General features: G+C 46.5%; 1 protein-coding gene across 1 annotated transcript; it reads right to left on the reverse strand.

The window, feature by feature from the left end:
• Window positions 1–23,786: 23,786 nt before the first annotated feature.
• C1QBP (complement C1q binding protein) lies at window positions 23,787–38,161 on the reverse strand. Its single transcript, XM_069226674.1, has 6 exons — window positions 37,832–38,161; window positions 34,945–35,095; window positions 32,069–32,156; window positions 31,063–31,158; window positions 30,154–30,276; window positions 23,787–24,522 (listed from the first exon to the last, which is right to left on the reverse strand). The coding sequence occupies exons 1-6, from the start codon at window positions 38,058–38,060 to the stop codon at window positions 24,373–24,375; spliced, it is 837 nt and encodes a 278-aa protein (XP_069082775.1). The 5' UTR covers window positions 38,061–38,161; the 3' UTR covers window positions 23,787–24,372.
• Between the last annotated feature and the right edge of the window lie 33,928 nt (window positions 38,162–72,089).

A 72,089-nucleotide genomic window follows, 5' to 3' on the forward strand; every position in this document is an offset into this window, starting at 1 on the left:
CAAGATTTTTTTTTTCTTTATTGTAGCGCACAAAGTCAAATGTTTTCATAACTGTAAATGGTTCAGCCAAAGCATCTAAAGAACATTAAAACTCTCCCATTTTTGTACTTGTTCCATCAGTTAACAAACGCCTTGGATTGACCCGATCACTTTTTACTAACATACCTTTATTATTCTCAGCTTGCATATCTGAAGACCTACTAGGAGGAATCAAATAATTTTTCCCTGTGTTGATAATTATCAAGAGGGGATTATGGTCTCAAAAAGCAGATCTTGGAAATCAAAAAATATTAGAGACCAGTGCACTAATGTCCCTAGAAATAAGTATAAAATCTATGGTGCTTGTTAATCCTCCTCCAATGAAGGTGGATACTGTGGGTGAGAGAACTTACAACTCTCGAAACAAAAAAACAGAGAGTAATTTCAGACATCGCCTTTCAAGTGATGTTTAAGGCAGGCCCATTCAAGTCATATATTCCTCAAGTGGCTCCAGCAGATGCCTGACATAACTGCATTAAAATCACCAGCCCATATTCTCAATGAATTTCTCTTTTCTACCGCCTGCCAAGCCTCCATAGTTTTACTATGATATGCATAATTTGTCAAATTCAGTTAGCTGTAAAGGTCATAGTGTAGTGAATCCTAGTTTCTTTTAATGGGATAACAGGAGTTAGCTTAGCCTTTGGCTTGCAGACACGTGCCCCCGTTACCTAGTGACTTTTAACCAACTTAGCTTGCTCTGTCTTATCCCATTTAATTATTTAATTCTTCTAAGATGGCTGCCTTGTTTATAGTTAGCCCACTTGTTATGCTTTGCATTATCAGTGCCACCGCGTTAAGGAGTCAAGATCAAGTGACAAAGACAAACAAACAGTAGGTGTTCAAACTTAGGGACTTTCCCTCTCCATGCTTTTGAGGGAATTGTTTATATTAATTGCAGCCCCAATCATGCCTGTTATCTATTGTTTGGGAACACACCTATGTCAGGGGTCCAAGTAGATCTGTATAAATACATCACACTTTAGACAGATAATCAGAGGGATTCCGACCAGAGGGCATCGCCGCCATCGCTGATATTGATGCTGCACGTCGTCTTGACGCTGACCCAGTCTTCGTGTCCCTACGGAGTCTGAGATAGAGACCTCACTTCAAGGTAACGAGGGTTGGGGGCTCCTCTCATGGACATGGCGTAGGCAGATTAGCTTTAACATACCCAGCTCTCCTTTAGGTAGGAGGTTAGGCCTATCATGATAGGGTATTAGGACATATTACACACCTTATGTCTTTTCATGTTATTGCAAGATGGTGGGGGTCTTTGTAATAATGGCTCTTGTCTTTACAATTCTGTTTCTTGCACTGTTCATTATCCTAATCATTGCAGCCCATGCAATTTATCACAGGTTGCAGTTGTGTTAAATAAAAACCATTGAAACTTTACTGCATCTTCGTTATTTCCTGTGTTTGGTTGAGACATGATGTATCTGTGAGAAAGGGGTAATCTTCGTTTAACCACGACACTCCCTGAGATGTCATACTCTCGAGTCCATGTGTAAAGGCTGCCACAAATCACCTTGTACTATTTGGGTTTTTGGTGAGGTGCTGCTAGTGAGCGGGAAGGGTTGGGACGACAGCTGTGACTTGTTGTAGGATAGGCATAGTCGCCTACAAACATAAGTACTGTCATCCTTAAACCAGCAATCTTGCCTAGAGCAAGAGTCCAAACTACGACATGGCGCCACCAACGATGGTGCTTAGGCACTAATTTACAGATACCCTGACTATCACTGTCTCACAGACAACAGGTACCCAAAGTACCATTAAACGGAGACGTCCATGGTCTTTGGGAAGATCCTCCTCAGCTGAAAGGTAACACCTGAATAGGCTGTAGGTTGTTCGAGCTCGAACTCATAAAAGGACTTTACTCCCCATTTGGTGTTCCATCTCTCTGACCAATTTTACAAATATGGCTAACGCCATAGAAATTCCTGAGAATGCTAGACAAGCACTAACACAACACCTACTAGAGCATAGCCTCACAGAAGAGAGCGGGGATGTTACTCTTATTATAGAAGCTAACAAAGCATACCAAACAAACATTTTACTGTGGGGTCACCTTTCCTGAGGTGAACCAAAGAACACATACATTCCACACATATGAGATTGCAAACGTACCTCAACGGTACCAAGCATACCAGTATCATGAAATATCGCTCACATACCAAGAGCATCAGAACTGGTTTAAAGGCGCCCTACCACATGTAATACAAAGAGTGAGACTAGGTCCATTAAATAATGATGGACCAACATGGCCTATGTTTGCCACATACACACCTCACCCAGGCATACCAAATATGCCAATAGCAGATCTGCGAAATTTATATAATGAATTAGTGACACTATATAGAAAACTAGTTCAGTTTGTAATGCGAACTTTTAACACAACACCAGTGCGTCCAGCTCCAACTCCACCAGCACCTGGTGGATACCAATTGGCTACTGGGATCAGTCCACAAACAGTGCATACTATCATGGGTAAAATACACACAGAACGAGAGAAAATACATTTCTGGATAGCCAAGAAAACAAACCAGCTGGAAGCTGTGTTTCCCCATACAAGACCGCAGGAAAAGCATAGACTTCTCACAATGTACTTGCCCTTTGGGATGGTTCCCTCTGTGGATGACTGCGCCACATGGGGTACAGTCCTCGCTGCTATATATACTACCACACATGGTATCCCGACACTTGCCAATTTACCGGAAGTGTTAAAACAAATACAGAATGAGCACTGGGCTGCACCAGCCTTAGATTTGGGGATGAAATGTGGAACTTTGACGCAGTTTCCTCAATAATACGCATTAATATTAAAGGGAAAGCGGTAGCACTGGCAATACTCCAGTGTCTCTGAGAAACTCCACAATTGGAACAGGAGAGACAGCTACCAAAAATAATTTCTGACACCTATACTAGTATAGGGCGGGATAGTTTGGGAGCCAAGCCAAAGAAATTGGAATTACAAAGTACCACCCTTAAGGAAGGTACGAAGCAGGCACAAGAGGGTTCTAAAAAGTGCTGGGAAAAACAAAAAGAATTTAAAGATAGACGAAATAAGAGAGCTGATTCTCCACACCCAGAGTACTCCGAAAGGAGATACAATCTCAGAAATAGGGAGAATATCAAAACTCCTGACAGATATACTGATTCACGTCCCTCTCGTTCCTTTCAGGACACACCGGATAGACGTAGCGAGAGAGGGGGCCGTTCTGATCGACATCCTGAAACGTGAAACAAAAGAAAGACTTGCTGCAGTCTACAATTAAAAAAGAAGAAAAGACTCCTCAGCAAAAGCCACAGTTTAAAAAGAAAAAGGTGGCAGCACTGTCAGCTAAAAATGCCAGTACACTTATGAACACTGTTGAGGAACAAGACGTGTGGGCAGTGACACTGTTAGACAGGGCAGCAGAGGTCACGATATGTCGCCAGAGTCTGAAAGATCATCTGGATGCGACAGAAACTAGCGATTGTATTGCAGTTGAGACAGACTGCGGATGGCCGCATACTCCCACCGGACAGGGTTTATGATTTAAAAATTCAAATATAGGGAGACGTAGAGTGCACCATTGGTGTGATATTGTGGGATGAACTTACTAGAGATATCCTATTGTCCGAAAGAGACTGGCCACCTGAGCATGTCCGTAAGCTCCCACATGGGGAAGATGCCATTTTGCCTTCTTTCTCTAATCTTGTTCCAGAAGCAGAAAAACAAGCCTATGCTGTTGAATGGGCTTTAGAGCAGGCACCTGCGTTATACCACAATCATGTAGGTTGGGAAAAGGACTCGCCTTGTCAAGTAATTCCTATTAAGTCTACACCCCAACCTCAGCCACAATATCCTGTTAAACATGAAGCAAAAGCTCCGGTGAGGGAGATCCTCACTCAGCTCGAGTACCAAGGAGTAATTGAGCCCTGTACATCTGCAATGAATAACCCGTTATTCCCCGTTGCAAAGCCAGACCATTCCTACAGAATAGTGATTGATTACAGACATTTAAATAGTCATACACGTACATATGCTATACAAAACTCACATAGCACGGCACTAATAAACAGCATAGTGCGTAAAAAATATAAAACAACGTTAGATATTTCGAATGGATTTTTCTGCCAGAATTTAGCACATGAAAGTCGGGACCTGAGTGCATTCTCATTTGGCTCACAAAAACGTTTTTTGTTGTTTACCCCAAGGCTGTAAGAAAAGCCCAGGGCTATTTTCAGCCAGTGTAACCTCAATATTACATGATATTGATCCCGAGGCGTTATCCTACGTGGATGACATATATCTCACAGACGACGACGTCAACATTCATCTTGTAAGGGTTGTTCGGATCATTTTGGGATTTGCAGACCTCGGTTACAAATTCAACTTTAATAAAAGTAAGATTGCCTTCATTAGTGTATTGTTCCTGGGATATGAGCTATCAAACGAGGGGAAGAGCCTGGCCCGCACTTTCTAGAGAAATGTGCACAATTGCATCCCCCTAATACTCTCAAGAAACTACAGTCTTTACTAGGTTTCTTCAACTTTGGCAGAACATATATTCCAGACTATGCACAACGTATCAAGCCACTATATGACTTGGTACAGCAAAAAATTTCTAGCAGACACTGGACAGTTGAGCACACACGCATCCTTAAGGAATTGCCACAGGACATGCTAGAAGCTAAACACTTGCACACATGAGACAATAAAACGAATTTGGTTATCAGAATAATTGCTGGTGCCATTGGATTTACTTATGTCGCCTTCAATGAATGCGACACAGTACCCATAGCATATAAATCAAATTTATACTCAAATGCAGAACAACGTTTTGCACCAATAGAAAACATTCTGACTGCAGTTCAGATGGCTGTCATCAAGGAGAGGCCACTTGCCCTGGGGAAATGCATTATTGTCGTTACCCCAGTGCCGGCCTTAGAGGTTGTCACCAAAGCAAGCATTTCTAACTCTAAAGCATTACATCCACATTGGATTCAGTGGGCAACCTCCCTGACCGCCACTGATGTTGATTACATCTTTGATCCAAAACTTCAGACACAAGAGTTTCTCCAGTACGACAGGAGTACCCCGCTCCCCTAAATATCTTGCCACTAGACAGATATCATACTGTCATATACACTGATGGTTCAGCACAACCAGCTATAGGTACTAAACATCAATACTTAGCCGCTTGCGCAGCCGTGAGCGGAGTGATGGCGGATGGAGTTTTCCACCCTCACAATACCTACACGCACTTTTGGCTGAACTTAAAGCTCTTATATTAGCGCTAGAACACACAGAACCAGAATGCCTGACTTTAATAGTCTGTGACTCATACTACTGCGTCCAGTCATACAATGATTATCTTAATCATTGGAAGCTGAACGGGTTTAGAGATTCCAAAGGGAACACCATAAAACACAAAACATTGTGGGGGAGGGTGGCTGATCTTAAGGATAAGCTACTGTGTGTCCATGGAGTACATACACTGGGCCACCAATGTGTAGGAGTACATGTTACTGGCAACACTTTGGCTGATGAAGCAGCCAAATCTGCAGTAGCTACGGCTTCTGTGGCTTCTGTGGCTGCAGTGACTCGTTCACAGACGAGACTGCATAATGAAATACTGACTACCGTGAAAGCTTTGGCTGCAGGCAAGCCCCTCCTGAAAGGATACCCTACAAATTATTCTTACCATATCAGTGCACAGAATGTTGCCTACGCAACAATTCCTGGGGTTGGAGATTGAGTGATCCCCAACGAAGACCAGAGATTAGATCTAGTAAAGGCAGCGCATGAGGGTGTCGCTTCTGCACATGCTGGTATTTCGGCCACAATAACACTCTTACAGAAATGTTTCTGGTGGCCTGGTCTAAGCAGACGGACAAAGAAATATGTCCTTTGTTGTGACATTTGCCAGCAAATAAAGGGCTCCAATATCAAACGCCAACCGCAGACATCCCCCTTAGTGTCCAGCAGGCCACTACAATGTGTGTCCCTGGATCATTGCGGTCCACTCCAACCTGATGGTGCATACAAATACATCTTAGTCGCTGTAGATTCTTGTTCTAGATTCCTGTGGGTATGGCCGCAGCGGTCGGCTGACGCTCGAACTTTTACAAAAGACTTGCTGATCTTTATCGGTACATATGCGGTTGCAGCATTCCATTCGGACCAGGGCCCTGCATTTGCCTCTAAGGCATTCAGGGACACCATGGGGACGATGGGTGTTGAACTCCATTACTCCTCACCATACCATCCTGAGGGAAATTTGGTCATGGAGAGGCGGAACGTGATCTAAAGCAGTCCTTAACAGCTCGGGTATTAGGTTCAGGCCACAGTTTGCTTCATCACCTATATGGGGGTCCAGAGAGCACTGAATAACCTGCCAAGACGGTCCTTGGGGGGACGCACTCCTTATGAGGTTCTCTTTGGGATACCTATGTATGTCCCAGATCTTGATGGCTCTGGGTTGGTGGCAGCAGAAACACCATTTGACATAAATGAACGTCTCTCTGTCTTACAGGAGCTTCAGCAATTTCGTGATAAATCATCTACCAGTGCTGCCACTTTAGGAATAAGGGATTAAGCAAAATCTTCGACTGGCCGGATTCCTAAAGTTGGGGATCTGGTTTGTGAGAAGATCGCTGTGAACAAGGAATTCGGTCCATCATACAGAGCACCTGTACTGGTCTTGGGAATTCAAGGTACCAGGACTGTCATCTTACCACCACTGTCTGGTTCCCGAATGAACAGATTAATTTCCATTGATGACATCAAACTACACCATGTGGCCGATCCTTAACAGTAGACCAAGAGGTCCCTTGGGTAGTTCCCGATCCCCTCTCACTACCCAACAGGACATACCTCTACATAGTAGGATGAACAACACTACTATGGACTATGCAAAAATGTCCAATGCTGTTACAGATATCTCCTCGATCATGGGGAGGGCGGAAATTGAGAACACCTGTCCAAGATTTGGCTGTTTTTTTACACGAACACTTCACAGACTGATGACACCGTCTACCAAGAGCCTCCACACGAAGTGGACCAATGTACAAGTAATGCACCAGATCCAGTATTTGCAGAGACTGCCTCTGGCTATTTCGTAGACATTGATTATTTCTCCTCAGACTCATCCACTATTGTGATTGACAATGTTTCGAAAACATGTAAGCTGGATCAATGGCTTAAAAAAACCTATTTAATCTACCCATGGAACTATTTATGGTTCTGTTTGACATTTTCTGCATTATTTTTTTGGGTTGGTTTTGTGACTGTTTTCTTTTTGCTTATAAATGGTCACTACATTCCTGAACTCTCCTCTGTTGAGCCTGTGGATGAAGTCTTAACTCCATATCATTCCTCACATAAGGTCCGAAGAGACTTGTCCCTTGTGAACATTTCAGCAATACCGATTCCTGATGGGATTGTGTGGGACAATGTTCTCTTTGATAAATACGGGCCTACTGAGGTAATTCAAATTCCATATGTGTTCAAAATATCTATGACAGATGTAATTACACCTGATGTTGTATCTGATGATTGGGATGTCCAAACAGTTGATTCCATGCTAACTGAAATGCAGGACTATTCCGTATTTGAAAGTGATGATGTATATGAACATACAATGAATTATGGGTAAAAGTTCTGTTACAACAATTGGGGACATTACTACCTACACCGTGCCACTAGACACAAGCCAGTATTGAACTATAGACCGTGGGAACACTGTTCAACACCACCAGTGGGGAGCCCAAAACACTATACAGATAAATTTACATACTTCTCTGGGCATGACACGAAAAATGCTGAGTCATATTACTTCCAGTTGCCTCCTTCACAAATTAGGAAAATTTTGCTAACTAACACAAAACTGATTTATTCAGATCCCTTTGTTCCCCGGCTCGCAGTTGGAGGTTACGAATACTGGAAGAGCACTATTGACTTAAAAAGTGTATGGGGAACACAAGATTGGCAGATACAGTGTAAGGAAGCTTTATTTAGAGCATGCCTGATTCCTGTGCAAATGATCTTTTTAAATGACACGATACAACAGACATCCTGTCTGGGGTTAACAAAAATTTAAGACATGAACACGCCCAGTATCCCCACACCAGCAAAGTTTACTGATTGGCAATATTTCCTTAATATCATTGAGGAAACGCTAGATGCAACAGTTAAGGCTGGTACCTATAATTCTTCACTTTCCAGTCCCGGTGGGTGGTTAATATGGCCAACTTACACCAATAGGTGTCAAGCATGTTTCTTGAACCCTCCAGGGGGTTTTACAATTAACAGGCCAGACCCTCGCTTTGTATCGGGTCAACATACAGGTATAGTTACAACATACAGTGTGGGTAAACTGTGCCAACAATGGGTACAGACTAACACGTTAGCCACAGTTAAAAAACATCTTAACGCTCATTCTGAAGGTGTAGACTTGCTGAATTTTCTGCTAGGTCCTAGGAAACAGCGCTCTAAAAAGTTTCTGTATGCTATGTATAATGAGATCTGGAAACTTTCACAGATAGAAGCTGCTGCACATTTAAGGCAATTAGATAAGGAAAACTTAGAGAAGGCATTAGCACTTGTCGACAACGGCATGAACACTCTGCCCAACAGGATTTATTCATTATCCAACATTGTGTCATCTGCTATTGATATCATTCAGACAGACATGTCCTGGTTATATCATGGACAAACTCAGCTGCATTCCATCATGTAGCTAGGTTGGACGTTACAGACACTGAAAAATGGCCGCATTCCATGGAAGTATATTAACGGTAGTGAATTGTTCACTGCTTTTAATCTTTCCAGGGAACAGCAGACAATGGCTAAAAGGGAAGCTAGTTTCACCATACTTCACATTAAGAAGTTAGATAAGTTGCCCTTCACAGTACCAGAGTCCTTCAACTATTTGGCTCTTACATGGCATAATTAACTTGCCCATTTTGACCTTTCATTTCTCGAATTGCTTGAAACATCTTGCAGTGGGCAGGTTTGAGCAACTAGGCGATAGCTATATTAAGGAAAAGTGGGAGCTGTCCTTTGGTTATAAATGCTTGAACGGCGAAACAGAGGTTTAATTAACCACCAATATTGGTTGACAGACTCAACAGATAACAAGATTAACAACCCTTCCTTTGTCTGACCCGATCTTTAGAAGTTGGACTGGCATAAGATGTATAACCATCAGTTTGTGTGTGGAGTGCCCATGTTTCCTGTAGATAGATAACGTTATATTGTTTAATGAGCTTATTTTGGGTAGAGTTATCAAATTATCTTTCCAACCCAGTTATCTTCCATGATATAAAATTAATTGAAACATAGCTTGACCTATTCTCCGTATCAATTATAGTCTTTTAAATGCTCAATTTCAGGTGTATGTTGTGATAAATAAAATTTCACAGGAAAACCTGTAGTGTCCTGATCACTTAACCCCTTAGCTGCTGAGCCTACCCCCAGTGCTGAGCCCTTTTCTGGCTATTTGGGGTAGTTTGCGCTTAGGCCTTCATAACTTTTTGTCCACATAAGCTATCAACGCCAAATTTGCATCCTTTTTCCCCAACATCATAGGGATTCTAAAGATACCCAGAGTGTGTGGGTTCCCCTGGAGGAGACCAAGAAATTAGCAAAATACAGCTAAAAGTTTGTTTTTTTCTCTAAAAAATTGGAAAAAAGGGCTGCAGAAGAAAGCATGTGTTTTTTTCCCCTGAAAACAGCATCAACAAAGGGTTTGCGGTGCTAAAATCACCATCTTCCCAGCTTTCTGAAACCGGCAGACTTGAATCAGAAAACCAAATTTTTCAATACAATTTTGGCATTTTACTTGGATATACCCCATTTTTGTTTTACTATCTTTTGTGTTTTCAGCCTCCTTCCAGTTAGTGACAGAAATGGGTGTAAAACCAATGCTGGATCCTGGACAGCTAAACATTTCTGAAAAGTAGACACAATTCTGAATTCAGCAAGGGGACATTTGTGTAGATCCTTCGAGGTTTTTCTACAGAAAGTAACAGCTAAAACAAAAAATATTGAAATTTAGGTGAAAAAAGAGCCATTTCTGTCCACGTTTTCTTCTATAACTTTTTCCAACTATGGCAGATTTTTTAAAGCAATATACTGTTATGTCTGGTGGACTCTTTTGGTTGCGGGGATATATAAGCTTGTAGGTTCATTAAGAACTCTAGGTACCCAGAGCCAATAAATGAGCTGCACTTTGCAATGGGTTTTCATTGTATACCGGGTATGCAGCAATTCATTTGGTGAAATATAAAGAATAAAAAATAGGTATCACGGAAACCTTTGTATTTCCAAAATGGGCACAAGATAAGGTGTTGAGAAGCAGTGGTTATTTGCACATCTCTGAATTCTGGGGTCCCCATACTAGCATGTGAATTACAGGGCATTTCTCAAATAGACTGCTTTTTTACACACTGTCTTACATTTGGAAGAAAAAAATGTAGAAAAAGACAAGGGGCAATAACACTTGTTCTCCTATTCTGTGTTCTCAAAGTCTCCCGATAAAAATGGTACCTCACTTGTGTGGGTAGGCCTAGGGGCCGTGACAGGAAACGGCCCAAAACGCAACATGGACACATCACATTTTTACATTGAAAACTAATGTGGTTTTTGGAAAAGTGCCTAGCTTTGGTTTTTGGACTCTAGCTCAGCCGGCACCTAGGGAAACCTGTGCGTTTTTTAAAACTAGACACCTAGGGGAATCCAGGATGGGGTGGTTTGTGGGGCTCTCACCAAGTTATGTTATCCAGAATCCTTTGCAAACCTCAACATTTGGCAAAAAAACACTTTTCCCTCAGATTTCCGTGCTGCAAAGTTCTGGAATCTAAGAGGAGCCACAAACTTCCTTCCACCCAGCATACTCCTGAGTCTCCCAATAAAAATGGAAACTCACTTGTGTTGGTAGGCCTAGTGCCCGCAACAGGAAATGCCCTAAAGCACAACATGGACACATCACATTTTCCCAAAGAAAACTGACCTGTTTTTTGAAAAGTGCTTAACTGTGGATTTTGGCCAGGAATGGATCACACAACAGTCAATGTTAGTCCTTACATGAGGGCATCTGTTGACCTTGGGGTGATCCATTCCTGACGCAGGCATCAGGTCAAGGCACTCAAGTGGGGTAATGTTTTTATCAGGTGGGTAAACACTGGGTGTTAGGAATTTTGTGGATCCCAGCATATTCCTGTAGTTTGTGTGGCAGAAATGCAAGAACAAATAGAGTTTTTATTCAACATTTCACCTTTGCAGGGTATACTGGGTAAGAAAACTTTGGGGAATCCACACAAGTCACACCTCAGTGGACTCCCCTGGTGTCTAGTTTCCAGAAATGTCTGGGTTCGGTAGGTTTCCCTATAGGGCCACCAAGCCCGGGACCAAAAATGCAGGTGCCTGCCTTACAATACCAGGTTGTCGAGAGAGAGAGAGAGAGGGAGAGGGAGAGGGAGAGGGAGAGGGAGAGGGAGAGGGAGAGGGAGAGGGAGAGGGAGAGGGAGAGGGTGAGAGACATGCATGCAACAGTAAAGGTCGGTCACCTTACCCTCACTTCTTTCCTCAATCAACATGTTCTCTCAAGACACCAAAAAAAAGACACACTATTACTTCACCTTGTCACATACCAATAGTCACAGTCTTTAGTGCCTCTAGCGCCCAGTCCAACAATCATTATTGGTTCTCCCATTACCTCCTCCTCCGATTCCCTCCCTACAACCCAGCAAAAGAGCCCTTCATCTCTCCATAGCCTCCCCCCCACACATACATTTCATTTGTATTATAGCGCAGGTAATGTCTGGCTTTACTAATCCACTCAGCTATTTACATAAAATACAGATTTGATCTTTGCAGTAGGCATATAAACCTGCGCTACTTTATGGCATCAAAACTGGCACTAGACAAAAGTCAAATCCTTTTGTACTTGATTTTTTTTTTCATGCTGCTAAAAGCTACAGTTAAAAAGTGTCAGTTGAAGTAGGTGCATTGCTTTGAAAACACAAGCTGCAACTGCAAGAGAACTGGTGGTGATTTTTTGTTGTAAAGGCATTCCTGGTAAAGGCATGCGTGGTTCCAGCATGCGACCCCCCCACCCCTAACACACTCGTAACCCAACCCCTAAAAACAATTCCACCACTACCCCAAACCCCACCCCTAAAACTTAAACTACCCCGAAACCCCCACCCCTGCCCCTAAAACTACCACAACCCCTCACCCCCCTACAACCTAAACTACCCCGACCTCCCGCCTCTAAACCTAAGCTACCCCACCCCCAAAAACTAAACATACCCTTTCCCCACCCCTAAAACTACTGTGACCCCTACCCCCCAAAAACCTAAACTACCCAACCCCCTAAAACCTAAACTGCCCCACCCCTAAAACTACCCCAACCCCCACATCAGCTAAAACCTAAACTACCCTGACCCCTACCCATAAACACTAAAAATACCCCTACCCTGCCCTTAAACCTAAACTACCCTGACCCCTCTTACCCTGCGCCTAAAACTAAAAATACCCGACCCCCCCACACTGCCCCTAAACCACCCCAACCCACAAAACCAAAAAATACACTGACGCCCCCACCTGCCCCTAAAACTAAAAATGCCCCAACCCCCCCAAAAACTAAAAATGCCCTGACCCCAGCCCCTAAAACTTACCTGATTACATCCTCCGATGAAGCAGACTCCCTTCTTCTGTGCCTTAACCACGCATGTGCGTTGTTCAGCACATGCGTGGTTAAGGCACCAAACAAGTTGTGGTTAACGAAAGCGTTGTCCACAACTTCGTTGTTCGGGAGTCGTGGTTGGGGATGTTTCTTTTTCTTTCTCTCTCTCTCTCTCTCTCTCTCTCTCTCTATATATATATATATATATATATATATATATATATATATATATATATATATATATATATATATATATATATAATATGTTTTTTAATAGCTGTATGGTTTCCCTGGAGGCTGTAGCAGACCACAGGGAAACCATACAACTATTAAAAAAATGCTTATGGGCGACCCCCCCTGTCAATTTCAACGCCCTCCCCCCCCGCCCAGTGAAATCCCTGGTGTCTAGTGGGGTTTCAGGAAGGCCTCATTTGAAAGGAGAGAATCTCCCCTTTCAACCGAGGCCCTCCCGAATGGTGGGGAGGCCCGTTTTCCCCACCAGAGCAGGAAGCAGCCTTACCTCCGCTTCCTGTTCCGGTGGGGAAAACAGATTGGGACATCAGCGTGCCTTACAGCACGCTGATGTCACAAAGGGGCCGATAGGGATGTGGGGGGTGGATGGAGACACAGAAGCTCTTCCGTATCTCCCGATGGGGTTCTCAATAAAAAAAAAATCCTCCAGTGCAACGCATTGGAGGATTTTTTAAACCCCTCCCTGGTGTCGGCCACTAGTCATGACCCGCACCAGTGTGGCAGTGTGTGCGTCAGCCACTGGCCGAGGCCTGCACTCAACAGGTTAAGAATGACCTAGTACAGATAAGACTCTTCTGAAGTCAGTCAATCTGCTCTAACTATTCCAACATGGTAAATTTATTAAAGGGTGGAATGTCATAAAAGAATGGCAATTTGTGAGTGGATGGTAACTTGTGATAGCAGTGGTCTGACTGTAATCAACTAGTCTATAAAAATACTCCAACGGAAATGCTTTATTCTTACTTTAGAAGAAGAAGAAAACACACAAAAAGGGGCATATTTACAGCCTCTTGCGCCACAATAGCTTCATTTATTTTATGCTAAGGTGGTGTTTCTGCTGCACCATAATTACAAGGTGCGCAATGCTTGCATTGCGCCCCCTTGTGCCACATTATGCCTGTGTCAGGCATAATGTATGCAAGGAGGACGTTTCGGCGCAGCGAGGCCCGAAAAAATGGTGATGTGAAATTAACATTTTGCACTGTGCTACTTTTCCTCAGAGCAGGTGTTAAAATGACGCATCCATTATATCCACTGGGCCTCCCTGTGCTTTGATACAAAAATGTTGATGCTATTGTGCTAATGACTGCCAGGGTGCACCGTATAGTAAATACAGTGCAACCATGGCATCGTTAGGTGCCAGTAGGGGAGACACAAGAAAATTGTTGCATCATCTACGCTGAGCCATTTTCTTGTGAATATGCCCCTAAATTCCTTAAAAGCACTGCAACCTGGCCCCCGGGAAAGTCACTTTCACCCCACCCCTGGATATCCCACAATGTCTCTGTAGGAAACCCACTTGGACCATACTTTCTCATACTTCTTCATGCAACCCCTGCTTTCGTAGACCACCTGCTCATCTGGCTGGCACTATCCAGGTCCCACTCTCAATCTGAAACCCCGCGTGGGTCTACTCGCTCCCTATCCCCTTGCAATATTTTGCTTGGCAACCCCGGCTGCCAGTTGCAGCCAAATCTTTGTGTACCTGGGCCACCCGCCGTCAACAATGATGCCTAGGACCAACCACTTAGCCTCCAGCGATATGTGCAGCCTCGTAACTTTGCTCATGATTTGTACCACCTTTCTCGAGTATCCTTGAACCTCCGGGCATTCCCGTAGGATATGAAAAGAGGATCCCACCTCCCCCAACCCTGTACACACAGATTGGAATCCCTATGTCCCATCCTATGCAGCAGAGATCTGGAAAATTATACTCTATGTAAGACCCTTAGCTGTATCAGTTGAAGTCGGTCCCTAATGGCTACCTCTTTGGAGCTCTTAACCCCCTCCATCCAATCCTCATCAATTGTTCCCAGATCGCCCTCCCAAGCCACTTGCAATGACTGCATAGGATCTGGGGAGTCATTCATTATTTTCCTGTCTGTCAGGAAGATGACCTTATTCATCATGGGCTCCGACAGCAGTCTATCGTCCAGTGGCGACGACTCTCCAGGTCCTCAAATGGCCAGCAGTGCTTCTCCCCTCCAGACGTACCACGGTATTCTATCCCAATCAGCTCCAATGTTTTCACTTTTTGATGTGTAACTCGTGCAGTGTTTTTTTGTTTTTTTTTAACTCTTTGCAGAGGTGGCCTTGAAAGGTCTGTTGTCTATAGCAGCACCATATGTTTTTTAATTAGCAGGGATGCAGTAGACATGTAACAATGAACAAGGGCCCGTAGTTTGTATGGAAATATCGGGGTCAGGATACACAAACTCCTGACATGCCAAGCGGTCTTGCTTCTAGTCATTTTTCCACAGTAATAATTCCATTGTCTAGATAAAAAGTAAACCATCAAAGGTGATGTTGAGCATTAATTATGGGAACAAGAACCAGTTGTTTACTTTCTTTAGTCCATTATCCGGTACAGTTTAGAATTTAAAATTCCAAAAAAAGAAGAGGGATGGCCCAGCTGCCTCCCCCGGAGCAGTGAACAACAATGAGCTTTAAATTGCTACTGCTGGTACATGCAAGGCACCATCTCATGCTTCCTCTCCCAGACCAACCCCCCAAGATGGATAACCCTTTACAACTAGTAATAAGGCTCACCCCTTTTTCAATATAGACCCTAAGACTTTTTTTTCTTTCTCCTGGGGCGCCTCATGCTTCATCGTGGCCATGTCTCCTCTCAGTGCACCACCAGTTATTTCTGTCTCTGCTGGGAGATAGTTACTTCCGCTATAGCATGTTCTGTTCTTTCTGCCTTAAAGCCATATGCTGTGCTTATTTTGTCCCTGTCTGCCACTGTGCTATGCCAAGTAGGTGTTTAGGTGCTGTGTGAGTCTGTGGTCCATGCTGCAGGAGGTGTGGAAGCAGGTGATGTTGCAGACCTGTGCAGAGGATTGTCCTGCTTTAGCAGGCCTTTCATGTCCTCCACTCTTGGCATTTTGATAGGGCTGGCAGCAAGAGGATCATCCAGGCCTTAGCTGCCAAGATGCAAAATGGTGTTGTGTCTTTCCAAGCAACATATCTTAAACAAGTATAAAGTCCCTGTTTCCATGACAATTGGAGGTTTCTGTTAGCGCATAAGTCTGGCTCAGCTGTCCGCTGCCAGGGTACTCAGAAATATGGAAATCTGCCCATAGATCAAGCAAGAATGGCCGTGCCAAGGGAGGTCTGGCCATTTATATAACTGTTAAACTAGATGGGAGTATACTGCCTTTGGTTTGGGAGGATAATTGGATCCAGGGGATTGTCATAAGGAACGGGACTGCGCAGTAGACCCTCATAGTAATTAATGTTTATATTGCCCCCGGAACTAAGGAAAAAAGGGGCAGGTTGTCTCAACTGATGCAGATTGCGGCCAATTTAGTTGGGGAATACCCATGTGCTAGTTATCTTATAACTGGTGATTTTAACACAAACCTGTTTCAGGATACAAAGGAGGCTCTTGAGGGTCTGGATTGTGGTAACCGCCAGTTAATTCCCGAACAATTAAGGCCCCAGGGTTGTTTGCACTGCCCGTTGGGAGAGTATATAGTAATGCATCTTAACAGTATGGGTTTTAAAGTTTTGAATGGTCATTTATGTGACGATGCCCCTCCACAGTGGACAAGGTCCGATGGTCGATCTCGCTCCTATTTAGATTATACCATTTGCAATATTGAATTGTTTCCCCATCATTGAAAGGTTCCTGATTTTCCCTCGGAGTGAGAGCGACCATTGTCCACAAATTGTATCTATTAAATCTAGATTTCCTGTTTATGATGTCATGCAGGCAGTGGGTGGGGGTGTCTGATTCGAGTCACTAAAGCGCATAAAATTGAATGCTTCTACTGGCAGCACAGTACTGATTGAATGTATTAATTTCTTTAGCTCTGAGGGATCGGGCTGTGTGTCCCCACTTAAGTCATGGGTCAAACTTTATTGCCTTTTATGGTCAAAGTTCCACCAATCTGCGCGCAATTGCGCCCCATCCCGGTCTTTTGTTATCTCCAGGGAAACTAGGAATCTAAAGAAAGTGCGGAATAGGCTAGCAAGGGCAATCAGGAAAAGCCCTGATTCTGAGTGTCTATTCATTGAATACAAACAACTGAGGAAAGATTATAGGAAAGTTTACGATGACTATCAGGCTTATCTCAGTCAGTTTTGGATTAAACTTTTAAGAGCAATCAAAGATCCAAATTCCATGAAATTTTGGTCCCTTATTAATAACCTAAATAGCAATTAAAGGGGCACGGGCGTTGTTCACATTTCAGAAGGAGCGTGGGCGTCTTACTTGACTACCCATTTTTCCGCTAGCGAGCAGGATGGGGAACCGTTGGATGAGGGGGCCCATAGATCTACTCCTGCCTTGTTTAAAACGTGTCCCTCATTTACAGGGTCTCTAATTCCCTCGCAGGGAGTGAGGAAGTCCTTTCAATTACGCATCCCCCACATCATCTCGAGGGCTAAGCAATTTGGAGCCCCCGGTCCCAATGGACGTCCACAGGTATTATTCAAACAGGATCCTCTCCTTTGGGCCAACAACTCTGCACATTTGTTCGAACACTGCCCCTTAACTTCAACAATACCCGAGTCCTGGTGTGGTGCCATCCTTTATATAAAAATGGCTCAAGGTCAGATCCCGCCAATTTTAGGATGATAGCCCTGCTGGACAATGAGGCTAAGTTCTATGCAAGCCTTTTGCTGCAAGATCTCCGTGCTTGGGCCGACTCGAAGGCCTTAATTCTCATAGTCCAAACGGGGTTCTCTGCTGGCTCAGGCACTTCAACTAATTTATTAGCACTTTCTATTTTGATTGATAGGGCGATCTCATAAGGCTTGATGCTGAATTGCTGTTTTGTGGACTTCAAGGAGGCATTCGATCGGATTCCCCGGAGTGCCCTATGGGCCAAATTACAAAGCTGGGGCATCCCTCCAGTACTCTTGGGTGCCATTATAGAACTCCATACTAACACCTGGGTCCGTATTAAGCTCGATGGTGGGTGCTCTCTATCTAGGAAAATTCCTACCGCCCGTGGTGTGAAACAGGGTTGTGTACTTGCACCTCTTCTTTTCAATCTGTTTATTGCAGATATGTCAACATGTCTTGATGCCGCCAACTCTCATCCCCCCAAGATTGGTGGCTTCAGGCTTAGTCATCTGCTTTATGCCGATGATCTTGCTTTATTTAGCTGCACTAAGATCGGCCTTCAACGGTTGCTTAATCAACCTGGTCGTATACTTCAGCAAATCAACTGGAAGTTAAATTGCTTAAAACAAAAGTGGTCCCCTTTGGGAGGAAAAAACAATGGGGCTTCAGCTGGTATTATAAAAGCCCTAAACTTGTTTCTGAATATCTAGGGGTTCATTTTGACTCCAAGGGCAGTTTTGTTAAACTTAAGAAGGAAACTGAACTTAAGGCTGTGGCTTTGCAGGTGGCTTTCTCCAAATTAGCTAATGTTTTAAAGGGGCCGACCCTTCTTCCCCTAATGGAAGTCATGAGAGCAAAGATTACCCCTTTGTTGGCCTATGGTCAAGAAATTTTGTTGGGCAAAGGCTCTCGCCTATTAAATAGGTTGGTCAATAAAATCTATGAGTCTTTCATGTTCCGCGCCTGGCTTCACCCGCGCAGGTACGGTTGGAGTTTGGGCTTCCAGATTTGGTGGCAGTTGACGCTGGTGCTTTTCTGAAGTTGTGTTATAAACTGTGTCAGGCCTCGGACGGCTACCTGGAGGCAGTCACGTGGCAAGAAATTAGTGAGCCGAAATCGAAGTGCACTTATTCACAATTCTTGGTTGAATGTAAACGGGCGATTGGATGCCGGTGATCTTTGGGCAAGTAAACCTCCCTATTCTTTGTTTAAATTAGTGTATAAAAGGCTTATTCAACTGTTTTCTTATCACTCAGACTGTTCTCTCCTTGTTCATCGGAAGCATGCCTGGGCAGTAATTGGCTCCTTTAAGCCAGGTATGTCTTCTAGTTTTTTCTCTTTCCCTTACGGATTTTGGTTGAAAACGGCCTTCTTGGCCTTAACGATGGGGTGATTGTTTTTTTTTAAAACACCTGCCCAAAAGGCAGCTACCTCCCTGGGGACCGTGTGACATGTAGAGGCTGCAGTAATGTGGGCGAAACCATTGACCATGTGGTTTGCCTCTGGGTGTTGTAACCTCGGCTCGAGTTCACCTTAAGCAAGCAGTGAGGTGTCTCTTGTTCGCAGGGATCCAGAGGGACAAGACTGGAAGTTACCTGCTCCAATGATCTGCTGTATTAAGCAGGCATGGACCAAAAGATGGTAACGGCTCATGAGAACTGGCCGAGGTTACCAAAGCTGCCTCAAGTTGTGCAGGAGGTTTTGCAAAAGTAGAGGTCTTATCTGCAAGGTGGAAGAAAAAAATACTTCCCAGTTACAGGATAAAACGGTTATCGGTCTCTGACATTAACAACTGTGACTATGAATACTAGGTTACAAGTAAGTAGTCCTACTTATTGCATAGGCTTGTGATATACATTTTAAAAGCACATGCTTTTTTTTTTTTTTTTTTTTAAGTAGCATACTTTGAAAACACTTCAAACTCTAAAGTCTGTGCAGTGATATTGACAGTTTCTTTAGTGCCAACATGAAATATGAAACAGGCAGCTTTAATGTAGTGAGTGGATAAGGGCAGGGCTAATTTTCAAGCCATGTGTGGTGCCATAATGTCACTTTTAATGACAGTCCAGCGGTGCGCACTGCAGAGCCATATCTACAAGGCCACGTGAAGCCACCCAGCTAAAAATGTTTAAATATTCCCCCAAATGCGTATGCAGGCCTTTTCCAAAAACAAGATCGTGACTGACTTTTTTTATGCATTTGCAGGGTTATCCTTGGAACAGGCTACAAACATGGTATGGTAAAGCTCAGTTATAAGCTGAAAACACTTGCAGAGAAATCTAAATGAAAGCAGTGTATCCAGCATATAAATGGATGTCATGTACTAGACTGTCTTATAGTTTAAAATAACCAGTGTAGCTATCCTTTGCTTGCAAGGGTTTTCACTGTGGAAAAAATGTTTTCTCCACCAAAGCTTCAGATGGTCTATTGCTACGAACCTATGGCCTATGTCAGGGGTGCCATGGAAAACAATTGTCAGTTAATGTTTGACTGTGGTGTCAGTCCTGACTGTATGACCAAGAATTGCTCTTTAGCATGGGGCCCTCACAGAATAGGCAGGTGTAGCAGTGGACACATTACTTAATAGGTAAACATCTCAATGTCCAGACAGGAATTTCACACAGGTAAATGCAATAGTCTTCAGCCTACTGAAAACCAGAAGTAAGTAGTACCTTGTTTTTACAAAGTTAGGACTCTGCCCTCCTGCCCCCTAAAAAAATGTTTAACTCATAAATGCCACAGTTCTAATTAACACTGTTGCATAACCGAGGTTAAGCTATGGTGCAGCTTAGGATCTTGCATCCAAGCAACCCTGCAACATTTCTTGCGCTAGAACTAAAATAAGTTCTTTAAGGTGGCATAGACAGCAGGAAGTATCTAAGCCACTGGGTTACTAATCCAATAGCGCTGAATCCCGGTAGCACTTTCCACCGGTGACAATCTCTGGCACCACAAGAAAGACTCCACAGGCATCTCGGGAGCTCTGGCAGACTCAGTATGTCAAGACTGCCCCATAGAGATCCTTCTAGTAACTGGGCACTGGTGGGCTACAATGTCAGCCATTCCTTATTATGGCCACTTCAAGATGTAGGTCGGCCTCCCTTTGACCACAAGTGCAGCTTCAGTGATTCTTCCAGACTTAAACCCAATCTGTAGACAGCAACGCTCTCCCTTCTAGTTCTTTGTCATGCTCTCATCTGCATTAAAATGTAGCTCCACCTCAAACATTGAGCAGAAATAACAAATGATTTATTGGTCGAGGAGACCAGTATTTAACTTACTGTGGGGAACTAAACATGGGTACCCAGGTGGTCTGCCACTTTTAAATCATCTCCCCAGGCTCCACCAAACCTGGATGGCAGGACCCCGGTGGAATCACCTCATGTTTGAAGAAAGTAGCTGTGCTGCCTCATGTGCAATTGAGGCAGAAAAGATGTATTCCAAATAAATGCAGATTTCTAGAAGAAAAAAGGGGCTACCTTCCACCATCTGCAAAGGCAAGTGGTTTTGATCAGGTGTGTGTGTACAGCCTCAAAACAAATTGAACCACCATAATCACGTTCCAACAGAGCAGTGCTCTTATCAACATCACTGCCCCGTAGTAAAATTGAAGGACTTAAGAGTGTGCAGTTCATTAGAAGGGGGGGGAACATACATATAGGGCTATCCAGGCAAAGGTACAATGGCAGGCACAGCCATGGTGACGACTTCTCTCTGGTGTACGAATTCCTGTACTGCGAGGATATAACCTCCGAAAAGAGATGAAACAAGCTAACAAAGTTACCAGCCCAGATCCAGACATCTTGTCACTCTTTCAAGAAAAGAAGAAGCAGGTCAGCTATTTTATTAATCTTGATCATGTATGCAGTATACTTAGGCTCATATTTATACTTTTTTAGCGCCACACTTGCGTCAAAAAATTACACAAATGTGGCATTAAAAAAAAAACGTATAAATGTGGGAACTGATATTTTTTGTGCATTTGCTCCAATTTAAGAAAAAGAACACACCGGTACTTAACAACAGGTAGAGTCCAACTGCAGTAGTATGGTATAACCACAAGAATCTTGAATTACTTCTGCACAAATCAAAGTGAATTATAGATTAAATACACAATCACCTATCTATTTACACTGGACGCATGGATGTGCCCCAGTCAACCCAGAGATTTAGGGGCATACTTATACTAGTTTTGCACCGAATTTTCTTTTTCTTTCTTTCTTTCTTTTTTTTTTTTTAAAAAAGCAAATTCGATGCAAAACTAACTCCATATTTATACTTTGGCACTAAACCTGTTGAGCCCCAAATTTATGGAGTCATTCATTTTTGGGATGTGGGCGCCTACTTTGCAATCAATGAGATGCACAGTAGGCATTCCCATGCAAAAAATGACTATGGCTTAAGTGCCATATTCACACACACACACCTGCGCTAAAATCACATAAGGGGGGTGGTGGGGGGTGATAGGGGTGGGATCAAATAATGATGCAAAGCTTGCTCTTTTTTTTTTGATTTACTCTAGTCATTTTTTGGGTGCAAAACCCCAGTCTTCCATACCACCAGCCCCACCCAGCTAACATTTATTTTTTTCTTTACGCTCGTCTACCCTTTGCACCATTCCATAAATATCGTGCCAGGCTGGTGCTCAGAAATGGTGCAAGCCGGTGCTAAACATGTTGGTACAAAACTGTGTTGGTACAGTTTTGCGCCAAAAAGTATAAATCAGGGCCTTAAGAACTTGGAAAAAGTAACTCTAGTGACTGTTTAAAATGAAATTTGGAAAGACTAAAACAGGATGTCTACTACATGGACAACAAACCTCAAAGGCTACTGCAGAGGCTCATAAAGTTGGATTCTAAGACTAGGCTGGCATCATAACTTGATCTTTCACTGCCAACCAATACAGCCACGCGCTTAGCTTTGAGGAAAATACCAGCACCACATTTTTTTGGTTCAGCGTAGGCGTTCGACCCTGTGTATACTTAAAGTATACTACTTGTGGCTAAAAGCGATTTAATTTGTTAACTGCAGTGTCCTTTACAAATTCTTGCTCGCTAGTGGTCAGTTCTACCTTTTTCTGTTTCAGAGCAGTGACAAACTACTGTATCATTCCACTTTGGTTTTTCCATCTGTTCCTGTTACAGACTTTTTGTTATTTCTTTGTTGCTGCCTTTTCACTTTGGGTATTTTAGGTTGGTAGCTGCCCGTTTTATTGCAGCATTCTGTTCCTCCCACGTCGCTTACATTTGTTTTGGCTTTAATCCAGTGATGTCCTTGTTTACCCCTGGCTCCTAAAATAAGCACATTTTACACACCCAAAAAAAAAAAAAAAAAAAAAAAAAAAAACAGTCTCACGAAAACCACAATATGCCCTTGCTAGTAGAATGTAGCTAAACCTAGAAGCAATGATGTAAAACTTGCTTTGCCGAGTTTCTCTATACAGGGCCCCTCCTCCCAGCACAAATTACTATGCACACAGGGCATTGTTGATCTCCTTCCTTTATTTGGGCCAAAAGTCTTCTCAGGCTATTCTGCTATTGTTAACTTCATTAGAGCTTTGTCAAAATGCGAAGCAAGAACTCTTGCAAGACTTTTCATTCTGGTAAAATAAAATACGTGTCTGGCCTTATTTTCCAGTTTCTGTGCAGACGCTTCTGATGTCAGTAACCGCCACTGACCACCAAAACATGGCAGGAAAAGTCGAAATTATGAACCTGACCAATTTATTTTGCAAGAAAAGTCCAGTTCTGAATTTACAATGCAAATAGCTCTAACTCAAGAAAACGTGAGACCCATTGCATTGCAAATGCTTCTTATCACCTGCTGCTGGTCCATCACTGAAACAAATTCCACTGTGCCCGACACAACGGCACTTATATATCTTACATTATGCTAAATAAAAGGTGGTAACATTAGTGCTATGGGGAAGAGAAAATACCTGGTTTTTAGTGTCAGGGCACATTTCTGAACAATGTTGCTCAAGATCACCTAAATCTACATAGGAACGGTTAAAATACTAAATTGCATGAGAGCTAATTTAACTATGAATCTTACATAAAATGTCTAATTCTTGAAGACAGCCGAACAAACTTTCTTTTCTCCAGTGCCTCTTCTTGTTTACTGTGCTCCGAATCAGAGTAGAATATAAAACTAATTGGAAAGCATGTTTTTAATGCCGTGAATAGCTGACAATACATTCTGCCAAAAACCACGTAGTCAACGATGCACAAACAGAATCGCGTTAATTAGATTTATTTTTTTTACATATCGTTGTCATCCACTTTTCTATTGTACAAAACAAAGTGCTGAGGTCGAAGTTTGCAACACGAGTGCAGACATTTTAAACTGAACACAATTACTGAAGAAAAGTAAAAGGGCCATACAGTTAATCACTTACAGAAACGTAAGTCCAATTTCTATGACACCATGAATTAGCAATGTCAAAGATTGGCCATTAATAGCCAAAACTCACTTAAGGTCAATGCATTGTTCATCAGGAAGTTTATTAGGCAGTGCTTATCGCCCAACAAAATCCTACAGATGGATAATGGAATTTAACAGAAATCCAGAATGCTGGAATTGCATGAGTCAGCTGCTTTCTTGGCCAGTTAATCTTAGCCGTTTTGATTCAGAGCTTCTTTTATATGCCACAGACATATTCCAGCACTTTTCAGAGGAAGACTGCAACTTACACAAAACAATGTTCTCCTATTTGAAAGTTCAGTCACAACCTCCCTCCGTTCGTAGGGCTACAAGAGCTCTCCAGCGTCTTCAGACAGCAGACGTTGCTTCGAAATTTGCAATGTTTCTAAACACTGACAACTATTGACATTTGACAAAGGTTTTGAGCTCCTCGAGGAATTTGATGTACTCCTGGTGCTCCAGGGCAGTGCTCAACTCAATCAACTCATCAGCAAAGGTATTGTCTATTCCACGATCAGCCAAGAAATCCATCAAATGATCGTACAGAGCCTGCAAAATATCCAAATAAAGCCTGTTTAATAGTAAATTTGGGACAAATTACATATCAAATTATCAGAACGTTTCACAGACACGTAAAACTAATGAGTATTTTTAATAAAGAGTAAAGAACATTCTGATAAACATAAAAAGTAAACATTTCTTTTTAATCCGTGCATTTTGAAGGACGATCAATTTTGAAGCAGTCTGCAGCATAAGGAAAGCCACGTCCAGGACACCGATAAACATGTCATTTGGTTAACTACAAACAGGAACTACATATAAGGTCAGTCTCCAGCAATGGGTCAAGCAAGAAGTATAAAAACGGGGACTGACGCCCCCATTTGTGGAATGACTACGACCCAAGTGAACCAGCTGCTGCCGAATCAAATCGAATATGAGCATGTGAACCAGAACTAAATGCTCACACAAGCTGGCGAAAGACTAAATTTACACATAGAATTACGATAGCATAAATATGCTTTAACAATTTACCAAACAAAAAAGACAAAAAAAAAAAAAAAGCACATAGAAGAGCAGACAATGTAATAAACATATTCCTGTAGTTTGTTTAGGAGGACGCCGAGGCGTAAGAGAAAGAGCAGCTATGGAAGATAGCAATACAAATGATTGGGTTCATGTTTAGAGGGAAAAGTGGAAAAAGACAGATTTTTTTTTTTTTTTTTTTTAAACTCTTCCACTGTCTGAGGTACAATTTTACAGTTGAGCATACAAGAGAATCCAGCAGATCTTCTCCATATTGCGGAAACCATTTTTAAGAAGCATTTACTGCTGTTGGCCAGGTTTATACAATAGATGGGCAGGCACTACACGGCAAACTCAATATAAATGCACTAACGACCTTTTAAAAGGTTTGTAATTGGAGCAAACTGAGTGCTCAGAGGTACTTTCTTGGTGAACTGCATAACAGTACCATCCCCACACTCCACTTCCGAATAACAAGTGTCCTAACATCTTCACCGGGGAATCTTAGAACACTGAAGGTATAAATCGTTTCCCAACCCCTGCATCTCAAGGAACAGGCAAGGTTATGTTTCCAGATATGCCACGCTGTCGAGTTTTGCGAGAGGGGACGTATTCATAAACCTTTCCACAAAGAGCCAAGTGGAGACTGTCAAAATATATTTTAAGTTTTTTTTTTTTTTTTTTTTTTTAAATCAACTGGCGTAATTTAAACTAGTGTATCTAGAAAGAAAATCCAAACAGTGCCAATTCATTGCTGACATTTTCCCTCAGTAGTTGGTTTTCTAAATTAATGTTAAGATTCATGTGGCAGCTAAGGTTTCACCATTCTCCTCATTTACTTGCCACAAGCCTGTCCTAGAAAGCAGGGTTGCTTGAATTATAATTAGGGCTCCCAGTTTTCTGTTTTTACAAATACATAAAGAAAACAGCGCGTTTCCTGTTTTTATTTGCTTTTTTTGTGCGCGCTGTTTTCATGTGCAAATTGTGCCCGTTTTCTTTTCCGCCTCTCGCCGGTTCCTGTAAAACCCAGCCGCTGCGTCCCCGCCCCCCTCATTGGAACCTAGTGTGACCACCCCCATGACCTGATTTGGGCCAGGAGTACACTTCCGCTCCACCAGCCTGCCTCTGTGCCCCTGACCCCGCTGTTTCTGCAAACAGAAGTTCGAGGGCCCCCCCCACCACCAGTCTACGCCTCATCCCTGGCGCCTAGTGGTAGGCGTGTCTGGTATTTAGTTCCGCAGATTGTATTTCATTTTCTGTATTTAGTGTTCGTTTTTAGAATTGTTTTTTACCTGGATTGGGCCCGCTTTGTTTTCGCTCTCCAATTGTGCCCGTTTTCTTTTCCGGCTCCTGTAAAACCCAGCCGCTGCCTCCCTTGCAGTCCCCCTTTGAGCCCCCATTGGACACACCCTCCCGCCTCCCAGCTGCTCCTCCCTCCCACTTCCCCTTCTTAATGGCGGCTGCCACACCGGAGGTGCGCCAGTCTGTGCCCCGCGCCCATCCCCCTGGTCCACGCTCCCCCGAAGCACCTCTACTCCTCCATAGAACTCCTTGCCCTCAACTCAGTCCCGCATCCCTTGTGCCCAGGCCAACCCCAAAAACACACGGACCTTTCACATGCCACTCATGCGATTTCTCCTGCACTCACACCAACAAGCACCGCAACACCAACAAGCACCGCAACACCAACAAGCACCGCAATCACCTCAACTGCATCCTCCTTAACACCCGCTCCGTCCACGAGTACGCCATAGAGCTTTGGGACCTGCTCACCACAAACTCCCCTGACATCGCCTTCCTCACTGAAACATGGATGAACTCCATCAGAACCCGACATCCCCATAGCCATCCCAGCGGGTTACAAAATCACCCGTAGAGACCGTAAAAACAAACCAGGAGGAGGTATCGCCATAATACACAAAAACTCCATCAAAATCTCCACCAACACCAGCGACACCCTTGACAACGCTAAACAACTACACTTTCACATACACAAACTCTACCCTTAGAATGGGGGGGCGGGGTCCTGGTGGTCTGTAGATGAGGGTTCCTCTATGACACCATCGCCGATACCATCAGCTCCCACGCCCTCACCTCCACAGAATACATACTCCTTGGTAACATCAACTTTCACCTGGAATGCACCCACGACTGCAACACCACAGCCCTGCTGGACAACCTCACAAACCTCGGCCTCAAGTAACTAGTCACCTCACCCACCCACTCAGCGGGACACACGCTAGATGCCATTTTCACCTCCAGCAGCCACATCACCTTCACTCACACCACTGAACTGGCCACCACTGCGTCCACTTTTCATTCATGAAACCCACCACCAAAGACACACACCACCCTACCGCAAGTGGAACAAGATCTCCAAGGAACACCTGACCTGATCTCCAACCTCGCACAAGCTCCACCTCCGATCACCAACAACCCCAACACCGCCATCCACAACCTCTCACAATGGCTAGAAACCTGCGCAGACTCCCTTGCCCCTTTGAAAACAAACACCCACACCATCAAGACAGCCCCCTGGTTCACCACAGAACTTCAATCTTCCAAACGAGAATGCTGAAAAATTGAGAAAGCCGGGAACCAAGAACCCTCAATGAGCAACTTCTCCGCCCTCAAAACCGCCATGCGCAAACACCACCAACTCATCTGGACCCCCAAACTCCTTCTACAAAGAACGCATAGACAACACACACAACAGCAAGGAACTCTGCCATCATCAAAGAACTCACCAAACCCAAATCCTGCACCATCGACCCTCCACACTCCCAAGACCTCTGCAACTCCCTCTCCAACTACTTCCACCACAAAATCGCAGACATACACAACAGCTTCACATCATCTGCACCCACCACCTTCGCCGCCACAACCAACACCACGCCGCACCAATCAACTGAATGCCTGGACCCCCACCAACGACGAAGAAAATCGGCAAAACCATGAACTTCATCCACTCAGGCTCCCGAAAAGACCCGTGCCCCCACCACATTTTCAACAAGGCCAGCCAAATCATCGCTTCCCAGCTCCGTGCAGTCATCAACAGTTCCTTTGACGCTGCAACCTTCCCAGACATTTGGAAGCACGCGGAAGTCAACGCTCCTCAAAAAACCCAAAGCCCGACCCGGAAGACCTAAAAAACTACAGACCCATTTTTCTTCTCCCAAAGGTTGCTGAGAAGATAGTTAACGCACAACTGTCCTGCTTCTGAGAAGAAAACAACATACTTGATGCCTCCCAGTCAAGATTCCGCAAGAACCACAGCACTGAGACCCCCCTCATTGTCTGCACAGACAACATCAGGACCAGACTGGACAAGGGCGAGACAGTCGCCCTCATCCTCCTAGACCTCTCTGCAGCTTTTGACACAGTTTGCCACCAAACCCTCCGCACACACCTTTTTCGACGCCAGAATTCGCCACAAGGCCCTGGACTGGCTCACCTCTTTCCTCTCCGAAGGAACCCAAAGAGTTTGCCTCCCTCCTTTCCGGTCCACAGCCACCAAGATCACCTGTGGGGAACCCAAGGATCCTCCCTCAGCCCCACGCTCTTCAACATCTACATGGCTCCTCTCGCCAACATCCTCCGTCTCCACTGCATCATTTCATATGCTGACAACACACAGCTCATCATCTCCCACACTAGGAACCCAGCCACTGCCAAGATTTACCTGCACTCCGGACTCCTGGACATCGCCAAATGGATGACAAGCCACCTCGGCCCCAACAAGACAACATGGAACGACCCCTGGTGGCCCACCACCCTCGGACCACCCTCGAACCACAAACCTTGGCATCATACTGGACTCATCCCTCTTCATGACCCAGCAAATCAATGCCATATGATCCTCCTGCTTCAACACCCTTTGCAAGACTTTCAAATGGATACCTTTAGAAACAAGAAGAGCAGTCACCCACGCCCTCATTAGCAGTAGACTGGACTACAGCAACACCCTCTACGCAGGGACCACAGCCAAGCTTCAAAGAAAAATCCAGAACGCAGCCGCACGTCTCATCCTCAACCTCCCTCGCCACAAACACATATCCACCCACCTCAGACCCCTACGCTGGCTGCCCATCAACAAAAGGATCATTTTGAAAGTCCTCGTCCACGCTCACAAAGCCCTCCACAACACTGGACCAGCCTACCTCAACGAACGAGTAAACTTCCAAATACCACCTTGCCAGCTCCGCTCCGTCGACCTTGCCTTGGCTACAGTCCCCCGCATCCAACCTCTGGCAGCAGTCCCTTCTCGCCGCCAAGACCTGGAGCTCCCTCCCCACCAACCTACACAAGACCCAGGATCTCCTAACCTTCAGGAAGCACCTAAAAACATGGCTTTTCGAGTAGTAACCGGTGACACCCCCCCCCCCCCAACGCACCTTGAGACCCTACCGGGTGAGTAGTGCGCTTAAGAAATTATTTGATTGACATTTACCCTCAGTAGCTGGCTTTCTAAATGAATGGTAAGATTCATGTGGCAGCTAAGGTGTCACTATTCTCCTCATTTACTTGCCACAAGCCTGTCCTAGAAAGCACGGTTGCTTGAATTATAATTAGGGCTCCCAGTTTTCTGTTTTTACAAATACATAAAGAAAACAGTGTTTCTACTGTTTTTATGTAGTTTTAAAAGCGGAAAAATACAGAAAAGTGTACTTCTTGTGGGAGACTCTCCATGTTGTCTTTCGTGATTTCCAGGACAACAGCCAAGCAGAGAGACAGCATGGGAAGTTAAAAAACAGGTTGAGATTTCCTAAAGTACAGTCACAACATTTATTTGTATTATAATGCAGATATTTATCCATGGGTGTAATGTTTTGCTATATTTCGCTGCCTAATGAGTCCATTTTGTTCTTAAAAGAAAATACACATGGATATGTATCAATAAAATGGCTAAACAATATGGATAAATACAGATGGAAATGTTAAATAAATACCATAAAACCGGGAGCCCCAATTAGAGTGGTCAGTCAAATCACGATCTCCTACAGAAATAGGTTGCACTTGCAATGTGTGAAATAAAGAGAGCGAATAAGGCATACTGCAAGTCAAGAGACCTCTCCCTCCAACACCCCCTATTACCTCTATGAAAATAATAAAAAGGTAATACAAAAAAAAAAAGTGGACACAATTAATTCCACCTACCCAATCCAAGGAGTCTGTGTTGAGGGTGTAGCTAGTTTCCTTCCAATCAGTTTCTCCAGTGGGCTGGAAACTGACCTCACGAATTGAGAAAATATCACTCTCTTCTTCCTCACCATGGCCAATCTGTGAAACAGGATAAATCGGGGGAAAATGTAATAACTATGGACTTGCTCCTCAGCTAGCACCCCAGCAATGACATGTCATCAATGGCTTGTGCAAAAAAATAACCTATCTTTGAAATTACAACAGAATGTATAAGGCTCATTTCATGACTCGAACAGCAGCGTACATTAGATGGACAGGTTACCTCCATCATTAGTGATCGATATTTTTCTGGGACCTGGTACAGACTAAGATTTACTAACCACCTGTCAGAATCACAATCTTTCAAACAGAATATAACCATCCAATAAAGTGAGCTCTGATGAACAAACCAATATTTTTCATTTTAGAACTGCAAAATTCGGATAAAAGAAAAGTGCAAACATTGGCTGATCAAGAAGTACAATTTTAAAAGGGGAACGCCACACAGTTTTAAACAAAGTCGCAGTCTGCCAAACCAAGGCTGTTCATGTTCATTTGCAGCCCTAGTGAGAGTTTGTGCACCTCATTCAGGTGACATCACATGAGCAAATTAAAATTGCGGGTGCAACTCCCTTTCCCTCATATCAGACAGTTTTCTATGCAACAGTAATAACAGGCTACAATTTGCGATAAGTTATCTTAATGTTTGTCACAGTTCTAGAAGTATTGTCTAGAAGCATAACAGTGCACAGATTAGAATGGGTTATGACATTTATTAATGTATATGGTTGCTAAAAAGAATATAAAAAGCAAAAAAACACACACAAAAAAAAAACTTGAACATCCGCATATTTCTGGCGCTTTTTCCTTCCTAAAATTACTCACCTCATCTTCAGGATAGTGGCAGTCAAGCACAAGATTATGCCTGGAGTCCTGTTTTGTTACTTCCACGACAAAGTTAGGGGTGGACACAAGATCAGGCTACAAACAGGAGACATTGTTAATGCAAATTTAAACTTTTTTTTCCAGAGGAGAATAATACAGATGAGTGACTGAGAACATAGGTTTAGCAACACAAACACTACCGAAATTAGCAGCTCTTCATTTGTTTAAGGAATGTGAAATAGTACAGATCAAGCTTAAAAAAGCAGCAGATATTTTATACCTTAGTAGGAGAACCTTACACGAACCGCTGAAAATACAACAGTAGGGTGAGATGAGGTTGAAAATATAATTATAGAAATAAGGACAAGAGTAAGATGAGAACAGGTAATCAACTAGCCGGCACATTGTGCAACTGGTGGCTACATTCTAAATGTACACACGTTCACAGTTGTAACAGTGGGGGCGATTTTTTTGTTACTTAAATCAAAAAATTTGAGTCACATTTTAAAGCCGGGAACATAACCAGGTCTCAGAATTCCATGGTCCACGAAATGCCCATCAAACCACACTGTTGCTGACAGAATCGAAGGATGCTTAAAAGCCCATGTTTTTCCAAAGCAGATTCGTAACATATACATCAGGAATAATGTGCCAGTAGATACGTATTAATTAGGCAAATCATTTAATACACAAATTTAGCCCTCCAAGTCAACTTAATCATTTTCACAAGTCAAGGCTTTCCCAAGAATATCACTGTGATGTCCACAGCAAACAGTTCTTGTAGCTGCATTTTTCGTAAATCAAACTGTAATCTTAATTTAAAAAAATGTAAAACCTACAATGACCCTAGTACATAATAACAGCACCCATTACATGTTTTAGAGTGGTTCCATCAGAAGAAGGAAAAAAAAAAGGAAAAAAAGGAAAGAAAAAAATAAAAAATAAAAAATCACGCCACACCAAAAGACAAAAATCAGTGAGTTTGAATGCATACAAAAAGGCTTACTTCCTTTTGGTCTCCCTTCTTGCCTTCATCATCTTCTTCATCAAACGATGGTGGAATGCTATTGTTTGTGTTAAATGTAACTGTGATCCTTTACAAAAGAAGCAGAAAACAAAAAAAAAGCATCACAACACAGCAAACCAAACACTCACCTGAAGCTATCAACAATCACCACTTATAAAACAGCATTTACACTGGGAAAAGGGACAAAAAAGGAAAAGGATAATAAAAGCAAACACTATCATACATTTTACTCCACAGATCAATTAGAGATTCTACATTTTAGTAACATATGGAATGGAATTCATAACATTCTTATTCTAGTCCTGTGGTTCCCCAAGACCAGCTGGCACAGCTCTATTTAAATATATTCCATAATATATTAGAAAATAAAAAGTCGTCAGAGAGCTTGCACGGATCAAAAGCACACAGGGCCCATCTACACAAAACATAATTTTGAATTTCAAAGCCCAGTTCCTAATCTCAGTCAAAATAAATACCAATCAATAGGTAGTCCTATCAGAGTAAAATACAGCCAAAGGTCAGAAGTTGTTACCCAGATGTTCACATCTACACGTCCACTCAGGGCTAACTGTTTACATTTGCTGAGCGCTCCTTGCTTTCCTCACCCATACTTGGGTAGTAGAGGCCTTTCTATTGTAGCACCTAACCTTTGGAATGCTCTTCCTCACGCTCTCCATCAACAAAAAGACTATTTAATACGTAGACCTTTTTCTACTAATCACTTCTGTCCTCTCGTTCAGTTCTTCTGCGCCATGAAGCCCTAGAGCATATGCCCTGCAGATTATAAGAACAGCTCAGTCATTCTGGCCTACTCAGACATACTTACCAACTGACACACCCAAGTCTAGACCTCGGGCAGCTGTCTCGGTATGTTGAAGGGCAGTGAATACTGAGAGACCAAAATTTAACTAAATTGATCACACCTTTCGGCAAAGTGACAGCAATCACACCCCAGAAAAGAAGCTAGTTGGCCCAGAACACAAAGAATGTTTTCAAGCAAAACTTAGAACTAAAAATCTCACTAGCCATCAACAATTAATGCATTTAAAGGAGCAGGAACCAAGAATTACCTCAGAGTAGCGATGCTAGCAATTAGAGAAAATGATAAGCACTCATTGCCTACCGGCGTGGTATATGAAGTGTGAAGTGGTCATCCAGTTTCTGAAGAAGGCCATCCAACACAATTACCTCAAAATCTAAGAATTGCAAAATTATCAAACCAATTTGATTATTTGAAAAATAATAGAAGCCTATCGCAAGCAGCAAGACCATTCTAAACAGCACAGGCTTTTAAGGGCAAGAGGGAACTCCCCCACTTGACGAGCTAAAACGCTCCCCAAGCACAGAAGGGTAGAAAACCGTGGGAAGGGATTAGCAAGATGCCTTCAAGGAAATTGGACCCCGATTGCCACTTTCCAAAACTATTTTGCAGTCCATCACGAAGTTCTTGGGGACGTCAGTTGTAATGGAGAAATCTTATACTGCCCTACCTGTTGTCCTCCAGAACGGAAGAGCATGTCAGCTGAAATACAGCTTTAAATAAATTCAGGCAGTCCAAGAATTTAAGCTTAAAGAGGCATTCCAAAGAGGAAGGAGCAAACCTGCTTGACAGAAAACTAGAGATCTGGTAGACCAGTTAATCTTTAGTTTAAGTTACTTTGTTGCACGATGGGGCAACAAATGTAAAGAAAGACTTGTTTGCAAACAAGGAACAGGACACAGGAATGAGCAACAAGTGGACATGTGATGACCACTATGCTGAACTGCAGCCACGTCGACAGAGGGGGAGAACTGGGCAGTTAAGTCAGTTTGTAGCACAGAGAAGGCACTCGACATGGATGGTATCCCCAAGTGTTAACTTCAACAAAACTGAAGAGGGAGGCAAAATGCCTAAACGGGTGGGGCACCCATCAAAGCAGCTGTATTATTCTACTATCAAGGTATACTACCGAAATAACCAATCAAAGCTCACACCATAGCCTCTGCATACAGGTGGCATATGTGGCCGGAGAGTATGAGGCAAACACTTATGAGTGCACAGTACTGTTATACAGTACCACGTGATATAGTGCCAGAGCACAAGAACTTCTGAAAAGGCCATTCACAACCCCTGCAAGCTAAGGATTTTACATTGATGGATCCTGAGCACAGACACTGGTGATAAAACAGGACAGCAACTGAATCGAACTTTTAAAACAGCATGAACTCAGGGTGGAGTTTACCTTCAAACTGCTGGAGATTGTGAAGTTGTCCATTACCTTACGCCAGTCGATCGAGACCAGTTATAGTGATTGTTACAAATGTTCTATCCAGAATTTCCGGTCAATTATACTGCATGGAAAACGAATCATCGTAAAGAGAATAAACGTATCGGAAAACGTTCTAGTTTAAAGCTCATGGCAAAATAGGATAGCAAACTTAGGAAAAGGGTACAGGCAAACCCAATAGGTCTGGCGTCAGCTGGCAGCCTTTAGGCTCTGTCAGTGCTTGTTTCGATACGGTTTTGTAAAACGTTATTGTTGGCCATCTACTCGATCCTTGTGAATGTTTATTAAAAGGTTATGGTTACATTTGTTTTGGTCTCAGAAAGCACACATCGACAATATGTGCGTATGTGCTCCGTGTGAAAAAAAAAAAAAATGCTTTCACTCTCAAGGAAGACAGCTAAAGGTTGAAGTGGACTATTCCACTGCCCCACGATGTATACCGTCGTGGGTGAACGACAACCACAGACCACCGGATGAAGACAGTTGGCTTAATGCAGCAATGGGCGTTTCGGACAAGACCTCGAAAGAGGACGAAGGGCGTTGTAATTTTTTGCATTGCATGAATATAGGGGTCTGACCAACACTTACTTTTCTCCAGAAATTTTCCGCACCAATTTAGCTTCTGTGCCGTTCAATTCCAACTCCCAGCCGCCGGACATCTTTGGTAGAGTTTTGTGTTTTTGAATTTTTGCCTCCTCCTTAATTTCATCTGTGAGAAATTCCGCAAATGCTTTGTCCCCTAAGGACAAGAAAAAAACATTTGGACCAAGTCTAAAGTACAATTTAGATGCAAGAAATACGCAATAAACAACAAAAAGGTGTGTCTACTAGGAAAGCTATTGCTCCCTTCAAAGCTTCCACTGACCACTTCAACATGTACCTAATAAAAAAACTTAAGAATAAACTGGAATTAACAAAAAAAGTTTTTTTGTTCCAGAATGATGTAATGCAAGGTTTGTACATTACACTGTATGAAATAACTCACCTTCTGAAAGTTCAAAAGGGACATGATGCTCCGGATTAAATATTTACTCAGAAATAAAAATGAAATGGAAAAAAAAGGATCACTTCACATAGGTGCTAAGTATCAGAGGGAGGTGGATAGATCAGTCAGGATCATTTAATAGCACACAGAACCACCAGGCAAGAACCTAAAACAACACACCACAATAATCAGTGTGAACATTATCAAAACGGTTGCTTACAGCAATCTATATGTTCAACGCCAAAAGGCACTTTAAATGAAGGGCATACCGGAATATAAAGGCAGCCCAACGTGGCATGCTACAATAATTTAATCCATATACATGCAGGGTAAACATCAAGCGGACCTGAAATATCTACTGCAGGGTTGAAATACCAAAATATGAAAACGAACTACGTAGAAGGGAGACTGAAATACAAGTAGGACATAAACCTGTGAAATGTGTATGTCTTGTAATTTTCGCAGGTGGCATAAACGCATACAAATCTGACGAGAAGGAAAGATCCAGAAGTTCACCCAAGAGCTTGAAACAAGCATGGTGATCGAATTTCAACAAGGTAGCCAGTGTTTAACAGAACATGTTCAACGGTACTTCCCCACCACATTTAGGTCAATGTCAAGTGCTCGAAAACACCGCATCCACCTTTTCCCCCAAATACCCGGCTGTTAACCAGGAGGGGTGACATACCCATCACTGCTCCTCGATTACGTCATCTATCAAGTTCCACCCCCTGTTCCTGGGTGCTGTGACCCCAGACAGCAGCTTCGGTGACAATAAAGCTGTTGTTGTGGTTTAGTGACTCAGGTAGATTGCTCCGAGATGCTGCACACTACTCCGTGGAGGAATGCATTTCACTCACCCAAATTTCTTATAGATTCGGTGACTAAGGGACTGCTGATGTGCCGTCATATTCTTACGTATCACCGCACCCGTCTCATCTGGACAGGGTCAATTCCACTCTGGCCTCTTACCTTCACATTAGTAAAGTCCAGCTCACTACAAAGTCACCTGTTTGGTTGGGCAAACCCTAAGTGAAAATGAAAGTAAATATCCCCCTGGGTGATATCAAAGCAAATGAAATAGCGCAAGATGGGCGTTCTGCTGCCTTGATAAATTCTGCAGGCCAGTGGCCTCCTTTTCACGCTTGCTTCCATAGAACGAACCTTACACGCATAGGCTAGCTCTAAGATTACTTTAACAGCAGGCTTGCTACCACTGTTGGGTTTTAAACCGCACTTAGTTACAAGAACATATAAAATCAAATCACATATCTTAGAACTTAGGCATGCAATGGACTACAGTAAGATAGAGTAAGTATACATAACAGTGACAGACGGAGCGCTTGAATTTATCTCAGCTACTGGTAATTACTCAGGACCATATCGCAATCCATCTTTATTTTGCACACTATGCCACCTCAGTTTGGACCCATCTATATGGAAATCAGCATTCCCCCTCCTGAACAACCAACTCAGGACTGGTTTCACCCTAGTTATGGACTCAGTCAGATACAGCTTGGTTCCAACCCCCCCCCCCCTCCTGAACAACCAACTCAGGACTGGTTTCGCCCTAGTTATGGACTCAGTCAGATACAACTTGGTTCCAAGGACACAGGGCCCAGGTTTGGGCATACCGCCCCACTTAGGGCAACACAATAAACACACAAAACAGTGATGAACGGAATGCTTGAATTAACCTCAGCCACTGGTAATCACAGGGTGCCGCACCCCAACCCATCATTCTGCAAACCATGCCACTGTAAACCAGTCGCCCCTGCGGTGAAGAGCCCATAACAATGATGAAACCGGTCTGGTTGCTTGTGTTCCAGTTCAGGGAGGTCCAGACCTGGCAGATTCGGCTGGCCTGCTCCAATGAGGGCAATGGTCAAGACTGATTTGCATATGCTGGGTCCAAACTGGGGTGGCATGGTGGGCAAAAACAATTGAGATGCAGCCCTAAACAACTGCCAGTGGCTGAAATTAATCCAAGCATTCAATCCATTAACCTTGTAGTTTTTTGCATTTTAACCCACTAAGGACACCAGGTATACATTCCATCCATCACCTTGTTTTCCCAGTCCGATATATGCACATTCTTTACCGTCGCCTGACCCAAAAAAAAAAAAAAAACGAGGAAAGCTCTCTAAAGAGTTGACAAGAGAAGGACCCTTCACAGGACAACACATTGATCAGTTTTGAGGACCTACAAAGGTCCGCGAGAACCCCAACTGCATGGACACCGGACTTATTCATACGAGTAAAGATCTGCAAAATCTACCTCCGCACATCCTCACAGTAAACACGTCCACTCAGCGCGCCTTCTGAAAGAGAACCTCCTTTGGCATGAACGCCTCATCCCCGGTATCCCCCACACGCCCTGCCGGCGGCACAATAATGGCCTCTAGGTATCTTCATTCGGTGACTGCCCCCTGCCTCTTCACAGTATACCCCTCTTCCCGCCCGTGTTTCCTCCCTCCATTCAGTTCTCACCTTCAGTGTGCAGTCCTCCGCAGCCGCAGGACATAGAGGGCAGTCCTCGCTGGGAGTGCAACAGACCAGGTCTCTGCGGGGTGGAGGAGGATCCCAGCAGCCAAAGGCTACGGGTAAAAGGGCGTGTAGGGCCGGCGGCTCCCAAAGCCATGCGAGGCAGAAGAGGCTCCATCGGCCGCACAGCCAGGCCAAGAGCAGGCCGCAGAACCCGGGCCAAGGAGCTCAGCATGACTAGTTGCAAGAAGGTAGAAGTGAGCCGAAAAAGACAGGACAGGACAGGACACAGGAACACACGTGCAGAGGGCACAGGCCGGAAATACGTCACCACCACCACCGCGCCGGAAGATTTTCTACATAGGCCTAGCATTCTCCAGAAAGAGTAAGGCGTTGACCTAGAGAAGGGACTCCGGAAGAAAGATTTTAGGCAGTAAAGAACTTGTGTGCGCCATCTTAGAATGGAATTCCATGTATCACATAGTCCCGTATTTATGTATTTCAATACGTTGGTAGTGTGTTGTAGAAAGTGTGTGTGATTGATTTTTGTGTGAGAAATATGTACTCAGGTACTATATTACTTAATATATGCTTTACTGTACTTTTATACTCATGTGTTCAGTTTCATGTGCTGGGGTTTAAAATAAGCGTGCTCGAAGATCTGATCAGCTGCGTTATTTAGCAGTTGCTGCTATTCATCCGAGCTGGGTAGCCCGGTCATACGTGGCCACGTTATAGAGCTGGAAAGTGGAATATCTTGAACTAAAAGTCGGGGGAATGTATTTTCCCTAATGACTTATATCGTTGCAGAGGCAATTATAAGGCTGCTAAGTTTTCAGACTGCTTATGTGTGACATTTTCATGTTTCTAGAGCATTTATGAGTAAAATTAAATTCCGATTGTATGACGCTTAGAGTGACACTTTCTTGCGAGTAAAGCCAGGCAATTATGCATAGAAAGTGATAAATAACAGAAATTATACAAGTGGACCAATGAGAATCTCTAAAAATATCTGGGAACTGCTGAAAAGCCCATGAAATGGAAGGTTAACACTTGCTTTATAATAAACACAAAATGTCTGCATGTTTACATTAGCCTATCTTATATTGTGTGTAATACAATTTTAAAATAATGTGCATATTCACAGTGCTTTCAGTCGCAGGCTGCATCTTAGTAGCACTATAACACAATAGTCGCTATTCCGCACTGAGTCAACCAGGACTGAAAAATTTCGTAGCTAAGGTATAGTAAAGTTTCAATTCTATTAAGGATACAGAGGCGAAGATAAAAACATTTCTAGTTTACGCGTCAAGAATTTTCAATTCTATTAAGGACACGGAGGCGAGGATTATGCTGTCTCCTTCTTAACTAAACTCCAAACAGCAGCCAATCAGTTTACAAGCAAAATATAAACTATATGTCCCATGAGGCATAAGCCCAACATCACGTGGCCCAATCACCACCCATACCCTTTGTCCATAAATGTCATGACCCTTAACGTCACTTCCTCTTTCTTCGGATAAGTCCCTTCACAAGTAGTCAAAATAAAAACTTTTCAAACTGCAAACTTGGTGCGATCCGAAGTCCTCTTGAAACCAAACTTCTTGATTGGCCTGAAGAAACAGGTCTGTGAACAACGCCCTCAGATTAGGGAAGATGCGACCTCAAGAATTCTTCTGATCAGAACCTAAGGAAACAATATATATAAGGTAATATCCCGTAGTAGTGTAGGGAAAATACTCTTTCAATGATAATAACAATTCTGGGTGGGAAGAAATAATGTCTATTATACAATCAAAACATAATTACAATAATTTGATGTTAACAACATTGTTTCTTAGGGATGGATAATCCTCGCCTCCGTCTCCTTAATAGAATTGAAAATTCTTGACGCGTAAGCTAGAATTTGTTTTATTCTAATTCAGGACCGGAGGCTCCCATTATGCTCGTTTAAAGCTGATTAATAACCACAGAAGCAATATCTAAAACAGGTTTTTGATAGAATTTTCTAAATGTGGATTCAGATGACCAGTCGGCCGCTTTCATAATGTCCTCTAGACGAGAGCCTAGGGCATATGTCTTAGACGCCATTGCGCCTCTCACTGAATGAGCTCCGAATACATTAATATCTATGCCTGCTTCATTCATTAGCCATTTAACCCATCGAGACAAGGTGGCCGATGAGACCGGTTTAAAAGGTTTTTGTAAAGCAATGATTAGCTGACCAGAGGTATCCTGTCTAAGAGGTTCTGTAACCAGTTCATATTCTCTCAAACATTGAACCACACAAAGCTTTGGGTTGTCTGAAAATGCTGGGTAAGATACTGACCTGCAATTAGTCTTTGTCCGTTTGGAAATGTTAAAAGTAACCCCTTCGGGTGAATACACTCTACCTGCTAAATCCAGGGCTCTGACGTCTGATACACGTTTGCAAGAAATGAGGCATAATAACATTGTCAGTTTGGATGAAATTTGTTTACGGGAAAGGGAACCATTGTCCGGCCAGGATTCCAGAAATCTCAGTACAATATTGACATCCCACAGGATGGAGTATTTAGTTTGAGGAGGATTGGATAATCGAATACCTCTAAGTAATTTACATACTAAAGGATGTTCACCGACCGGTTTCCAATCTAAGTGAATATGGCCAGCTGAAATGGCTGGTCTAAAGTTGTTGACTGTTCTATAGGCTAGGCCTGAGCCAGCTAGTTCAGCTAGAAAATTAACAATCATTTCAATATTTGATTCCACATGATTGGTATCCCGTCTATCACACCAACTAGTCCATCTTCGCCATGCAGATGAGTATCTTTTGTGGGTATCTGATGCCCTGGCTTGTTTGATGAATGTCGCAGCCTGTTGCAAAATTCCTGGGGTGTTCCATCTTGCCCTGAAACCTTGCAAGCCATCAATGTTAGTTTCAGTGAAACAATCATTGGATGTTGATGATTCTCTGGGTTCAAAAAGAGATTCGGGCGAGGAGGAATGAGTAGTGGTAGGGCGCAGGCTAATTTAAGGGCAAGTGGGAACCAAGGTTGAGCTCTCCAGCAAGGGGTCACTAATTTGATCTCCGCTTTCTGCCGTCTTATTTGAGACAGTACTCTGGGAATCATTAGGAACGGTGGAAAAGCATATCCCCAAAACTTCGACCAATCTTGGAGAAAAGCATCGGTCGCCTGGGCTAGAGGGTCTGGGCGCCAACTGAAGAAATAAGGTATCTGAGTATTGAGGCGGGAAGCGAATAAATCCACTTCGCATGGGCCCCAAACTTTGGATATCTGTTGAAAAATTATCGGATCTAGTCTCCAGTCGCTGAAGTCTGTCAGGTACCTGGAGTTCCAGTCCGCTATTGTATTCTGGTCCCCTGGGAGATATTCCACCATGATGGTCAGGCGATGGCTGAGGCAATAGTGCCAGAATTCCTTGGCAATTTCAGCCAGTATCCTGGATTTCGTGCCCCCCAGATTGTTGACATACCGCACTGCCGATATGTTGTCCATTCGGAGCAGGATGCAGCAGTCCGTCTTTTGAGGAGAAAGGCTCCTGATGGCAAAAGATCCAGCTAGGAGTTCCAGACAGTTGATATGAAGGGTCTGTTCCCAGGTCGACCACCGGCCTCCAGTTACTATTGAGCCGCAGCGGGCTCCCCATCCCCAACGGCTGGCATCGGACTCTATCACAATTTCTGGGTGAGAGCCAAAAATTGCTCTGCCGTTCCAAGCTTCCATGTGTTGGAGCCACCAATGAAGTTCTGTTTTCTCTTCGTCGGTCAGGGGAATCATTTCTGAGTAGCTGAGACCCTGTTGAAGGAGTCTGATTTTGAGTCTCTGAAGGGCACGGTAGTGAAGGGGGGCCGGGAAGATTGCCTGAATCGAAGAGGCCAGCAGACCCACTATTATGGCAATGTTCCTCAATGAAATTATCTGGTTGGCTAAAGCCGTCCTCAGTTCTCTCTTGATGCCTCAAATTTTCTGAGGTGGGAGAATAAGAAGGGAGAGGATGGAATCTATCCTGAATCCCAAAAAGTCTATCACTTGAGAGGGAGTCAATAATGACTTCTGCACATTGAGAAGGAAACCTAATTCCTGCAGAAGATTGATTGTCCATTCCAGATGAATTAGGAGTGTCTGGGGGTTCTGAGCCATCAGAAGGATGTCGTCGAGGTATACTAGGAGTCTGACTCCCTTGGATCTCAGCCGTTCTATCACGGGCCTCAATAATTTCGTGAAGCACCACGGGGCCGATGAGAGGCCGAAGGGAAGGGCATTGAATTCCAGACAGTGTCCCTTCCGGAGGAATTGTAGGAATCTCCTGTGAGGGTGATAGATGGGGATTGACAGGTAAGCGTCTTTGAGGTCGAGACGCACCATCCAATCTCCCTCTAGAAGAATGTCTCATAACAAGTGGATACCCTCCATCTTGAAGTGTCTGTACAAGATCCAGTAATTGAATTCTTTGAGATTTAGAACTAGACGGTGACCTCCTCCCTTTTTGTCCACAACAAAGATAGGGCTTAAGAAGCCTGTTGGGTGAGGGGAAGAAAAACTCACCGCTCCTTTGTGTAAGAGGTCCTGTACCTCTGAGTCTATAAAAGTCTGATCTGCAAGGGAAAAATACATTTGTGTTGGAGGGGAAGTTTGAACCAGAGTTCCTATAAACTCTAGGTGAAACCCAGTAACTGTCTGTAGAACCCAGGGGTCTCCTGAAATTCTTTTCCAATTTTCTAGGAATAAGCCCACTCTGCCCCCAAGCTGTACTTGAGAATAAGGAATAATGCTCACCTGAATAACTGGATTCTTGGATCGGTCCCTGCTGACCCCTGCGGGGTCCTCGTCTGTTTCTGGGGCGTCCGCCTCGGTTGCGAGTGGGTTAGAAGGTGGTGTCCGATTGGTCGGAGTACCAGTTGTTTCTCCCTCTCGTATAGGAGTATTGAGAGCTTTGGAAGGATCCTCGGCCGGCCCTGGCAAAAAGGTTTCTCTTGAAGACTTTCTTAAGCGATAAGTGCGCCTTATCTAGGGAAGAGAAAGTAGCGCAAAATTTTGCTGGGTCCTTTATAAAGGATGAGCCAAAAAGGAGGCCATCAGCCGATGGGCCAGCTTCGGAGGTTGCTAGGTCTGTTAACTTGGGATCGATTCTCATAAGAATAGATTTGCGGCATTCCGACGAGACCGCACAGTTTGCGTTGCCAAGTAGGCAAAGTGATCCCTGGGCCCAGCCAATCAGGACATCAGTATCCACGGGCGTATTCGATTGTTTGGCAAGGTAGGCCATGTCGAGGATTTTTGTCAAGGGACCCGTGACATCCAGAAGCTTATCTTGGCAGATCCGCCATGATCTGTCTAAACCCTTTTTGGGGTCTTTGCCAAATTTCCTCATGAATGTGACCATAGTGGGGTCAATGTCTGGAGTGTCTGTAACCTTTTCATCTACATCAGGTCTAGGGCATTCAGCCCGAAGGCGTGAGCGGACCTCCTTGTCAAAGCTTCTTCTGACATTGTCATGTATGTATTGAGCTACTTCAGGAGATGGGGTCCAGTTGGAGGCTCCTAGGGTGCATGATCTGGGTGGGGTCGAAATTTAGGGTCTTAGATGAGGCTGGTTCTTTCCTAGGTTTTTTGCTGGGGATAGGGGGGTCCGAAGCGTCAGAATCGCTGGAGTCAGAGTTGGAATCTGAAGAGGATTGAGAAGAGTCTAGGTCTTTAGAATTACTATAGTTATGTTCAGTGGAATGTTTTTTAAATAATTTGTTAAATGCGTCAGCATGAACAACCGTGATCGTGTTATCAACCTCCTCTAAGTTTCTGGTTTTTGCTTTACACTTAGATTTCTTCTCCTGAGAAGAGGATTGAGGTTCGCTATGCCAACCCTGGGATTTGGCGAAATCAAATAATTTCCCTGAAAAGGGTCCCAAAGCTTTCACCAGGGCGTCATTAACAGATTGTTGTACTCTGTTATCAAGGGCTTCCACTAGGTTTACCTCTAGTTGGTTGCCCAAATCATCAGGATAAAATCCAGTTTTATTTTCACTCCATTGAGCCATAGTTGAAATTTTTTGAAAAAGCAATAGTGGGAGTGGGAGCCCCAGACAGGCTAATTGGCCCTATTATAAGGTGGAGGGAGCTGCCTGTAAATTACACTCTAGGCAATGCCTTTTTATATTTTACAACCCAGTTCTAGTTGAACTTGGCGTCAGGGAGCAGAGAAAGGTTTTGGGCAGGAGGAATCCAGCTGGCAGGCGCTCCGCGTGTTCGAGAATCCAAGCCGACTCATCAAAGTGATGAGATCGGCTTGAAAAACGCACACGCAAAGCACGAGCGTTGCCAGGGAAAGGGGACTACACAGGCATGTAGTTGCTCCAGCTCCCGCTCCACAGGGCGTCAGAAAACAGGTCGGCAGAAGCCGCGCACATGAAAGGGGAAAAATAAACGGGTTATCGCAAGCGAAATCGCGTCGCTACCCGGAGTTATAAATATGTTATAAATATACAGTACTACAATAACATTAACAACATTAAAGATATACAATTAACGAGGAATAAATATAAGCGTCACTTATCTGCTGCGGAGCAGCAAAGAAAGAGGAAGTGACGTTAAGGGTCATGACATTTTTGGACAAAGGGTATGGGTGGTGATTGGGCCACGTGATGTTGGGCTTATGCCTCATGGGACATGTAGTTTATATTTTTCTTGTAAAATGATTGGCTGCTGTTTGGAGTTTAGTAAAGAAGGAGACGGCATAATCGGAGCATCCGGTCCTGAAATAGAATTATACATTTCTTTCTTCACTTTTAATGGTGCAACAAGTTCAAACAAAAAAATACTGTAAACACTACATATCCCATGATTCCAAGTGAAACTCTCCATGGTAACCATAAACCAATGATAACGCTGTCCAAATGTCCATATAAATGCCTGTTACGTCCAGTCCTTCCTCTTCTTCACTGTACAAAGTTCAGTTTAAGCAGCCTCAATCCATCTTGGAGTCAGATCCTAGAAGGGAGACAAAAATATTAAGCACCATCATACATCACCAAATGAAATCAGGACACGATCTTGGTAATTACCAAGGACAAAGCTCAGCAACATTATCCTCTTGAGCGATACGTATAAGGAGAAAACTAATCTAGGCAACTCACTTGTTATTCAGAAAATAAAGGTTAACCATCTGATAAATATTATTGCTTAAACAAGAGGTTGTGAAACAAATATTACTTGTAATTTTAAAGTACTCCTTTAATAATCATCATCAAAAGTGCCTTAGCGTTCACGTAGGTCAGAAAATAGGGATGGATCATAATGCAATGTGCTGAGGGTGGGATAGTCCTACCCTCCATGTCCCTAACAGCATTTAAACTTTCCTTTATGCTAGCTAGGAATTTTTTCATTCTAGGCCAGGACCAGAGGCGAGGATTATGCATGTTCAAAACTTACTCAATGCCAGCGATGCGGCTTCATGAATAGGCTTGAAATAGAATTTTCTGAAGGTGGATTCTGATGAGTAATCCACCGCATTCATAATGTCTTCCAACCTGCCACCCGCATGGATCGCCTTAGAAGCCATGGCACTCCTGGTAGAATGCACATCAAAAAGGCAAACATCAATGCCAGTCCCTGTCATGATCCAACTTACCCACTTAACAATAGATGGGAAAGAAACTGCCTTGTATGGTTTCTTGATGGCAATCAACAGTTGTTTCTCACCTGGTGGTCTTAATTCTGCCGTCCTTTCCTCGTGCGCCTTAAGACATCCTACCACACAGAGCTTAGGATAACTCTCAAACATAGGATAGGATAGGATAACTGACCTGGTATTTGTTTTGGTTCATTTTGGTCCACCTGGATATAGTACAAGTAACCCCTTACGGGGTAAATACTTTTGCCATGATGGCCAGCGCCCTAACATCCAAGACTTTCTTGCAGGATATGAGGCATAAAATTATGGCCAATTTGGCTGATATCTCCTTCCTAGATAAGTATTGGTTTTCCTGTCCTTCCGAAAGGAGCTGAAGGACTCTATTCACATCCCATAGGCCAGAGTGTATCTGGGTTCCGGGGGCCTAGACATTCTGATACCTTTAATTAGTCTACATACCCAAGGATGTTCTCCCTCAGGGATATTATTGATGGGAAGGTGTCCTGCTGAGATAGCCACCTGGAAGAATTCACTGTGTAGTATGCCAGACCCAATTTGTAGAGGTGTGCAAGAAAACTGATTATGTGTATAAATATGGCCCCACAGGATCCATACACCAACTAGACCATTGGTTTCTGGCCGATTTATATCTTTTGGTTGTGCCCGGTGCCCATGCCTGCCTCGTGAGTCTGTCAGCTTCCTCCAAAAGTCTGATGTCCTGCCAACGTTGACTGAAATCCTCCAAGCCATCAGATTTAAGTGGCCTTGAGTCACCAGATGATGAGGGCGTCCAAAGGGATCCCAGAGAATTCCTTGTGACGACAGCAGTCTCAGCAGTTCCATCCATGACAACTCTAGAAGTGTGGGGAACCATGCTTGAGATCTCTAAGACACTTTCTATCTCTGGACCTGAGCAGACACTCTGGGAATCAGAAGAAAGGGAGGAAACAAGTAGGACTTTCTCAATGTCCAATCCTGGAGGAAGGCATCCACTCTCGCTGCTCCCGGGTCTGTTCTCCAGCTGAAATACCTGGGAAGCTTAGCGTTCAGTCTGGAGGCGAAGAGGTCCACATTGCAAGGGCCCCACCATTCCACCAGGGCTTGGAAGAGCGGCCGATCCAGTTGCAAGTCGCTGGAATCCTTGAGATGTCTGGAATTCCAGTCTGCTACCTTGTTCTGTGAACCCTGTAGGTATTACTCCATCACTGAGATCTGTCACTGGAGACAGTTGTGCCAAAGGTCCTTGGCTAGTCCCGATAGGGCTTTGAAATGGGTACCTCCCAATCTGTTGATATATTGGACAGCTGTCATATTGTCCATCCTCAGGAGAACACAGCATGAGACCTTGTCCTGTGTAAGAGACCGGATCGCAAAATAACCCACAAGAAGTTCCAGGCAGTTGATGTGCATGCTCAACTCCTCCTGTATCCACTGACCTCCCATGGAGAGCTCACCACATCTGGCACCCCAGCCCAGCTGGCTGGCATCCGACTCAATTATCAGGTCCGGTAGGGAGCTGAAGATCGCTCGCCCGTTCCATCCCTCCATGTGGTCTATCCACCATTGAATCTCTGTTCTGGCTTCTGGTGACAGACACTAGCTCCGAGTAAGTGAGGCTCCTCTGCAGATAAGACACTTTCAGCCTCTGTAGGGCCCTGTAGTGCAGGGGCCCTGAAAAGATAGCCTGGATCAAAGAAGACAACAAACCAAATATCCTTGCTAGCTGTCTGAGAGAGATCCGGTCCCTCCTGAGGACTTTGAGTAGCTCCACCTTAATCTTGGCAATCTTCTGTTCCAGAAGCTTCAACATAGCCAAAGTAGTGTCTTTTAGGAAGCCCAGGAAAGTTATGGTCTCAGGCGGAACCAGTTCTGACTTCTTTTCATTGATAACAAAACCGAGATCATGCAGGAGCGCAATAGTAATGTTCAAGTGAGCCATCAGTTGGTTGCTACACTGATCCATCAGCAGGATATTATCAAGGTATATAGTCAATCTGACGTCCTGCGTCTGCAATTTCTCAACAACCAGTTTCAGGAGCTTCGTGAAGCACAATGGAGCCAATGAGAGGCTGAACGGTAGATACTGGAACTAGAAGACCTGATTTCTCCATTTGAATTGCAGAAAGTGACAATGAGGCGGGAAGATGGGGATCATCAAGTAGGCTTTCTTGAGATCTAGGTGAACAAACCAATTGTCCAGAAGGAGGTGGTCTCTCAGGAGGTGAATGCTCTCCATCTTGAAATGGCAGTAAACCAACCACTTGTTGAATTCTCGTACATTTATCAACGGTCAGAATCCCTTGTCTTTCTTTTCCACTAGGAAAAGGTTGCTGAGGAACCCCATTTGGTGGAGGATTGTTCTCCTCATAGCTGCCTTGGAAAGCACTTCCTGAACCTCTGTGTCGATCAGCTCTGATTCCTGCTGTGAAAATTGCAGTGGATGTTGTCTCACCTTTTGAACTGAAGTTCCGTAGAACTCTATGTGAAAGCCTTCTACTGTCTCCAGTACCCAAGGGTCCGAAGTGATTTTAGCCAATTTGTGAGAGAATAACCTTAGCCTTCCTCCTAGTCTTAGAGGGGGAAAAAAGGGTACTGCTTACCATTAATGCCACCTGGGGCGTTAGCTCCTCCTCTGGTAGCGTGGTTGGACTTTCCCTTTCTGCCTTCCTGGTTGGGGATGAAAGTGCCCAGCCGGCCGTCATTCCACCCATTGTTTCTACGGGTCTGCTCACTGGAGGGGCCTGATTGGAGGGGCGGCCACAGGAGCGACCCCTGCTTCTTCCGGCCTCATAGAAAACCTTCCCCAGAAAGATTTTCTTGATGAACGATTATGCCTTGTCCAGCACCAAGAAGGTAGACACAAACTTCTCAAGTTCCTTTACGAAAGGTTCCCCAAAAAGGTTGCCTTGTGCTACTGGTACTACCTCTGATGATGACAACTCTCCAAGTTTGGGATCAATCTGTATCAGGAGGGAGCATCTCCTCTTTGCTAAGAGGGCACAGTTGGCATTGCCAAGAAGGCATACCGCCTGCTATGCCCAGCCCGCCACGATGTCAGTGGGTAAGGGAGAGCCTGACTGCTTTGATTGCTCAGCCAATTTAATTATCTTGGTCAGGGGGCCTAAGACATCTACAAGCTTGTCCTTGTATGTGCACCAGGAGTGGTCAATCCCTTTCTTGGGATCTTTTGTGTATTTGGAAAAGAAGGTGCAGAGTTTTGGGCCAACGTTAGGGGTGGCCGCAACCTTGCCCTCTAGGGCTGGCCTAGTACACTCTGCCCGCAGGTGAGCACGCACCTCTTTATCCAAGGGGTGACGTATCTTACTCGACACATACTCTGCCACTTTCTGGTCAGGGACCGATTCAGAAGACCCTGGGTGGTATATATCCTCTGGGTTGAACATGTCATTGCCAGTGTGTTCCCCTTCCAAAGAACCTTAGGCAGTCAACCCCAGATGCCAGGGTCTGCTCGAGTCGCACCCATCATCCGATGAACCATCATCATTGGTGTCACCTCCCCCCAATTTGGGAAGACCTTGGATCAGGGTTGAAATCCAGTGCAACATCGTTGCCAAGCTCTCCGGGTAGAACACCCTCTTGGCAGGGGACATTCCTTAACATGTGCACACTCGTACGGAAGGCTTCTCTCAAGCGATTGAAGCGTTCCAGGTGTCCCACATCATGTTTCAAGGTCCTCGAAGAGACTACAGCGGAAGAGCCGCTAGTACCTGCCCCTGTGTCCCCCAGGAGCCCCTGGTCGGTGGAAACCTGGGACATAATTTTGTCCACGCTTTCCTGCAGTGGTGGCAGTGCCTTGGCAATCACCTGGAAAAGGAGCTTGTCCAGCCCTGCAGGAAGGTGGCATTGAGATGGCCATTCTTCCTCAGAGGCCAGGTTAAGGGGATTTTTGTGATCTTTAAAAGATTCATTGTTGATGGGGTGAGAGCACCTGTAAATTATCACGCCCTTGAAAAAATATCTGGGAGGGCAGCCCCCTTGCAGGTGCTCATGCTGTATACTAAACAGAAAAACTCCGCCAGAGGCCGCAGCAAGAGTGGAGGCAGAGGGCCTAAGTCCTTACTGCAATGCAGTGTCAGCAAGGGTTGGTAAGCAGGCACAGGCCTTTCTAGGCTGTGTTTCCATGCCTTCCACATTTCTCTTCCGAAATGTCCAACCTCATATCTGTAGAGATCCAATCCCTACTACACAATCAAGCAATACATACTTCTCCATCATACCCTTCAGGTTTCTTCAGTTCCCTTTTTCTTGTTCAAAAGAAGAACAAACACATGAAACCAGTCATCAACCTCAAACTATTCAATCAGTTTATCATATACCAGCACTTCAAAACAGAAGCGATCTCAGAGATTCCTTACTCCAGCTCGACTAGATGGTTGATTTCGAATTACAGGATGCTCACCTTACGGTCCCCTTTCATCAGACTACAGAAACTATCTCCAATTCCAATGGTTGGGACAAAAACTATCATTTTTCTTCTCTGCTTTTTGGTCTCTTTTCAGCACCTTGGTGCTTTACCAAACTTATAAAACCAATTGTGGCCTTTCTCAGGGCCCAAGGAGTCAGACTGACCATCTATTCTTCTTATGGACCAAAGTCTTCTCTCGTTACAGATTTAGGTCAAACTGACATGTTCCCTCTTGTCAGATCTAGGCTTTCCCATGAATTCATAAAAAATCTCTGTTAACCCTCTCAAAACAAACAGAGTTTTTAGGTTTCTTAACAAACTCATCTAAAGCCATTCTCTTCATCTTCCCTCTGCAAAAGTAAAGGCAATAAAATCTGAGATTTTACAGACCCTTTGCAGCTCAGTAATTTCCCTCAGAATTCTAGTGAGAATTGTGGGTCTTCTTTCCTCTTCCATTCAGGCCATCTTTCCAGACCCTTTACATTATCGCGCTCTCCAAAGGTTGAAAGTTCATAATTTACAAAAAGGCCTCTCTTATTCCAACACCATCTCTCTAGACCAAGAATCCCGTCTAGAACTTCAGTGGTGGATAGCCCATTTAGACGCTTGGAATGGCAAGACTATTTTTGCATCAGCCCCTGATCTTGTATTAGAATCAGATGCAAGCAGAACAGGATGGGGCGCCCGATGAGGACCAATCTCAACTTGGGGTACATGGGGCCTGATTCTGACCCTGGCGGCCGGTGACCGCCAGGGTCACCGGCCACGGGAGCACCGCCGACAGACCGGCGGTGCTCCGAAGGGCATTCTGACCGCGGCGGTTCAGCCGCGGTCAGAAAGGGTAAACCGGCGGTCACCCGCCGGTTTACCGCTGCCCTTCTGAATCCTCCATGGCGGCGGAGCGCGCTCCGCCGCCATGGGGATTCAGACACCCCCTACCGCCATCCTGTTCATGGCGGGAAACCCGCCATGAACAGGATGGCGGTAGGGGGTGCCGCGGGGCCCCTGGGGGCCCCTGCAGTGCCCATGCCAATGGCATGGGCACTGCAGGGGCCCCCGTAAGAGGGCCCGCAAAGTATTTCAGTGTCTGCTATGCAGACACTGAAATACGCGACAGGTGCCACTGCACCCGTCGCACCTTCCCACTACGCCGGCTCAATTCTGAGCCGGCGTCCTCGTGGGAAGGTTGATTTGCCCTGGGCTGGCGGGCGGCCTTTTGGCGGCCGCCCGCCAGCCCAGGGCAAATCTCAGAATCACCCCAGCGGTCTTTCGACCGCGGTGCGGTGTTCTGACGGGGTTACTTTGGCGGGCGGCCTCCGCCGCCCACCAAAGTAAGAATGACCCCCATGGTCTCTAAAGGAGTCCAAATTGTACATTAATTATTTACAGATGTTTGCCGGCTCCTATTCAATCAAAAGCCTAGCAAAGAACAGGGTTTGTTGCTCCATTCTTCTTCAGATGGACAACATCTCTGCCATCCATTACACCAATCATCTAGGCAGTACAAAATCAAAATCTTTAGCAGAACTAGCAAAAGCATTTTTTGGAATTCTGCCTTCTAAACAACATTTCTTTACACACAGGACACTTGCCAGGAAATCTCAACTCAGCAGACTGGTTTTTCCAGACACCTTTGCGACTCCAGCGTTTGGAAACATCACCATTCAGTGTTGAATTCTCTATTTCAGAAATAGGGTCCTTTCCAGATAGATCTCTTTGCGTCCAGACTGAATTATCAACTTGCCCAATTTTTCAGTTGGCGCCTAGGTCCCTTAGCCTTAGCTTCAGAGGCTTTTTTTCAGGACTGGTCTCTATCCATAAATTATGCGCTTCCTCCTTTCCTAATAATAAACAGGGCTCTAGCTCAAGTCAATGCCAATAAGCCTCCACCGTGGCAGTCCTTGGACCGCCAATCTCATAATGAGGGACTAAATGCCTATGCCATCGGGAAATGATTTTCGCTAATGTTATAACGATTAAGTAACCTTAAAAATCCTGATTTTCAATACTATGGGGGTGATTCTGACCGCGGCGGACGGCGGTCGCCGCCCGCCAAGCGGTTCCCGCCGAAAGACCGCGGCGGTCATTCTGGCTTTCCCACTGGGCTGGCGGGCGACCGCCGAAAGTCCGCCCGCCAGCCCAGCGGGAAACACCCTTCCCACGAGGAAGCCGGCTCAGAATGGAGCCGGCGGAGTGGGAAGGTGCGACGGGTGCAGTTGCACCCGTCGCGAATTTCAGTGTCTGCAAAGCAGACACTGAAATTCTTTGTGGGGCCCTCTTACGGGGGCCCCTGCAGTGCCCATGCCATTGGCATGGGCACTGCAGGGGCCCCCAGGGGCCCCACGACACCCCATACCGCCATCCTGTTCCTGGCGGGTGAACCGCCAGGAACAGGATGGCGGTATGGGCTGTCAGAATCCCCATGGCGGCGCAGCAAGCTGCGCCGCCATGGCGGATTCCCATGGGCAGCGGAAAGTCGGCGGTACACCGCCGGCTTTCCGCTTCTGGCCGCGGCTGTACCGCCGCGGTCAGAATGTCCGGCGGAGCACCGCCAGCCTGTTGGCGGTACTACCGCCAACCTCCGCCATGGCGGTAATTACCGCCAGGGTCAGAATGACCCCCCATGTATCCACTCTGTCAGCTAACGATTCCACTGATGTTGCATGCTGTTCCAGACCCCTATTCTCAGTACAACACATAAATGCAGCACAGCCATATGCATAGTAAAATACATTTCATCATATGCAAAATTACATCGCATCCTATTAATTCATGCACCCATAGTCACATCACATAATGCCACCTTAGTGAGCAATCATGCCCAAGTGGGCTAAAATGACAAATATAAAGAAATTAGAACATAAACAATAATCAAATTCGGACTTCCTCTAACTAGACTGTACATTTGCTCATCATGCCCAGAAGTGCCTGGCTGGCCTGTGTAGAGCAGTGTATTACTGAAAAGAATTAAACCTAAGCTGGCTAGCTGCCCTAATCTTACGACGAGAGGCCCTGAATTTTTTTTTTTTTTTTTTTTTTTACTTTTATTTGACACATACCAATTTTCTTCAAAACTCCTTTTTCAGTGGCGGATTTCCCCCATTCTGAGATGAAGCTGCACCAAGCACAGAGCTTAAAGCCTGGAGTGCTGGTTTAAGTGTGGGTCTGCTCAGTGTGGTGAGGCCTCTTCCGGTGCACAGTTGATGAACTCTGATAATGCTTCTGCAGTAACATCTAACCTGATAAGTTCCTGGTTTATGATCAGGTAGGCCAAAATCTACTGGCTTCGTTTGTGTCCTTTCTTCCCCACTGAAGTCATCAATACTAGTGGCGTAACGAAACTTAAGGGGGCACCCCTGCAAAATACCTGTATTAGCATGTCAAGCCTTAATAAGTATACTTAAAAGGGAGACACAAATAGGCTGATGGACCTTTTGACTGCACTTCGAGTTTTTCCCACCATGTAGCCCCGTACCAATACAAATCAATAACCATAACAATGTCATCAATAATCAATAGGAGTCAGTAATTTCCACTCACCATGACCTTGCAGTAATGGTAACAACACCTTTATGTAAAAGTTAGAATGTTGGTCCCTGTATTAACAATGCTAATGTCACGTAACTTAGTCCCAAAATCAAACGATAAACATACAGAAACAATACTGGCTGACCAAAGCGGCGAAAGAATCGTAATCTAAACAAAGCTTGAGGTACTACACATTCTAAAGTTACAGTACAAATTAATAGCAAGAATAACTGCGCAAACAATATAACATACATTTAGATTCAGCAAGGTAGAGACACCAACTGTTATGACATGTAGCGAACTTCATCAGTGAGAACCCTAACTAACATCAGATTAGCATAGATTAGCATAGCATGTTTGGACTTCATGCAAAACAACTTAGGCACACAAATTTGGAAAAACATCTAACCATGTGTTAGACCTGACAGCCTTAGTGTGGTCACCCCTAACTTTTTGCCTGCCTCCCTCCACTTTTTGGACACTGTTTTTGCTGGCTTTTAGACTCTGCGCACTTTACCACTGCTAACCAGTGCTAAAGTGCATATGCTCTCTCTCTTTAAACGTGGTAACCTTGGATCACACCCAATTGGACTATTTAATTTACTTATAAGTCCCTAGTAAAGTGCACTGTATGTGCCTAGGGCCTGTAGATTAAATGCTATTACTGGGCCTGCAGCACTGGTTGTGCCACCCACTCAAGTAGCCCCTTTACCTTGTCTCAGGCCTGCCATTGCAAGGCCTGTGTGTGCAGTTTCACTGCCACTTCGACTTGGCATTTAAAAGTACTTACCAAGCCTAAAACTCCCCTTTTTCTACATATAAGTCACCCTTAATGTGTGCCCTAGGTACCCCCTAATGCAGGGTGCTGTGTGTGTAAAAGGCAGGACATGTACCTGTGCAGTTTACATGTCCTGGTAGTGTTAAACTCCTAAATTTGTTTTTACACTACTGTGAGGCCTGCTCCCTTCATAGGCTAACATTGGGGCTGCCCTCATACATTATTGAAGTGGTAGCTGCTGATCTGAAAGGAGTAGGAAGGTCATATTTAGTATGGCCAGAATGGTAATACAAAATACTGCTGACTGGTGAAGTTGGATTTAATATTACTATTCTAGAAATGCCACTTTTAGAAAGTGAGCATTTCTTTGCACTTAAATCTTTCTGTGCCTTACAATCCACGTCTGGCTGGGTTTAGTTGACAGCTCCTTGTGCATTCACTCAGACACACCCCAAACACAGGGTACTTGGCCTCACTTGCATACATCTGCATTTTGAATGGGTCTTCCTGGGCTGGGAGGGTGGAGGGCCTGCTCTCACACAAAGGACTGCCACACCCCCTACTGGGACCCTGGCAGACAGGATTGAACTGAAAGGGGACCTGGTGCACTTCTTAGCCACTCTTTGAAGTCTCCCCCACTTAAAAGGCACATTTGGGTATAAAACAGGGCCTCTGCCCTACCACCTCAGACACTTGCTGGAGAAGAAACCTGAACCAGAACCTGCATCCTGCCAAGAAGAACTGCCTGACTGCCTAAAGGACTCACCCGACTGCCTAACGGACTCACCTGACTGCTTTCTACAAAGGACTGCTGCCTTGCTGTTGCCCTGCTGCCTTGCTGAACTCTTGCGTTGCTGCAGAAGTGCTCTCCAAGGGCTTGGATAGAGCATGACTCCTGTTCCCTGAAGTCTCAGGACCAAAAAGACTTCTATCTTTCAACTGGACTCCTTGTGCGCTGAAAAATTCGACGCACAGCTTGTTCCGCGGGGAAAAAATCACTGCACGCAGATCTGGAAAGACGCCGCTCGATCCCGCAAGGAAAAGATCGACGCGACGGCTGCGGTGCGACCGAAACTTTGACGCACGGCCCGCCTGGACAACGCCACCCGACTTCCAGAGAGGAAATCGACGCGACGCCTGGCGTGAGGGAGAAAATTCCACGCACAGCCCACCGGAACGACGCGCAGCCGGACAACAAGCCCAGGAATCCACGCACAGACCGGGGTCTGAAAACCCCGCGACCCACAGAGGAGACTGTCCGCGCACCGGAAATCGACGCACCGTCTTCCCCGCATGAAAAATAACAACGCAAGTCCGTGTGTGAAGGGGCGAAATCGACTCACACACCATTTTTCCACGCATCTCCTCCTCTGCGGCCCTTTGCAGACATTTTTTCACTCCAAACCAGGTACTTTGTGCTTGAAAGAGACTTTGTTTGCTTTTTAAAGACTTAAGACACTTCATATCACTTTTCAGTGATATCTCTACAATTTCTTATTGCATCTTTTATCGTTTTGACCTGCAAATACCCAGATAAATATTATATATTTTTCTGAACACTGTGTAGTGTGTTTTTGTGGCGTTATATTGTGTTATTGTATGATTTATTGCACAAATACTTTACACATTGCCTTCCAAGTTAAGCCTGCCTGCTCAGTGTCAAGCTACCAGAGGGTGGGCACAGGATAATTTGGATTGTGTGTGACTTACCCTGACTAGAGTGAGGGTCCTTGCTTGGACAGGGGGTAACCTGACTGCCAACCAAAGACCCAATTTCTAACATTGGTGATCAGCGGTGAGGATAGGACCTGTATTTGTGCAGTGACATACAGTAGCTAAGTATTTCACTACCTACCCACAGTTGAAGGTCAACTTGATTTTTATCTCTTTTGCAAATTTGTTTTTCCTGACAATTTTCTAAACCTAAATCCTCACTCATCACGTCTCTGGCTGGGTCTCAAACAGGAGATTTTGACCTAGCCCTGGTGAGACATATACTGTCAAATAGCTAAAAAGGTTCTGCAGGGAGATGAGTGTACCCACCCAAGGGGACTCCAGAAAGGAGGACTTTCAAGTGGCGCTGAGGGCCTGGGCAGAAGCCCATTTAGAGGAGGATGATGAGGAAGAGGAGCCAGAAAATGGCACCTCAGAGGATTTCTTGCCACCAGTGGGTGATGTTACCACTGCAATTGTGCCCCCTTCCAGACCAGGGAGCAGTGTCTCTGAGCAAGGCCTGACCGCAGAGGAAAGGAGAGAAGAGAGGGAGTTCCAATTGCAAATGGCAAGACTGAAAATTGAGGCTCAACAGGAGGAAAGAAGGGCAGAGAGAGAAGCCAAGCAAGCTGAGGCTGAAAGAGCATCCAAACAGATTGAAGCTGAAAGAGCTGCAGCTGAGAGAGCCTTGGCTGAAAAGAAACTTTTGTTGGCTCATGAACTGAGTCTCAAGGAGCTTGATCTTAAGGCAAGACAGTCTGAATCCAGCAGTAATGGTGGCAGCATAAAGGCAGGACCTGCTGGAGAAAAGAAGGTTTGTATACCCAAAAATGTGGTGCCCAGTTTTGTGGTGGGAGATGACATAGATAAATGGTTAGCTGCTTATGAAGTTGCACTAAGGGCTCATGAGGTTCCTGAAGGGCAATGGGGTACAGCTATGTGGAGTTATGTGCCACCTTTGGGGATGGACACACTTCTCACATTGGACAAACCAGATCAAAACATATACCCATGTCAGAAAGCCATTTTACTTGCCAAGTTTCGACTGACCCCTGAGAAATACCGTCAGAGGTTTAGGGACAGCACCAAACTATCCACACAAACATGGGTAGATTTCTTTGACTTTCTTTGACTTTTCCAGTAAGGCACTGAATGGATGGGTGCGGGCTGCAAAGTAGATGATTACACAGGATGGTATAATTTGATTCTGAGAGAGCATATGCTCAGTATTTGTTTTACAGAGTTGCGCCAGCACCTAGTAGACAGTAAGCTGACTGATCCCAGGAAGCTTGCTGAGGAGGCGGACCTCTAGACTAGTACCAGAGTGTCCAAAAAGGTATCTGGGCGAGGACACCCACAAAGGTGGTGAAGGTTCCCATCAGAAGAAAGAGGGGGGAGAAAAACTTAAAAACAAGGAGTTCTCAAAAGCCCCCCAAAATAGTTCCCAAGGGAGTAGTGGTAACCAGTCCCAGTCTGATTCTCAAAAGAAAGGTTTTACTGACCATAAGACAGGGAGGTATGTTCCCCACTGTGCAGAGTGCAACAAGTATGGGCAGTGTGAGGGCGACTTCAAGTGTCCCAAGAGGGCACAGCCCCCCCAAGGAGGGCAGACACCTGGGTTGGCTAGCATAGCGCTCAGGAGGAGATGGTCCCAGACAGTTTTGGGGTGCAGACAGCGGTAACACTAGTGTCCCTGGGGGATGAAGAGATGGTGCCAAAAGCCCACATGCCTGGCAATACTTCCAAGTATAGACAGTGGTTCACCATTAATGGGCAAAGGGTGGAGGCTCTGCATGACACAGGAGCCAGCATGACTACTGTCAAGGGTCAGCTGGTGTCAACAGAGCAGGTCATCCCAAATACATTCCACCAGGTCATAGTCGCCGACAATCGTGAGAGCCACCTACCGGTAGCTCTGGTTCCCTTTCAGTGCGGGGGGGGTCTCTGGTACTCTGAAAGTAGCTGAGTCCTGCCATGCCTGTAGATTGTCTGTAGGCAACGACCTTGAGCACACTACCTGGGAGGAGGTAGACCTAAGGTCTCACTTGGAAATGTTAGGATTGCCTGAGTGGGTCTGCATGACCACACAGTCCATGGCTGACCGAGAGGGAAGTCAAGGGCATCTGGAACCTGGAACAATGGCTCAGACAACTGCCAAGAGGAGGGGCAAGGGGCGCGGGAAACCGGTCCCAGAAGTTCCCGCAGTGGTTGATGGGGTTCCTGAGGAGGAGGCCCCGAGCCAACTGGGGAAGACATTGCTGCCCTAGGTGACCTACCTGAGCTTGCTGGCTGGCAAGTTGAGGGTGGTCCCACCAGGGAGGAATTCTGCAAGGCGCAGAAAGAATGTCCCACTCTAGAGGGCCTGAGGCAGCAGGCCTCAGCCCAGGCAGCCGGTGAAGCCTCTGGCGATCACCACATATATTGGGAGAATGATCTCCTCTACAGTGAGCCTAAGGTTCCAGCCATTGGGGCAGCGCATGCGCTGGCGGTCCCCCAGTGTTACCGAACCTTCCTACTGGGACTGGCTCACGACATTCCCCTGGCAGGACATTTGGGGCAAGACAAGACCTTTGCTAGGCTTGTCACCCACTTTTATTGGCCCAGAATGAGGACAAACTCAGATACGTTCTGTAGATCCTGTCCTACCTGCCAGGCCAGTAGTAAAATAGGAAAAAGGGTTAAGGCCCCTCTGATTCAACTTCCTGTTGTTGGCACCCCCTTTGAAAGGGTGGGCATCGACATTGTTGGTCCATTGGACCCCAAAACTGCCCTAGGCAACAGGTTCATCCTGGTTTTGGTGGACCATGCCACCCGTTACCCAGAGGCAATCCCTCTGAGGACCGTAACTGCACTGGTGGGGACCAGAACTCTGATGGGGATATTTACCTGTGTGGGATTCCCAAAGGAGATAGTGTCTGACAGAGGCACTAACTTCATGTCCGCAAACATGAAGTCTATGTGCGATGCATGTGGTGAAACCTACAAGTTCACCACGCCCTATCACCCCCAATCTAATGGTCTTGTGGAGAGATTCAACAAGACCTTTAAAGGCATGATTGGTGGCCTCCCTGAGGCGGAAGTGGGACGTCCTCTTACCATGCCTTCTCTTTGCTTACAGAGAGGTACCCCAGAAGGGGGTAGGGTTGAGTCCCTTTGAGCTCCTCTATGGGTACCCTGTCAGGGGACCCTTAAGCATTGTCAAGGAGGGGTTGGAGAAAGCTCCAATGGCACCCCCTCAAGAAGTGGTCAGCCACATGCTGGCCCTCTGCAACCAGATGAACCGCTTCTGGAAAGAGGCCAAAAGTAACCTTGAGTCCAGTCAAGAGGTAATGAAACTCTGGTATGACCAGAAGGCCACCCTGGTAGAGTTTGAACCTGGAGACAAAGTGTGGGTAATGGAGCCAGTAGAGCCTAGAGCTCTGCAGGACCGCTGGTCTGGCCCATTTGAAGTGAAGGAGCAGAAAGGGGAGGCCACTTACCTCGTGGACCTCCAATCCCCTAGGAACCCCCTAAGGGTGCTCCATGTCAACCGACTGAAGCCTCATTTTGAGAGGTCTGAAGTCAACATGCTTCTGGTCACAGATGAGGGAATGGAAGAGGAGAGTGAACCTCTCCCCGACCTCCTCTCTGCCCAAGAAGGTGATGGGTCAGTGGGAGGTGTCATTCTCTCTGACCCCCTGACTCTAAACCAGAGAGGAGACTGCTATGAGCTGTTGGAGCAGTTCTCCCCCCTGTTCTCCCTTACTCCTGGACTGACCCACCTCTGTGTTCATGACATTGACACAGGTGACAGTCCCCCTGTGAAGAACAAAATTTACAGGTTATCGGATAAGGTGAAGGCCAGCATCAAGGAGGAGTTCTCCAAGATGTTGGCTTTCGGGGTTATTGAGTAGTCCAGTAGTCCCTGGGCCAGCCCTGTGGTGTTGGTTCCTAAGGCTACTGCCCCAGGTGCAAAGCAAGAACTCAGGTTCTGTGTGGACTACCGGGGTCTCAACTCAGTCACACGGACTGATGCTGACCCCATCCCCCAAGCGGATGAGCTTGTTGACAGACTAGGCGCTGCCAAGTTCCTGAGTACGTTTGATCTTACTTCAGGGTACTGGCAGACCGCCCTGACTGAGGGGGCTAAAGAGAGATCAGCATTTTCCACACCTGATGCCCATTACCAGTTCCGGGTGATGCCATTTGGGTTGAAAAATGCCCCCGCTACCTTCCAACGGTTGGTTAACGGGGTCCTAGCTGGCAAGGTGCCTACTGTGCAGCCTACCTGGACGACATAGCTGTCTACAGTTCCAGCTGGAAGGAACACCTGCTCCACCTCAAGGAGGTACTTCAGGCTCTGCGACAGGCAGGCCTGACCATCAAGGCTAGTAAGTGCCAAATTGGGCAGGGTTCCGTGGTGCACTTGGGACACCTAGTAGGTGGTGGCAAGGTGCAGCCACTCCAGGCCAAGATTGAAACTATCAAGGCCTGGCAACCACCTACAACACAGACTGAGGTGAGAGCCTTTTTAGGCCTCACCGGATACTACCGCAGATTCGTCAAGAGCTAGGGTACCATTGTGTCACCCTTGACAGAACTCACTTCCAAGAAACAACCTAGGTTGGTGAATTGGACAGAGGCTTGGCAGAAAGCCTTTGACTCCCTGAAGGAAGCCATGTGCACAGCCCCCGTGCTCAAGGCCCCTGACTACTCCAAGGAATTTATCGTGCAGACAGGCGCTTCAGAGCATGGCATAGGGGCGGTCCTAGCACAGCTAAACGAGGAGGGCCTAGACTAACCAGTAGTCTTTATTAGCAGAAGACTATTACCACGGGAACAGAGGTGGAGTGCTATTGAAAGAGAAGCTTTTGCTGTGGTCTGGGCGCTGAAGAAGCTGAGACCATACCTGTTTGGGACTCACTTCCGCGTTCAGACAGACCACAGGCCCCTCAGATGGCTCATGCAGATGAGGTGTGAAAATCCAAAACTCTTGAGGTGGTCCATTTCCCTACAGGGGATGGACTTTACGGTGGAGCATCGCCCAGGGGTTGACCACGCCAATGCTGATGGTCTCTCTAGATACTTCCGCCTTAGCGATGAGAGCTCCCAGGAGGTTGGGTAGCTCTCCCCACTTTCAGCTGGGGGGGACACATGTTAGACCTGACAGCCTTAGGGTGGTCACCCCTAACTTTTTGCCTGCCTCCCTCCACTTTTTGGACTCTGTTTTTGCTGGCTTTTAGACTCTGCGCACTTTACCACTGCTAACCAGTGCTAAAGTGCATATGCTCTCTCCCTTTAAACATGGTAACCTTGAATCACACCCAATTGGATTATTTAATTTACTTATAAGTCCCTAGTAAAGTGCACTGTATGTGCCTAGGGCCTGTAGATTAAATGCTACTACTGGGCCTGCAGCACTGGTTGTGCCACCCACTCAAGTAGCCCCTTTACCTTGTCTCAGGCCTGCCATTGCAAGGCCTGTGTGTGCAGTTACAATGCCATTTCAACTTGGCATTTAAAAGTACTTACCAAGCCTAAAACTCCCCTTTTTCTACATATAAGTCACCTTTTATTTTTTGTTTGTTTATTAAACATTTTGCGATATAAAAAAATACAACCAACAAACCTGCCAGTCTTCATCATTAGTGTGTTACATACAGTATGCTATTCAGTGTCATACAGAAAGGAACATATTACAATAGTCATCCTGTCTATATCAATAGGAATTACAAGCCACTAGACTGGATACAGGAGCTCGGAGGGTCACAACACTCTGCCTTAGTGTATAGAGAGGGCAACCGTGGAGGAAAACAGGGGCAGCAACCAGGGTCATGCTAGTGTTACAGGCATTGCCTCCGTGATGTGAGAGGAAAAGAGTGCGATGTATCCCTACCGCCACCCACCTCCCAGGGATCATTCACTCAAAATATCTCCTTCTGATTCCCTGCTCTGATGTTCCCGAGCCCAACCCACAAACGGATCCCAGATGTCACGGGGCCTGGATGCAGCCGGCAGTAACTCCCAGAACGTGATTAGCTGCGTGTGCCCATAAGTTACATCCGCCAGCCAGTCCCTCACCGCGGGCACTCTCCGTCTACCCCAGTGGATCGCCACCCGTCGCTTAGCAAACAATAAAAGTAATGCATGCAGCCTGCGCGATGATAGCGGAGTGTCTCTGACATATCCTAGTAGCCCAAGCAGAGGGGAAGGGACGTCCAAGCGGCCCACAATCTGGTTTACCAATATAAAAACCTGAGACCAATAACCCTCCAACCTCGGGCAGGACCATGCTATATGTAGAAAAGAGGCCGAGGCCGACCCACATCGCCAACATTCATCCGTCTCTCTAAGCCCCATTCTTTTCAGGCTGATGGGGTTTCTGTAGAACCTATGCAGGTATTTAAAATGTATTAAACGCAACTTGTAGTTTGGCGAAAGTTCAGTAAGCTGCCCACAGCAGAACTCCCACTATTCCTCAGATATCTCAGGTTGGAGCTCCTCGTTCCAATACAGCATAGATTTAGGCGCCACCCCCGGTGTCATGTTTTGCATATGGTGGTAAATACGAGTTACCAGCTTACAGGGAGATGGGGAGCCCACCACCGCCTCCAAAGCTGTAAAGACTGGCGGCGCGTCAGGGAACCCCATGAATAGTGCCCGGCACGCCGCACGTAGTTTATGGTACAAAAATAGTTCGGAAAAGGCACCGTACCCCCCTCCTCCGGCGCCGGGGGAGGCATGAACCTGCCATTGGGAAAGAGGTTCGCGAAGGAGCGAAGATGCAGCTTGTCAATTAGGCGACCGCCCATCCCATCAGCCACGCAAGGCAGCATCGGGTTATGCAATAGAGGGAGCGATGGAGCACACAACAATGGGACCCCCACCCTCCTGCGCAACTCCTCCCACACCCATTGCAGCATCCCAGCCGTATCTACATCTGCTCTAGGACGCCGTGCCTTAGCGCATATCGCCACTCCAAGTGGAAGGGGCGCCACCGCATCTTGCTCCACTGCCACGTGAGGCTGAAAAGGGACGGGGTGGGTCAAAAAATGCAGGAACTGAGCCTGAGCACAGAGGGCATACAGTTTTATATCTGGGGCACCCAGACCTCCCTGTCGCAGTGGTAGTGCCAGCGTATCCCACGCTACCCTGGCCTGACCACCCGCCCACACCAGCTCCACCAGGTAGGACCGCAAAGTGGTAAAGAAGTGCGACGTAAGCGGTATAGGTATATTGACGAATAAATAAAGGAATTTGGGTAGCACTATCATTTTTGTCAACGCAATCCGCCCAGTTAGCGACAGGGGCAAGGAAGCCCATAATTTCACTTTCTCGCTCAGCCACATCATAGCCCTGCCAAAGTTAAGGCCCCAGATATCCTGAAGGTTCCGGGTAATCCAAATCCCCAAATATTTGACTTTTTCCGCCTCCCAGCGCAGGGGGTATTCGGAGGACACCTCCGCAGTGCTATCCGTGAGGGGAAAGATTACCGATTTAGACCAGTTGATGGAGATGCCCGTGAAGCCCTCAAAACGGACAAATTCCCGCAAGATGGGATCCAAGTTGTCCGCAGGATTGATAAGATAAAGGGTCACATCGTCCGCGTATAATGATATTAGTAGGTTTCTAGAACTGAAGCCTATACCTCTTGCAGTATGATGTTGTCTAATCCTAGCTGCCAACGGCTCCATAGCTATGGCAAATAGCAACGGGGAGAGAGGACACCCCTGCCTAGTACCCCGCAAGACAGGGAACGGTTCAGACACCAGGCCATTCACCCGCACTCTGGCTGTAGGCAAAGTGTAGAGCAGGCGAATTTTCCTAAGCAGCAGCGTACTGAAACCCATCCTTTCCAATATATGGAATAAATAGGGCCATTCAAGCGTATCAAAGGCCTTAGTGGCATCTAAAAACACCGCAGCAGCCCTGACCTCAGGGTGTAAGTAATGCAATGCGGCGAAGATCGTTCGTAGGTTGTGGGAGGTCGCTCTTCCCGGTATAAAACCGGATTGGTCAGGGAGTGCGACCATCGACAACATCGGCTGCATCCGGTTCGCGTGCAGCTTGGCCAAGATTTTCACATCTACATTAATCAGAGATAAGGGCCGATATGAGTTTAGATCGTCAGCCGGTTTATCCGGCTTCAGCAACGTTATAATCAGCGCCTCGCGCATGGTGGCAGGCAACACCCCTCTCTCCAAGGCCTCCTCATACACTGCCAACAACCGGGGCGACAGCTCATCCACGTACGCCTTATAGAAAGCTGTTGTCAGACCATCAGGTCCCGGCGCCTTATCAGGCGGCAAGCTCATGATAACTTGTGCCACATCTCCGGCGTCCATCGGGAGGTCCATATATTCTCTGTGGTTATTATTGAACCATACCAACGCAATGGAATCCAGGAAGGATGCAAGCCCCTCCGGACACTCATCCTGGGTGTTAGTATATAAACAAGAGTAAAACTCGGAGAATGCTCCTAAAATGTCCTCCTTGTCATGAAGCAGTTCGCCAGCCGTCGTGCGCAGTTCATGAATATACGTCGCGGGATGCAGCGGTCTAATCATATTTGCCAAAACCTTCCCCGGTCTCCCACCCTCGCCGTAACGCCTTGCCTCCGCATATTTCCCTAGAAATTTAACCTCCCGCATCGCCTCCTCGTCGTACTCCAATAATTTGGTTTTCAGCAGCCCCGCCACCTCTGACTCTCCAGCCTCTAAGAAAGTGCGTTCGAGTCGTTTTATATCGGCTTCCAGCACTACCAGGGTGCCCCGTATCGCCCTCAGTACACCCGCCTGTCGGGCTATACACTGGCCTCTAATGACGACCTTGAAGGCCTCCCATAAAGTCGCCTCCGTGTCCACCGAACCCACATTGCGCTCAAAGTAGTCAGTGATATCAGTCCGTATCTCCTCTTTGAACGCATCATCAAGTAATGCTTGAGGCGGGAGCCGCCACGAGAACGCCGGAAAAGGACCACCAGGGAGTAGCAACCTCAACATACATGCTGCATGGTCCGACAACGTGCGGGGCATGTGCTCTACTTGCGCCGTCCATAGTGCGACATCCCGCGACACCAGCCAGAAGTCAAGACGGGACCACGCGCCGTTATAAGTCGATATGCAGGTGCCCTCCCTCAGGTCCCCATGCCTACCCCGCCACACATCAACCAGCGCACCATCCAGCAGTATTTCCTGCAGCGCAGAACCCGCCAACGGATTCAATGTACGAGCTACCCCTTTCCTATCTTCTTTGTCATCAAATACTGCATTGAAATCACCTCCCTATACAATTGTATCGCATCCAGTGGCTTTCACTAGCCCCCAAAGCTTATGGAAGAAACCTGGAGAGTCAGCATTAGGCCCATACACAGCCACGAATACCACCGAAACTCTGCACACAATGCCCTGTACCAAAACATATCTCCCCTCTGGGTCACATTGAACAGCGCCCTCCCTCCAATCCAACCCGCGTCGTATCATTATCGCCACCCCCCGGGCATAGTTGGAATAGATGGCTGAATAAACGTGCCCCCATCTGGTGTGACGCAGTCTTTGGGCAGGGGCGGTGTTCAAATGAGTTTCCTGCAATAGGCAGACATCCACACAGTGCCGCACCAAATATGCATGTACCAACCTAGCCTTCCTGTGGTCGTTGAGCCCCCGAACATTCCAGGTAAGACAGTTCAAAGTTTTATCCACTCTGGGCATTCCCCACACACATTATGTAAAGTGCAGTAAGACATGTTGACAATGACCAGGCTGTACGCTCAGGACACCACACAGATAGCATACAATAGATGATGGCAGTAAACAACAAAACAAAAACCCCAACCAACCGCCCCCCACCCACTCCAACCCCCCAACCGGGTCGTAGAGTAACCATCCCCATACTATCCCCAAAGCGACATTTAAGTAACAAGGGAACATTCCCGAGGGGGTGTGGCGATGCCGGCTACTCCCCCGTGTGAAACGGGGTGGCCGGAAGATCTGCAGGGGATCCTAGCCACTCAAAACCTAATAATTTAGATCTATCTAGGATAGTAGATGTCAACGATTGAACCCCAGGCATCACAGGTACACTACCCCCTCCAGCGGATAGAAGTCCACAGTCAAAAAGGAGCCATTCCCCACAGGATCTAGTAGATGGGACCCGCGTTTACTCATTGTCGCGGAGCCCGCTATCCATTGCCTCTGCAGCATCTCTGGGACGTTGTGCGGATTTGCGTCCCACATGCTTAGCGAACTTCAACGCCTCCTTGGCATCAGTGAATATGTGGGCAGACCCCTCAAAGGACACCTTTAATTTAGCTGGGTAGAGGAGAGAGTACGGAATCTGCGTCTGCAGAAGAAGTCGCTTTGCAGGCAGAAACTCCCGGCGGGCAGCCTGGACAGCCGGGGTGAAGTCAGGGTAGAAGGAGATGTTATTGCCCTTGTGCGTGATGGTCCCTCTTTCCCTTGCCAGTTTAAGGATCAAATCTCGGTCTTGGTAGTTCAAGATTCTCGCAATTATGGGCCGGGGCGGCGCTCCAACAGGGGGCCTCTGACCCAGCGACCTATGCGCCCTCTCCACCGCAAACACCGCCGAGAGATTAGGGTCAAACAATTTGTGTAGGAGTTCAGTGACATAGGTTTCCATTTTAGTTATGGCAGTGGTCTCCGGGACCCCCGTGACGCGTAGATTATTGCGCCGGGACCGCGCTTCCAAGTCCTCATTCTTCGCCTGGATTATTCCCAATAATTTGTCCATGTGCAGGAGCTGGTCCCTCGTTTCCACTTGGAACTCATGAAACTCAGATTGGCGAGCTTCAAGCGTGTCCAACCTCGTCTCGTGCGTCGCCACCTGTGTTTTCACGGAGTCTAACTGACTGGTGAGGTTGTCCAGTTTAGTGTCAATATTGGGAGGCTAGAGCGCATCTCAAGCATCAGCGTGCGTAGATCTTCGCCATGATCATCAGCGGCCAGGTCGCGCCCCTCCGCCGCCTGGGGCCCCTGCTCCAATTCTCCCTGCCGCGTGGAGTGCTTATGGTCAAAGTTCAGCTTCGGCTGCTTAGAATCATGTTTCCCCATGGCAAAGAGAGACCCACCGGGTCCTGCCGTGAACTACCAGCAAAGGCCCACAGCCACCTCCACAACCGAAGAGCCGCAGCCGGACACCCCCACCTCCTCCGCGACACTCCTACTGACTGGTCCCAAAATGAAAGTCGGAGGCACGGGCAGCGAACACCTCGCAATCCTTCCGGCAGCAGGTCCACACTAACAAGCCTCAATATCGTCACCAGCACCTCCACTGGGTTACCCTAGACTGACTCCTCTCGTTGGACCAAAACCGCAGCCAGAGTGTAGGCGAATGACCCCCAAAGCCTCCGCAGGCGCAGGGCGGCGGGGGGGAAGCCCCTCCGTTTACCCCAGTACTCACGAGTCCACTGGACAGACCGTAGCAGCGCCTGTCCCTGCAATCCACATTCCTCCTCCTGCACCGCGGTGTTTACGCACAGGCTCCCAGTCGCCTCACCACCGCCTCATCGGAGCACGCCACCCGCGGCACCCGGGCAAACCAGGCACTCACCACCTCCTCCCTCGCAGGGCGCCCCCGGCAGCCGTGAGATCCTGCGCCGGCACCCCGCCGCTCACCGGTCTTCGTACCACCTCACTCCGGCACTGGCACCTGACCCCAAAAAGACGGCTGCCACCTCCAAAATCTACCTCTCGGGCACCTACCACAGGGTCAGCACCGACGTCTAGCGGGCCACCTCCACCTGTCGGAGCGCAGCTCAAATGCCGCACAGACGGCTTTAATAAGGGTCCCACATCTAACCGGCGCCGTCCGCGTCGGTGAGCAGCGCTTCAACCCCCGAGCTGCCGCCCGGCTGCACGGCTCTCCGAAACTCCACACTTAGGCAGCCCAGGGACCGCCCCAACACCGCAGCGCTCACAGGATCCCTCCAGCGGCTCCAACGATGCCGGGACCCATCAGCGTCACGGCGCCGCTCCAGCCCAGGCCCGCCGTCAGCCCACGCCTCGGCCCCGAGACACAGCTCACTTACAAGCGAGCCCCGGCAGGCGCCTCCGCCAGATCCGCCCACAGGCCGCGCGGTCCCCCAGCTCCTTCCAGGCAATGGAAGGCGGGAATCTCGTACCTCCGCCTGTGTCACACCGCCACCTGTGCGTTTTCTACCGGTTTTGGCAGCTCAGGCTCATCCCGATGTGGAGGATAATTGCAGGATTTCAGTCCGGCCGGCGTAGCTCACTCAGAGAGCGGCCATCTCGCTGCTCAGCAGGCCATGCCCCCCCACATATAAGTCACCCTTAATGTGTGCCCTAGGTAACCCCTAGAGCAGGATGCTGTGTGGGTAAAAGGCAGGACATGTACCTGTGCAGTTTACATGTCCTGGTAGTGTAAAACTCCTAAATTCGTTTTTACACTACTGTGAGGCCTGCTCCCTTCATAGGCTAACATTGGGGCTGCCCTCATGCATTATTGAAGTGGTAGCTGCTGATCTGAAAGGAGTAGGAAGGTCATATTTAGAATGGCCAGAATGGTAATACAAAATCCTGCTGACTGGTGATGTTGGACTTAATATTACTATTCTAGAAATGCCACTTTTAGAAAGTGAGCATTTCTTTGCACTTAAATCTTTCTGTGCCTTACAATCCACGTCTGGCTGGGTTTAGTTGACAGCTCCTTGTGCATTCACTCAGACACACCCCAAACACAGGGTACTCAGCCTCACTTGCATAAAACTGCATTTTGAATGGGTCTTCCTGGGCTGGGAGGGTGGAGTGCCTGTTCTCACAGAAAGGACTGCCACACCCCCTACTGGGACCCTGGCAGACAGGATTGAACTGAAAGGGGACCTGGTGCACTTCTAAACCACTCTTTGAAGTCTCCCCCAACTTCAAAGGCACGTTTGGGTATAAAACAGGGCCTCTGCCCTACCACCTCAGACACTTGCTGGAGAAGAAACCTGAACCAGAACCTGCATCCTGCCAAGAAGAACTGCCTGACTGCCTAAAGGACTCACCTGACTGCCTAAAGGACTCACCTGACTGCTTTCTACAAAGGGCTGCTGCCTTGGTGTTGCCCTGCTGCCTTGCTGAACTCTTGCCATGCTGCATAAGGGCTTGGATAGAGCTTGCCTCCTGTTCCCTGAAGTCTCAGGACCAAAAAGACTTCTATCTTTCAACTGGACTCCTTGTGCGCCGAAAAAATTTGACGGCGATCCGGGAAGACGCCGCTCGACCCCACAAGGAAAAGATTGACACGACGCCTGCAGTGCGACTGGAACTTCGACACACGGCCTGCCTGGACAACACCACCGGACTTCCAGGGAGGAAATCGACGCAACGCCTGCCATGAGGGAGAAAATTCCACGCACAGCCCACGGGAACGACGCGCAGCCGGACAACAAGCCCAGGAATCCACGCACAGACCCGAGGCGTCTGAAAACCCTGCGACCCACAGAGGAGACTGTCCGTGCACCGGAAATCGACGCAACGTCTTTCCCGCATGAAAAATAACTACACAAGTCTGTGTGAGAAGTGGCGAAGCCGACGCACACACCATTTTTCCACGCATCTCCTCCTCTGCGGCCCTTTGCAGAGATTTTTTCACTCCAAACCAGGTACTTTGTGCTTGAAAGAGACTTTGGTGGTCATTACAACCCTGGCGGACGGTGTTAAAGCGGCGGTAAGACCGCCAGCAGGCCGGCGGAAATTTTTTGGGAATTACGACCGTGGCGGAAACCGCCAACAAAGACAGCCACTTTAACACTCCGACCGCCACGGCGGTAGAAACAAACAGCTCGGCGGTCACCGCCAACAGACAGGCGGAGGACAATGTACCGCCCACACTATTATGACAGGTCAATCCGCCACCTTTTCCGGGGCGGATTCAGCGCGGATAAAAACACAGCGGAAACAGGCATTTCAAAGGAAAAACGCTCACCTCTACACACTCCATGAGGACGGAGGACACCATGGAGCCAGAACTTCATATTCTTCCTGCGCTAGTCTTCCTGCTCCTGTACCAGGAGCACCAACGCCGGCGGCGAAGACCACATGAGTACTGCACCTACGACATAGGGGAGGGGGGAGGGAAAAAACAGGGACACTCACACGCAACACCCCAACCCCCACCCTCACCCACTACAACACACACACCAATGCATATCTATACATTACAGTAACACCCCCCAAACCCCCCCGGAAGAATGCAAAGACAAAAGGAAATGAGTGTAACCATTGTACGATATCAAAATTCAGTAAGCAAAAAAATAATATATATATATATATATATATATATATACACTATTAACAAAATATACACCACGATTAGTAGTCCAGGTATTCATAGTCCGTGTACCACTGGGCCCAAAATGCATGGGCGAGGCCCACACAAGATACCCGAACATGACTGAGAGAACACTGCTGGGGCATCAGATAGAAATACAACAGGCACCTCAGGGGGAAGGGGAGGGGGGCACCTCAGCCGGATGAGTGCACAATGCCAGATCCACGAGGGGGCTCCATGCCCATTGATGTATCCTGGGGAGTGCAAAGCCACAGTCTCTCAAGTCTCTACAGTGGGTGGATTGCCCACTGTACCATCCTGGGGAGTGCAAAGCCACAGTCTCACAAGTCTCTACAGTGGGTGGTTTGCCCACTGTTACATCCTGGGGAGTGCAAAGCCACAGTCTCAAGTCCCTACGGTGGGTGGTTTGTCCACTGCTGCATCCTGGGGAGTGCAAAGCCACAGTCTCTCAAGTCTCTACAGTGGGTGGATTGCCCACTGTACCATCCTGGGGAGTGCAAAGCCACAGTCTCACAAGCCTCTACAGTGGGTGGTTTGCACGCTGTTACATCCTGGGGAGTGCAAAGCCACAGTCTCTCAAGTCTCTACAGTGGGTGGATTGCCCACTGTACCATCCTGGGGAGTGCAAAGCCACAGTCTCATAAGTCTCTACAGTGGGTGGTTTGCCCGCTGTTGCATCCTGGGGAGTGCAAAGCCACAGTCTCTCAAGTCTCTACAGTGGGTGGATTGCCCACTGTACCATCCTGGGGAGTGCAAAGCCACAGTCTCACAAGTCTCTACAGTGGGTGGTTTGCCCGCTGTTACATCCTGGGGAGTGCAAAGCCACAGTCTCTCAAGTCTCTACAGTGGGTGGATTGCCCACTGTACCATCCTGGGGAGTGCAAAGCCACAGTCTCACAAGTCTCTACAGTGGGTGGTTTGCCCACTGTTACATCCTGGGGAGTGCAAAGCCACAGTCTCTCAAGTCCCTACAGTGGGTGGATTGCCCACTGTTCCATCCTGGGGAGTGCAAAGTCACAGTCTCTCAAGTGGATGCATGTCTCCACTGGTCCTGGAGGGGGACTGGTGCCCAGAGTGCTCCATCCTGTGCAGGACAGAGGTAGTGGATGCATGTCTCCACTGGTTCTGGAGTGGGACTGGTGCCCAGAGTGCTTCATCCTGTGCAGGACAGAGGTAGTGGATGCATGTCTCCACTGGTTCTGGAGGGGGACTGGTGCCCAGAGTGTTTCATCCAGTGCAGGACAGAGGTAGTGGATGCATGTCTCCACTGGTTCTGGAGGGGGACTGGTGCCCAGAGTGCTTCATCCTGTGCAGGACAGAGGTAGTGGATGCATGTCTCCACTGGTTCTGGAGGGGGACTGGTGCCCAGAGTGCTTCATCCTGTGCCGGACAGAGGTAGTGGATGCATGTCTCCACTGGTTCTGGAGGGGGACTGGTGCCCAGAGTGCATCACTCACCCTGTGACGTCCCAGTTGCGTCACTGCCCCTGCCGCTCATGGGCTAGCGGTGCTTGAGTTGGCGGTCCTTGCCCTGTTCAGTGTTCTTTGCCCTGTTCAGCGGTGCTTGACTTGGCAGTCCTTGCCCTGTTCAGCGGTGCTTGACTTGGCGGTCCTTGCCCTGTTCAGCGGTGCTTGACTTGACGGTCCTTGCCCTTTTCAGCGGTGCTTGCCCTGTTCAGTGGTGCTTGACTTGGCGGTCTTTGCCCTGTTCAGCGGTGCTTGACTTGCCGGTCCTGCTTTGCCCAGCTGGGCTGTGGCTGGCGGTCCTTCATTGGTCAGATGGGCTGTGGCTGGCGGGGCCCTCCTGGGCAGCCGGGCTGTGGCTGGCGGGGCACTCCTGGGCAGCTGGGCTGTGGCTGGCGGGGCCCTCCTGGGCAGCTGGGCTGTGGCTGGCGG

Source organism: Pleurodeles waltl, chromosome 3_2, assembly GCF_031143425.1.
Source record: "Pleurodeles waltl isolate 20211129_DDA chromosome 3_2, aPleWal1.hap1.20221129, whole genome shotgun sequence".
Classification (NCBI taxonomy): Eukaryota; Metazoa; Chordata; class Amphibia; order Caudata; family Salamandridae; genus Pleurodeles; species Pleurodeles waltl.

Bases quoted from the DNA above. Each gene is read 5' to 3' on its own strand.
- C1QBP (XM_069226674.1), bottom strand. From the start codon at position 38,060: ATGCTGAGCTCCTTGGCCCGGGTTCTGCGGCCTGCTCTTGGCCTGGCT. The intron at 30,277-31,062 runs GTGAGTAATTTT...CCTGTTTCACAG, and splicing joins GCCACTATCCTGAAGATGAG to ATTGGCCATGGTGAGGAAGA. The intron at 24,523-30,153 runs GTAGGTGGAATT...GATATTTTGCAG, and splicing joins ACACAGACTCCTTGGATTGG to GCTCTGTACGATCATTTGAT.